General features: G+C 32.5%; 4 protein-coding genes and 2 non-coding genes across 8 annotated transcripts; 3 read left to right on the forward strand and 3 right to left on the reverse strand.

Moving 5' to 3' along the window:
• The first annotated feature begins 24,041 nt into the window (after positions 1 to 24,041).
• On the forward strand, positions 24,042 to 27,876 carry LOC131622486 (BTB/POZ domain and ankyrin repeat-containing protein NPR1-like). Its single transcript, XM_058893523.1, has 4 exons — positions 24,042 to 25,344; positions 25,883 to 26,636; positions 26,725 to 26,922; positions 27,106 to 27,876. Exons 1-4 carry the CDS (start codon positions 24,799 to 24,801, stop codon positions 27,366 to 27,368), a joined length of 1,761 nt encoding a protein of 586 aa, XP_058749506.1. The 5' UTR covers positions 24,042 to 24,798; the 3' UTR covers positions 27,369 to 27,876.
• Positions 27,877 to 38,010: 10,134 nt separating this feature from the next.
• Positions 38,011 to 41,824, forward strand: LOC131622487 (putative E3 ubiquitin-protein ligase LIN). The gene is made up of 7 exons (XM_058893524.1): positions 38,011 to 39,047; positions 39,191 to 39,332; positions 39,435 to 40,375; positions 40,568 to 40,715; positions 40,789 to 41,019; positions 41,104 to 41,407; positions 41,494 to 41,824. The coding sequence occupies exons 1-7, from the start codon at positions 38,116 to 38,118 to the stop codon at positions 41,604 to 41,606; spliced, it is 2,811 nt and encodes a 936-aa protein (XP_058749507.1). The 5' UTR covers positions 38,011 to 38,115; the 3' UTR covers positions 41,607 to 41,824.
• Positions 41,825 to 49,468: 7,644 nt separating this feature from the next.
• Positions 49,469 to 49,543, reverse strand: LOC131622516 (small nucleolar RNA SNORD18). The gene has a single exon (XR_009289912.1). It is a non-coding gene; the product is annotated as a small nucleolar RNA SNORD18 (small nucleolar RNA).
• Positions 49,544 to 49,602: 59 nt separating this feature from the next.
• On the reverse strand, positions 49,603 to 49,678 carry LOC131622518 (small nucleolar RNA Z199). The gene has a single exon (XR_009289914.1). It is a non-coding gene; the product is annotated as a small nucleolar RNA Z199 (small nucleolar RNA).
• Positions 49,679 to 59,161: 9,483 nt separating this feature from the next.
• On the forward strand, positions 59,162 to 64,963 carry LOC131622488 (protein argonaute 2-like). Of its 3 annotated transcripts, XR_009289910.1 has the most exons (4): positions 59,162 to 59,624; positions 59,892 to 61,098; positions 62,408 to 64,152; positions 64,492 to 64,963. XR_009289910.1 is itself a non-coding variant. In XM_058893525.1 (3 exons), exons 1-3 carry the CDS (start codon positions 59,222 to 59,224, stop codon positions 63,840 to 63,842), a joined length of 3,045 nt encoding a protein of 1,014 aa, XP_058749508.1. In that variant the 5' UTR covers positions 59,162 to 59,221; the 3' UTR covers positions 63,843 to 64,963. The 3 variants fall into 3 exon arrangements, 2 of the variants coding, with proteins under 2 accessions (XP_058749508.1, XP_058749509.1); XM_058893525.1 differs by having other exon boundaries at positions 62,408 to 64,963; XM_058893526.1 differs by having other exon boundaries at positions 59,895 to 61,098; positions 62,408 to 64,963.
• A 1,053-nt stretch (positions 64,964 to 66,016) lies between these two features.
• Positions 66,017 to 68,351, reverse strand: LOC131622435 (O-fucosyltransferase 23-like). Its single transcript, XM_058893461.1, has 3 exons — positions 68,166 to 68,351; positions 66,889 to 67,725; positions 66,017 to 66,759 (listed from the first exon to the last, which is right to left on the reverse strand). The coding sequence occupies exons 2-3, from the start codon at positions 67,601 to 67,603 to the stop codon at positions 66,161 to 66,163; spliced, it is 1,314 nt and encodes a 437-aa protein (XP_058749444.1). The 5' UTR covers positions 67,604 to 67,725; positions 68,166 to 68,351; the 3' UTR covers positions 66,017 to 66,160.
• Between the last annotated feature and the right edge of the window lie 3,738 nt (positions 68,352 to 72,089).

Genomic DNA, 72,089 nt, shown 5'->3' on the forward strand with positions numbered 1-72,089 from the left:
CTTGTTATTACCCATTGAACCTATTTCTTGGGATCTCCAGTCATTTAGGTCGGGTTACCATCATGAGCAACTCATTTTTGTATAGGCATTAGTCCCATCTTTTTAGATGTATTATGGACTTTCTCTCTAGCTAATCCTTTCGTCAAAAGATGTGCTAAGTTTTCATCAGTGCGTACATGATCCACTCTTACAGCTCCTTTAGAGATACAATCTCTAAAGGTGTTCTGCTTTCTTCTTATTTGACGTCTTTTACCATTATAATAACGGTTCTCAATTTTTGCAATAGCCGCGGTACAATCGCAGTGGATCAACACAACTGGCATAGGTTTTTCTCATAAGGAAATCTCAACTAGCAAGCATCTTAACCAACTTGCTTCTTCACTAGCATTTTCTAATGTTATCATTTCAGACTCCATCATGGACTGAGCCAGGATAGTCTGTTTCTTTGATTTCCAAGATACAGCTCCTCCAACTATGTTGAATACATAGCCACCAGTAGCTTTGGAATCACCTAACAAGGTATTCCAATTTGCATCACTGTATCTTTCAAGTACAGCAGGAAATCTTTGATAAAGTAGGATGATATCTATGGTCCTTTTAAGGTACCTCATGACTCGCTCAATAGCTTGACATTGCTCATTACTCGGTCTACTCGTAAATCTGCATATCAATTCTACGACATATGCAATGTCGGGTCTAGTACAGTCAGTGGCATACTTAAGACTGCCAATGATGCTCGTATACTTTGTTTGTCTTACACTTTCACAAGTGTTCTTAAAAAATTTCACACTTGGATCATATGGTGTGCATACAGGTTTACAATCAAAGTATTTATATTTCTTTAAGATCTTTTCCACGTAATATAATTGATCCAAAGAAATTCCTCGTTTGGATTTTGTGATCTTGATGCCAAGAATCACACTCGCTTCTCCGAGGTCTTTCATATCGAAGTTGTTGCACAACAATGATTTCATAGCATTAACAGCGTGAATGTTTGATCCAAATATGAGTAGATCGTCTACATATAGACATATGATAGTGCAAATGCAATTCTCAGATTTGTAATAAAAGCATTTGTCACTTTCATTAACTTTGTACCCATTTGATATTATTAAGTTATCAAACTTTTCATGCTATTGCTTAGGAGCTTGTTTTAATCCATACAATGACTTATCTAACTTACATACCTTGTTTTCTTGTCCATGGATCACAAAACCTTCCAGTTGTTACATACAGATTTCTTCTTCTAAGTCACCGTTTAAAAAAGTTGTTTTTACATCCATTTGGTGTACTATCAAATTATAAATAGAAGCAATTGATATAAGTACCCTAATGGATGTAATTCTAGTGACTAGAGAGTAGGTGTCGAAGAAATCTACATTTTCTCTTTGTCTAAAACCCTTGGCTACAAGACGAGCCTTGTATTTATCAATAGTTACATCAGGTTTTAGTTTCTTTTTCAAAATCCATTTACAACCGATTGGTTTGCATCCAAGAGGCAAGTCTACTAAGTGCCAGGTCTTGTTAGACTCCAGAGAATCTATCTCATCTTTAATAGCTTCTTGCCATAAGTCTGCATCCAGAGATGACAAAGCTTCTTGAAGATTTATTGGATCTTCTTCTACATTATAAGCCGCATAATCAGGCCCATAGTATTTAGAAACTCTTACTCTTTTACTTTGTCGAAGTTTTGTTTCTACATTGTTGTTGCTTCCTGTGCTTCTTATCATAGGAATGTGACTCGATTGAGTGCCCCCACTATTTCTCGATTTGAAGGGAAATTTGTCTTCATAGAAATCAACATCATTTGATTCTATGATCACTCTTGCATTTAGGTCATAAAACCTATATGCCTTACTGTTTGCTGCATACCCGATGAGTACACATTCATATGTTCTACTAGCGAGTTTAACTCGTTTTGGCCAGAATTCTGACATAAGCTAGACATCCCCAAGTTCTCAAATAAGACAAGTTTGGTTGTCTTTTCTTTAATATCTCATAAGGATAGATATTACTTTTTGACTTGGGAACTCTATTCAGGACATAACAAACAGTCAATAAAATTCCCCCCACTAGTGAGGTGCAGCACCAGAATTCATCATAATTGCAACAACAAGTTCAGTAAAAGTTCTATTCTTTCTTTCTGCTTTACCAATTATTTCAGGGGAATATGGAGCAGTCGTTTCATGTACAGTTCCATGTTTATAAAAATTATTAAATAAACTAGAATCATACATATTACCTATCACTACAAATTCTTACTGAATTATTTTCAAATTCTTTACAAATTTTAAAAACTTATCAATTTCATTCACAAAAATATCATTCTTTTTGATGATGGTGTACAAAACTTCCCCAATAAACTGACTAAATCTTGCCTTATTTAGAAGAAGGAAAAAAACATAAACATGATTCTTTTTAATCTCGGGAGCACACATGACATCCTTCAAGATTGAAGTCTTTTCACAGGTGGACCTTGTTCCACTTCTCCAATATCGACAACATTAGTGGTGTGGATATCTCCCAACAACACTTTCTTATCTTTAGTATTCGTGTATGTTTTAAACATAACACGATCATAACAAACACGACGAGAGACGCCTGTGTTTATCCACCAACAATCACATCTATCAACCATGTTGATTTCAATGATCATATGAATAAATTTTTCATTAGCCAGGTTAACCCGTGCATTACGAGCTACACCAAGTTCAAGCATTACAAGATACATTTCTTAGCCATATGACTTAGTTTTCCACAGTTGAAACAAAAGGAAAACAACGTCATTTCTTTGAGGTGGTGGTTGTTGTCTAGTTGGAGCAACTAGGGCCATAGAAGGGTTCCCATTCTTAATTCGGTTCACAATATTGTGGTTCTAATTCTTTAATGATTTGCCATATGGCTTCAGAACCACACCGAATTTCTTTTTGTTGTTTAAAACAACCAAGACTTTTCTATTTAATCATGTCTCTGATATTCTTCTTTAATGAGAATAATCAGTCTCTCAAAAAAAATTATTTTATTTTGTAACAAAACATAATTCTTAAAAACTTTCAAACCAGGGGCAGTTTATCAATAATAAAAGAAATTTGAATTACTTATAAATGCATACCTTCAGTGATGATCTTATGAGTAATCTTTTAAAGTTCGTGACTTTGAGTTTCTACGGACCTTTCAACTACCATCGGATACTTCACGTAGCTGCTAAAATCATTCTTCTGTCACTACAAAAAAATCGCTGGATTGCGGAGGTTTTATTGGGGAGGTTTTAAATAACCCCCTTAGTTTAGCTTAACAAAGGGCTTGAAGCGCAAAATGGAAACAAACATTCTTTTATTTGAGGGAGTTTTAAAAACCCCTGAAATTAGAGTAATTTACCTTTTACTGAAATGCTTTTATTTATTTTTTATTAATTATTAATATTAATTAGAACAATACAACTCTAAGTTTCTTTTTTTCTTCTTGCGAACCCTAATTCCCTTGCTCTCTCGTTTATCTCTTGTGCCGCCACCCATAACTTGCCATCAACCAGCCATATCTCACCGTAAACTTTATCATTTTCTCAATTCATCTTCTCACTCGATCCTTCACCAGGAAGATAAGCCCTTATTTTTATCTCTTTTTTCGTTTCTTTTGTGCCCTCAATAAGAAGGGTTTCTCCATGTATAATTTTCTTCTTCAATTCGATTTCTTTCACTTTTTCAATTTCTATTTTGCTATAGTTTGTTTTCAATTTGATAAGGGTTCCTTTATTTTGTGGTTTTCTCATTCAATTTGAATTCTTCACACACATTTCAGTTATTGATTTTTTAATCTATTGTGCTTTCCCGTTTTTTCTTTATCTAACTTTTTTTTTCTTTTGATTTTAAGCTTTGCAGAAAGCACTAATTCAGATTTTCCTTTTCAAGCTAAAGGATTTGAGGATAATCATGGTAAGTATAATTTTTATTGATTGATTTCTTTGGGTGTTAATGAAATAGACTTAAAAAATGTATTATAAAGAATGAACATAATTTAATTAGGATTTTTATTGATTTATTGACTTCCTTTTCGTTTGTCCTAGCTAATTCATCCATGTAGTACGTGTGAAGATGTGATTCTGTTGCAATTTGCAGCCTTAATAGGTGCTAATTTCAATTGCAATGTACTGCGCCGCTGCTGAGATCAAATTAGTACCGCAAAAGATAGCTGATTATGATTAACGGTTAGTTATTTGGCTTGGTAGTTTTCAACAGGTACACATTAAATCCTCTAACTTCCAATTATAATGCAGAATTTCTTCCAAGCATTATTACTAGGTAATTTCATTTCTTTGCTACTTGAAAATTTTCAAGGTGGAACACTTTTGTGGATTATTTTTCTGTAGAAGCTTTTAATGTCGCAAGTCAGTTAATAGTTTTTCTGTAGAAGTTATTTGTGAGTATTTGAAGCAGGTGAGATGCTTCACTAGTTAGTTGGAAGTAGTTTATTGGTCTATTTATTAGAAAGTACATGTACACTAGTTTATTTAGAAGCTATCTAGTTTTTCTAAATTTTCTAAAATGTCTTGTGTACTTTTTGGGTAAGTTCTACTATACTTCTTTGTTATTGTTTCAAAAAAAACATGGATGTACATTTGTTGCAATAACTTATCCAAACAAATATGATAAGAACTGATATCAGTTAATCCCACTTACTCTGTCAGTTTTCATCTTTATTATGTATTGTTTCCTTATGCTCTCATTTATAATATTTTCAATACACTACGGGCACAACTTATTAGAATGTGTATGAGAAACAATGCTTTGAGTAAGACCCTCTTTTTTTATATCTACCAATGTATCTTCATAAACTACAATTTGTCTTGTTAATATACTATATGTACCATTATTAGTATCTTCTTTTAGTAATTATTTTGGTAGAAAGTTGTATTGACATTGCTGAGATTTAATGAAATTGCTTAGATTTTATCAAACTATTTTTTCTATTATCCTATTATAGGCTTTATGACTTAGTATTTTTTTTCATCAAACAGAGAGTTTCAACATTATATATACAATGTCTAATGTGAGACACAGGCAAGGTTCCCTAAAATCCTTGGGCAATTGCAAATATTGGTTCCGGTGAGTTCACTTCTATATTTATTATAAAATTTATATTAGGCTTTAAGTTTATTTTGTAATGACAAAATAGGCTCTTAAGTGTATAACAATTAGAGCAATTCTAACATCTTTTCTAATCAAGATTCTTTTAATAGGTACATGTGGCAATGTTTGTTTCAATTTTCACTAGTTAAGGTGTTAGCTTATCTGTTTCAAAATTCAAGTGATACCAGACAAACAATTCAGGTGCTACACGACAGACATTGTATACAAATTACAAGTGAAAATTTTTTTATCTATATTGATGGCTAGTTTGATGCAGGAATAAAAATGAAGATTTAGTTTTATTGCTTTTGTGTAGTTGGTTTAGTCAAAATTTAGAGTATTTGTGTAAGAATGTTGGCAATGTTGTAATACTTGCTAACTATTCTAAGATTTTTTTTATATTTGTAAATATTTATCGATATAATTATTTTGTTGAAACTTTACAAATATTTCAATATATTTTTTTTACATATTTATAATACTTTGCGGGGGTTCGAAACCTCCATAAACAAACCGCCGCATTTTATTTAAAGGATACCAGCGGTTCCTCAAAACTCCCGCAGATAAATTATGGCGATCGTATAAACGGGGGTTTATATAACTCCCGCAAAACAATTTGCGGAGGTCAAAACCCCCCGCAGATTTGTTTAAAAACCCCCGCAATCCATGCGCGTTTTTTGTAGTGTGTTCTCCAGCTTATTCAATGTCATACTTGTTTTTCAGAGCCTCTTAAACATATTTTGAAGTATCACAGTTACTGTAATAGTCATACAGATCATTTGTGATTCCATTCAGAATGTTATAATCATTCTTTCTATAAGGTGATTTCTTTCCTAAGCTGTAAATTGTTCGCTTTAATCTGTGCAGCAGATTCAGCTTCAACACTATTACGTGTTCCTTTTGATCCTCAGATTTCTTACCGTTAGTTTGTTCGGTTGATCCAAAAGGAGCAACAAAATATCCCCGGTCAAAATGTTAGCTATCTTTTTCAACATTAAGAAGAAAATCATAATTTCTTGCCAACATTTGAAGTGACATCTCTCAAACATGGACGGTTTTGTCAAAGAAAGTATCTGCATAAATACCAATAAGTTCTTCAGTAGCCATGGAAATTCGAAACGTCTTAAAATTGTTGGATTACGATTTTAACAATTTTGCCACCAAAGAAATTACCGGGTCGAGTCGCCGATCGATACGCTTTCTTTAAGACGTTTCGCGGTACTGCCAAAATTATGCAAAGCAGCTCTTAATAACTACGACGCCTCCAGGATAAAACAACCAAGTTCTATACTATACGATTACTACTTGCACGGTAGATAATCGGTCTAGAAATACACCTTCAGATGGTACTAGGACCATTCAAATATGGTATCAATACCATCTTAGTATCTGGTATAACGACCAGTCGTAGTAATTTCTCAAACCAAGAGAAATTTCAATAATTCTCTAAAGAGAATCCAAGAAAAAATTATACTTATAATTTCTCAACTCAAACGAGGAGAAATTAACATTATTCTCTAAAGAGAATTCAAGAAGGTACTCAGAAAATTCAACGAGTTGAAAGAAAGGGGAAGAAGTTGGTGCTTCGACAATTCGAAAAACGCAGAGTTATGAGAGTGAGGAAGGAAAAACTCAAAATATCAAGATGAACAATTCAATGCATTTCTTAGTATCTTACATCTATAAGGAAGTCAGTGCTTGGGTAGACAAGATGGCTAATCTTAGTTTTACTAATAAGATCTTTACTTGGTTTGATAATGTTCATGATTATATACCGGTAGATTTATTTAGAAACAAGCAAGATTGCCCTTGTTTTAAATATACGTCTTTCTAGGAGTTTTACCTTGACGTACATTCTTAATGAAAGTCCTTGTTATAAAACTGAGAAAATTGACTACATACTTAATGCTAAAAATCTATATATACGTTGCTCCTATTATTTAATTTTGTTGGTCTATCTTTACACATTTAAAAAGTTATTTTCTTTCTTTTTTTTTTTAATAGGATATCGTTTGTTAGATTATGATATTGAAATTTTTTCACAAATATCCAAAGCTCACAATTATTCTCATGATTTTTTTCATTATTAGCCTGCAAAACTTGCTCTTAAATCATAGGAACATTGATCGGTGGACTTGATTAGTTTCACTAAGATTAGATTATTCTTCCTCATAATAAGTGTTACCAAACTTTGTCTAATGAGTGAAATCTCATCTCTTCTCAATCAAATAAAATATCACGGATTCAAACTTGGACTCTTCCATCGAATATCCTTACACAACTATCAATTGAGCTGAATTAAGAATATGAGTATTAGTGAACTTTATTCCTTCGATAATTTGACCACCAAACGTGGAGATAATTTTACTATTTTAATAAGTTGCCCATATTTTAAGAAACAATATATAATAATTTTTGTTGTTGAATAATTATTTACTTAGAGTTAAGTATCTAATGTGTTATCATTATAGTGTTTGAATGCATTGATAGATATTACACTTACTTGTTATACAAGTTTCTTAATTTTCTATGTTTGCATAGCTAGTTAGGTTGTTAGGAAGTTGGTTATTTTTGTTAAGTTTGTTAGTAACCTAACTTTTGTTGGTCTCTCTCTCTATTCCACATTCTTTGTTCTTCTTTTTCTTTTTCTTCTTCTTCTTTCACGCTTCTTCCTCCAATGGTAATTGTCAACCACGAAGATTTCTTCACTAATTCCCCTAATCCATATTACCTTCACCCTAATGAAAGCCCATCTCATTCTTTTCTCTCTGCCATTATATAACAAGAATTATCACTCTTAGGTTATATCAATGCACATTGCATTGATCTTCAAGAATAAGGAAAAGTTCATCGATTAAACTCTCCCTAAACTGGATGTGATTGTACTTTATTTGCACCATGGATACGGTGCAACACCATGGTTCTTGCGTGGCTTCAGCATTCCATTGGTGAATCAATTGCAAGATCAATTCTCTGGATTGAATATGTAGCTAGAGTTTGGTTAAACCTCAAAACTAGGTTCTCTCAAAGCGACATCTTTTGCATTTCAGATATTCAGGAGGAGCTTAGACAAGGTTCTATAGATGTTTCAGATTATTTCACCAAGACGTAATTACTCACATTTCTGGCTCTGTTACCCTTTTTCCAACCCTTACATTGCATTATGTCTTATATATTCATTCCTTTCATGAATCTCATATCAATTTCTAAGCTTGCATTGTCTAACAATTATTTTATGCAATTTACTTATGATTCTTGTCATATCTTGTAGACACTACCAAGGCAATGATTGGTATAGCTAGAATGCGCATGGGATTATATGTGACTGACTCTACAAATGTTAGGTCTGATTCATTCATTTGTAATTTTGTTTCTAATGAAAACTCAACTGTATGGCATTATAGGTTAGGTCACAGCTCTAATACTGGCTTGCATGTCATTTCCAAGTTTTTTTGCCTTTTGTATATACTAAAAATACTCGGTCTCCATGCGACTCTATCTGTTATGCTAAGCAAAAGAAGTTTTCTTTCCTTTAAGCACTTCCATTTCTCATGCTCCTGTTGATTTTTGGCATGGTGATCTTTGAGGTCCCTTCTCCATTGTATCCCTGCTAGGCCACAAATATCTTGTCACTTTGGTAGATGATTTTAGCAAGCTCACCTGGATTATTTTCCTAAAAACCAAAGATGAAACAAGAATCAATCTCATCAACTTTATCTCTTACATAAAAAACCAATTTCACACCTTTTTAAAGTATTTCAAAACTGACAATGGTTATGAATTTTCAATTAATTATTTATTTCAATCAAAATGTATCCTTCACCAAAGGTCTTGTGTTGAAACTCCACAGAAAAATGGCGTGGTAGAGAGAAAACACAAACACATCCTCAACATGGCTAGATCCCCGTCTTTCCATGCTAATATCCCCTTACTAATTGGAATTTTAGCACACAACGTGCCATTCACATCATTAATAGGCTACCTACTCCCCTTCTCAAATAAAAAAATCCATATGAAATTCTTTATCAAGAACCACCTTCTATTATACATCTTAAAGTCTTTGGTTGCCTATGTTATACATCTTCTCTTCAAGCTCATAGAAGCAAATTTGATGCTAGAGATAGAAAGGCTATCTTTCTTGGTTTCAAAGATGGAACCAAAGGTTACATCCTATATGACCTTAACTCTCACACCATATTTGTTTCCAAACATGTCATCTTTTATGTGACATATTTTCCCCTTAAAACACCTACAAATGCCACTTCCTCTCCTACTCCTGACCATAATCTATCTCAATCCTCTCCACCTTTAGACCATAACTATGAACCTTAGGTCACTCAACTTGAAAACACCTAATACTCCTCCATAACCATGCAAGCAAGTTGATCATTCGTTCATCATAATGAGAATGTGTTTCATACTTTGCAAGTTACCCTGTTAACATGTATCCAAATTACAAATACATCCACAAGTGTCTCATTTAATATTAATTTTAGTAATCAAATGTATTTTTTGAAAAACTGATTCTCTTATTTTATTTTCATTTTTTTAAAAATAAATATTATTTTTAGGTTGTTAATTTAGTCCATAAAATTGCTAACAAAAAAACACTTATTTTCAATTTTGATACATTTAAAAATTATGATGATAACCGAACAAGAAAAATTGTTTTCTCCATAAAATATAACATGTGTTACAAATTCTTTCATTCCTAAAATTGTTTTCTAGAACTCACCAAGCAAGAAGATCAATCCTAATGGTTGACATCCGCAGAATTTGAACTTGAGACATAAAAAAAACTCTGGGATCTCAAACTTTCACTTTTAAACTAATTCATATGTCTAAATTACGTATGGAGTAAAAAAAATTAAATGAAAAGCCTAATTTAACTATCTCTCTATATGATTTCTATCAATGCAATTGTTCACTTTGTGACCATACTTTCCACATTGGAAACAAATGGAGTAAAGACCATCATTCTCAAGCAAACATTTATACCATCTAATCATGACGAGAGGAAACTAGAAGTTTGTCCAAATTAATCTATACCCACATCCTAATAAATTTACCTCTAGAATGGATAGAATTCATTATATCAATCTTTAACATAATACCTAACAAAGTATCAATTCTACCGAGAAAGTAAGTATTGTATAACTCCATAGTTAAATTAGGTATGCAAATTCAAACATCCCGTACTAGAACATCTCATCCTTTTGAAGGAACATGGGTGACCATCATTGCACAATAATGTAGTGATCAACCACTTTCGTAAAACCTTTATATAGAGCATGAGTGTAATCCTCTTCATCTTTAATGTGCACGAGAAAAATAATCTTCCATCTTATCCATAATGTGAATAATTCATTTTTTGTCCATTTACACTTCAAATTATTTTCCAATAGCTTCAAGTTAATATTCTTGTCTATTATTTTCTTAGATAATGTCTTTTTCCATATAGTAGCTCATATGTCCCATTCATCTTCAACGTGGAAGATATCACATCTTGCATATACACCATAACACATTGCTTTGGATCTTTTACATCTGTTTTGGAAGATCCCATTATTGCACATTTATTTCAAAAATATCGAGTAGTTTTTCTTTATAGAATTTAGGGCAATTTCTTTTTCCATCTATATAATGTGGGTCACATTTCTAAAAATTTAAAATTGCTCTCAGAAGTATAGAAGTATTTGAAGATGCATATTCGGATGCACCATGAATCATTTTTGTCAAAATTTAATTTGGAGATACATATTTGAATATTTCCGAGGTGAATTCGAAGATGCATATGCAAAAACTCTTATTTCAGACATGCATCTTCGAAAAACTTCTTTACATGCATTGTGGGCAATTGTCTAAGTTTGTATTTTTTTTTTTTTAATTTGAGATCATTTTAATCCGACTAACAATTGTATAATTCATAATTTGATTCAAACATTAACAAATCAAAAGAAGTTAATGCATTAATTAAAAAAACATCTCAAAATATTACAAATATAATTCTCAAGGTATGAAAAATACTATTAAAACATCCGATAATACAAAAAAATAATGAACATCCTACTGTATATGCCTAATCCTAACCCATGACTCATCCTTTGTCACCGGTAACCCAAGGCATTTTGTGTCTTAGTAAAAATAAAATGTGTTAGGCCAACCGCATCATCGTCACCTCTCTCAAACAACCCAGTCTCTAAGCCCTCATATGTAACCACATGATAGTCTGACAGATCAACAACACATCAACGATATTGTCATTCCTGGCAGAAATGATCCAATTCGGAGATGCATCTCCAAAAACACTCGTGTTTTCCTTCAATGACAGAAATAATTTCTACATTTGCCCTAACAACCCAAAATGCAACCAAATCATAGTGCATGTCTGTAACATTACCTATTTCGAATTCTAATACTTCCTAATGCAAAAAAAATAACCTATTTTACCTAATACATCATTCAAAAGTAAAACAAAAATGACAAACTTACTCAAAATAGTGTTAATGAGGATGAACAATGTTGAATGTAGTATGTAGAGAAAGTTGAAATTGGAAAGGTTGAAGTAGAGATACGTTTGTTGCTTGAAAAGTAGACTTGCACAAGGTTGCTCACGAGCTCCAATGGGAGATGAAAAATATTCATAAAATGAAAAAGGAGGAGATGGAGGATCTGACGCGCGTTATATATACATTGAATGCGTTTGGAGATGCCCCTCCGAAAACTTTCCTTAATTTGAAAACAAGGGTTTACTCGGAGATGACTCTGCGAACAAACCCTAAAAGACATTCGGAGATGTATCTCCGAATTAAATTTTGGCATAGTGAGGGGAGCTCAACAATTTGTGCTTATTTTATGTGAAAATGGTGCGTCCGAAGATGCATCTCCGAACTCAGGGAGATATTTTTGACTTTTTACCTGGGGTTTGAGAGAAGATATAAGGGTGGAAAAAGAAATTTTCTAGAAAGTATTGACAATTGTATTTTTGAGTAGTATACGACCCATATGAAAAATATCACTTTCCCCATTCTAAATTACATCTATCACCACCATGTAGTAAACCCTAACAATAAACTCTAAAAACTAACAATTTCACTTCTTTTACTTGACGTCTTATACAACATGAGATTTCAATCAGTTAAAAATAAAAATTATTTCTCTTTTGTTATACAGAAGAAAATAAGAATACGAAAAACATAAAACTAAAGGCAAGGGAGGTTAATTTCCATAGCATTCACTTCACCAAGCTAAGAGTTAGATAAAAGAGATAACACTGAATTTATGAATTCTTGTATAGTTTAAACTCTAGTCAAATTTTGCTAACGAGTTTGTATCCATATTTCCGTCCCTCAAAGAATGATAAAAAGATAAATTTTAAGAATACTCCATGTAACCAATCTATCTTAACAATAGTAAAATCAAGTGGATTGTTTATTGCACTTTTAGTGGTGCCCACACACCCTTGTGAAAAAAAAGTCCTTCAAATACATACATAGATTCATTTCCCGACACTACTATGGTTTATTTCTAAAATTCTTTACTGATGGATTGCAAGTGCTGAAAAAAATATTTTTCGATTTTTGGAACAAACACCTTATTAGAAGTTGGATGCATTCCAGGCATGCAAATTGTATACGCTAGTAAAAGCATTGATAATCATAGCATCAACATTCAATCTTGGGGAAGGCATGTCTGACATTCAAGACGATCTCTACCACCTTGTATGGGACTTGAACATGCTGCATTTTAAATATTTTTGGTAAATAATCTTGATCTTCTGCGAAGATTTGTTGCATACAATGTATTTTTGATATTATGGGTAAACAATGTAATCATTTAAAAAAAATACTCTAACCCCTCGATTTTGTTTTAAAATCGACAGGTTAGAGAAATAATTTTTTCCAAAAATGGTTACATTGTTAACCCAGAATATTAAAAATATATTGTATGCAACAAATATTGTATGCGACCTGCTCATGCTGTAATTTTAATATTCTGGGTAAACAATTTGATATTCTATGAAGATTTGTTTCATATAATGTATTTTTAATATTTTGGGTAAACAATGTAATCATTTTTGAAATTTTTATTTTTATTTTACTCAAATCCCTCAGTTGTTTTAAAAACCGGGATGATAGTTAAGAGTTTCTTTCATTATTTTCATTCAACGGCCTTAAACAAATATTTGTCGTTCATATAAATGTTATCAACGCTCAAGAATCCATCATTAGTAATCCGCGTGAAACCTAAGAGACATCCAATATATAAATGAAATATATGAAGCGCTTGAAACATAAGGAAACTTGGAAAAGTTCTCTTCGAAGGATTGCAAGAGCAGAAAATCAACTGGGTTCAAGGTTTGTTCTATTAAATTTTTATTTATATCGAAAAACATTTTTGATTATTGATATTAATTATTTTACCCTTTTTTTTACCTAATGCACAAAATCCTAATATCTCTCTCACGCCTTATCCCAATCTCCTTTAACATTTGCACATCATTTCTTCATAAAACTCCAACATATCTTCTCCAACTCGTATGGATGGTGGAAAAGTGTCTCGCAACATCCAAGACGGAAACAACAAACTCATTTGTTTGACTTCCTCTTCACATTTCAGGTACATGAGTCATTTCCACATTTCATGTTATGAGTTATGTTGTTGAGATGTTAAACCTTTATATGTTGTATGTTGTTTATTTTTTGTTTAGTTATTTCGTAGTTTTTGTTGAGGTTGTATGTTGGTTTGTGTTATTTTTGATAGTTTTTTGTTTAGTTATTTCGTAGTTTTTGTTGAGGTTGTATGTTGTTTAGTTATTTCGTAGTTTTTGTTGAGGTTGTATGTTAGTTTTTGTTGAGGTTGTATGTTGGTTGTATGTTAATGTTTTTGTTGAGATATGTTGTTGTTTTTGTATAGGTCGTATGTTAATGTTTGTGTTATTGTGGATGCTATTGTTTTGGTGTATTTATGTTTTGGTGTATTGATGTTTTTGTTAAGGTATATATTGTTATTTTGTTAAGACAAGTTTTTGTTTTTGTTGATAAATGTTGTTGTTTATGTTATTGTAGATGTTTTTTATGATGTATGGTGATGCTTTTGTTGAGATGTGTTGTTGTTTTGTTAAGGTAAGTTTTTATTTTTATTGATAAATATTGTTGTTTGTCTTATTATTGATGTACTTGTTTAAGTATGTTAATATTTCTCTTTAGGTATGTTGTAATTTTGTCAAGGTAAGTTGTTGTTTTTTGTTGATAAATATTGTTGTTTGTGTTAATGTAGTTGTTTTTGTTGATAAATATTGTTGTTTGTGTTAATGTAGTTGTTTTGGTTGATACATGTTTGTGTTATTCATGATGCGTTTGTATAGGTATGTTAATTGTTTATGTTATTTTTAATGTTATTCCTTGTACATTGCAACTTTTATTTTGTTTAGCTAACATGTCATAGAATGTGAGTTTATTATATTGTATGTGGTTTGAGTATTTTACCAACCTCTTATAGAAACATAACCTTTCAAATTGAATTAGAAAATAATAACGTGAAAAAATAAATTAGAAATTAACTTACATTGATCAATTTTTTGAGCTTTCTGCATCCCATTATCTGTATGTTGCTCTATGACGGCTAGAATTTGATTCAATACTTCTAGTTCTTAAGCCACCACTTCTTCCTCTACTAGTTTTCTCTACAAATTTATTTTGCAGAATGAACTAGCAGAGAAGGAATTGTTGTTTACAAATAATATATTATAGAAATCTCGACAAACATTGATTAGTGTAATTTGTTCTTCTAATGTAACTTAATTTGTCATATTATTTATTTCTAGATCATATTGAAATGTTATATATTTAGTGAGCAATTGGTAAAATAAGCATTCCACATAAGTTATAATAAAATCAAGTGAACATATCACCACGGTTGGAAGCTATAACAGTGGTGAAATGTTATGCGCTAACTCTTTTCACTATTGTTGGTACATACAACCATGGTGAAATGCTGAGAAATATCCCAAAATGACGGCGTTGGGTATCAAATCCATGACCATTCCACCTTTTACTACAGTTGGATTCTTCAACCGTGGTGATATGTTACACGCTATTATGTTTTTACCGCGGCTACCAGCCTGTGATGATAAAGAGGGCACATACTACCACACTCTTCGTTATCGCGGGCCTTCAACTGTGGAAATACCTTTCTCCCAACTGTGGTAAAATATGCTTTTTGTAGTAGCGAGACACACCAGAATTCCACATCATAATACTTTCTAAGTGAGTCACACCCTCATTTTGTCAAAAAATGATTTCGAAAATGCATCTAAGTAAAAAATTCAGAAATATACCTTTAGACGGGTTTTGAGTTAAATACTTGTCAGACATCCCCCTTCTTCATTTCAAGTAAAGCATCATATAAGCAAAAGTTCCTCATTTCCACATTTATGCGTGAGAACCCAAATCTTGCATTTTTCAACCTTGTCCATTTAAGAGCTTTATCAATCACTTTTTAAGTTCATTCAATTGAAGTTCTCCCACTACTCACATTTTTGGTAAATTTTTACATTTCTTTTATTTATTTATTTATTTAAGATGCATGGATTACTAAATAGGTACACTAGGTTGTTTAACGTACATTACTAAATAGGTAGTTACACTTATAGTTAGGTAGTTTATTGAGGCATGTGTTTTTTGCCATTTTTGTATTTCTTGTGTTTTATGCTATTTTTGTGATTTTGGTGGTTCAGGAAAATACGGAAGTGCACTTCCCTATTTTGTCTGAATTTGATTTTCTAGAAATACGAAAGTGCACTTCCGAATTATATTTGAATTTGATTTTCCAAAAATACAGAAGTGCAATTTTGAAATTTGTCTGTATTGTTTGATTTTAAATGTCTTTCATTTGAGCTTGATTTTTCTGCTTTGTCTGGTTTGATTATAAATAAAATGGTTGACAAACAAGAATGATTGAGGCATAATAAAGTATCTCAGCATACATTTGTTCGCACATAGAGCCTAACCCTTGCGACCATCAGTTGATGTCACTTCATTTGATGCGAAAGCGTCTAATTCTAGAGTTCATGTGTCTCTGACTTCGTCTTCCTGAAGGCAAGTGTCTCTTGCAAATAATCCAAAATGCCCACCAGTCCATGCTGTCGTTGTAACACCCTAAACCCAAACAATTAATTTATTAAATATGCAGAATAATTGACTAAAAATGGTGTCATATATTTTTAGCATAATATCTTTCTCAAATCACATCATTGCAATAGAAATAAAATAAACATTTAACACAACTTCGATTGTCGCGTAAGTATAAATCACTTCATTTAATAATAAAAGGTTCAATTAAACAATTCGTAGAAAACAAAACAGAATACAATTTTTCCATCCCAGTGTTACACTATTAGAGCGACATACGAAAACTAAATAACGCAGAAGATAAACAATGAAAAAAGACCAACTATGTCATCCTCCAACACAAGCAACAACTAAAACTCCTTTACCCGAGTATCTGCACCACATGCGTAAAGACAACATAGAGAACAAATAGGGGGTGAGCAATACATTCACACATGTTAACGGTGTATAAACAATAAGGATGGTACAATTAGCATAATTAATCAATCATACAATCCATCCACAACAATAATCATTCACAAATGCAATAATGTATACAATGCACTCATCTCCTCTACTTAAATGCATATGGTACCAAAGTTTTAGATGTCAGAGATATATTATTAATTAATCCACTCATCATTGGTTCCTCCATGAACCTAAAACTTGTCATTGGTTCCTCTCTGAACTTGAAACTCATCACTGGACCGAAGTCCTACTCGTCATTGGATTGAAATCCTACCTATCTTCGATGTACATGATGCATGAATGCGACAAACAAATGCAATACTCGTCTCATACCTCCAACTCGAATACCCGTTATTGGTTTCTCTCTGAGCCTAAAGATCATCATTAACATCGCCAATACAAGGCCACAATAATGGTTCCTCTCTGAACCAAACATCTCAGCATAACTCAACACTTTTCATCATAACTCAGAATAATAATAAAAATAATTATTTTCTTATCAATACTCATCAACAACATCAAAAAATATCAATCAACCATCCAGTGGCTGAACTAGGGGGTGGCATAGGAAGGCCACGGCCACCCCATTGTTTCTTAAAAAAATAAATTCATATAGTCATACCACTTGATAAATGCTGATGAGAGACAACCTCAATCATATCCAATTGTTGTGGGACAGAATGCTGGTGAGTCAAAAGTTCATCATGAAACAGGTGTATTGCTAGTTTAATGACTTAATTTGTCCTTTGTTTTGTCTCTTTGTTAGCTGTATCTCTTTGAGATAGTGTTGTTCCTCATTGGTTTTTGAATTAATAAATATTCATTTTAATTCAAAAAATATATATTTTGTTCATTTAATTTACATAAGTAGTGATTTAAAAGTATTAGTAAACATTGGAATGTATTATTTTATTGTCCCACACCACTATATACAACTAACTAATTTATCAATAAGAAAAGTCAACCTATATTTTATAGGTTTAATTATAATTTTTAGTTTCTCTTTGTTTTTTATTTTGATCCTTTTATTTTAAATACCACTATTTATCTCTCTTTTTAAGTTTCTGTGTGCAATTTCTGTCTCCTTATTTTTCTTTTTACTGCAAAATTAGTTAATATTTTTGTCCATTTTTCAAAAAAAAAAATTAATAGGAGGACCAAAATCGTAGTTTTAAAAAAGAGGATACTAAAATTGAAAAAAAAAAGACAATAGGAGAACCAAAGCTGCAATTAAGCCTATTTTATATTTATACTTTATTCTATCAACTACAACTCCACATTTCAAAACTAATTATTATTATAATGAAAATTTCTTTACCCACCTCCCTATGGGGGTCACCCCCAGTGAAAAACTCATTTTACCCCGCTTCGGAAATGCATTTTCGAAATATTTTTTTTTCAAAATTTTTCCAGACTTCGGAAGTGCATTTCCGAAAAAATCCCAAAAATTGGGATTTTGACTATTTCGGAGATGCATCTCCGAAACAACAAAAAAAATCTTAAAAAATCCCGAAAATTAATTTTAGGATATTAATTAATTCACATATCATAAATTTGATATAATTTATGAGTAATAAATAATAATAATTATATATTTTGATATAATTTATGAGTTATGAATAATAGTTAATCTATATTTCTATCCTAATTCAAATTTTAAAATTTAAAATAATTTTAATTAAAAAAATAACATATTCTTATTTTAAAACAAAACTCACGTTTTTATTTTCTTTAAAAAAATCATATTCAATTAATTAAAGTAAATAATAAAATTGTTTTAATTTTAAATGGAATAAAAAATAATGCTCAAAATGTGCATAAATAATGAATAATAAAATTTGATTGAAGGTCAGATTTTTTTTTATTTCAATATAACGTTTATTATTTATTAATATTAAAAAATTTATAATTTGAAAATTAAAAATTAAAATAAGTTTGTAGAATATAATTTTTCTTAATTATCAAAATTGTCATTTGTTTAAAATTGAGATAAATCATTATTTAATAAAAAATAACATTTCCTACAAATAAATATTAAAAATCACGTATTTTTAAGAAAAATTAATATAAATTACGTGATTATTATTATTATTAATTATAATACATTATTTTTATTATTTATTAAGAAAAAAATGTGATTTTTTAATTAAAAAAACGTGTATTCATTATTTGAAACAAATTTCACAATTATTTAAAATACAATTATATATTTTTTTTCACAATAAAATTATTATGCTAATTAGTATTTAGTTTTTGTATATTTTTTATAGACACTTTGTGAATTTGTATATATTATATTTAAAAATGAAACAACTTTATTATTTATATTAAGTGAATTCAATATGATTAAATTTAAATAAAATTAAAAAAAAATTCAAAAATATTTAGCATTATGATTTTTTTTACATGAAGTATAATTAGATAGTTATACAAAAATGTGAAAAATCTATTTTATGTATGAGAATAGGGAATTATGATTTATTAGAGAGGAAATTATTTATTACTAAAAATAGGAGAAAATTATTTTAAGTAAGAATCTTGAGAAAATTATTGATTCACTTTCATTTTATACCTATTAATTGTATTGATTCACCTTGATTTTAATTTTTTAATAATTATTGAATTATTTCGGAAGTGTATATCCGAAACATTCCAAGACCAATTTGGTCTTGGAATATTTCGGATATGCATCTCCGAAAACACCTCCCTCTCCCAAAAAGGAGTGTTTTCGGAAATGTATCTCCGAAAATTTAAAAAAGGGGGTGTTTTCGGAAATGCATCTCCGAAAATACCTTTTTTTCGTGTTTTCGGAAGTGCATTTCCGAAAACACCTTTTTTTTTCCAATAAAAGTACGTTTTCGGAAATGTATTTCCGAAATAAGGGATATTTTGGTAATTTCGCCAGAGGTGGGTAAGAAGGTTAGGAGGTGGGTAAAGAAATTTCCTATTATAATTCATAATTACTCGTGGCGGAGCCAGAAATTTTAGGGAGCCTGGGCAAAAAATTTACATCTTATTTTTACTAATTTTACACCATTTTTCTACTAAGTTTGTCCTTGATTTTGTCTAAAAAATTTGCCATTGATTTTGTTCAAAAATTTCACACCCTATTTTTACTAATTTTACCATTAATTTTGTGTTAAAATTACTAACTTTGCCCCTAGTGTTGTCTAAATATCGACTATTAAATGGGGAGTATACAACAAAATGAGGAGTTGAGCCCGGGCGCGTGCCCGGGCTCGCTGGGCTGTAGATCTGCCCCTGTAATTACGGAATTAATTATTTTATTTATTGTTAATATTTACATTATTTTTTATAATATATGTTTGTCAAAGACTTGAGACAATTTTTTTAAAAAATAAATAAGTAAAATAAATAATAGTCCTGTATTTTGTAAATTCTTATCTTAAAAGCTCTTTAAAAAATTTGTCTCAATTTGTCCTTAATATAGTTGTATTTTGTTAATATTTTATTATATTTGATTACTATTTAAATATTTTATCTAATATATTTTTATTTATTTATAACTTTTACTTTATCGCAGCGGCCACCTCAAAATATTTGGCCTGGTTCCGCCACTGCAACCATCAATATTCAACAAGGCATATTCATTAGTCATTTAACAATTAAACAACAACCAAGAAAATCCATACTAACTTCTAACAACTTAACTCACATATGTATTATCAATAATTGGACTTGTGTCCTAAAACATTAACAACTTAATTCACATAGCATCTTGTAAAAACAACCCCAAAATCATGTTTTCTACTAATCTTACCTCAGATTTGAATAATTATTTAAAATATCAAACAAAGTCAGAATCGAGCAAATAAATATTTTTCAGAAAGCTCAGAGATTTTATTTAAAGACTTATTTTTATTTTAGGACTTAATGTCTCAATCTGTAAAGTTTAATCAAACAATAGGAACTAGTACAAGCACCATGCATAATGTTTCGTCAGACTTGTAACTAGTATTTCTACTACTTAACTTAGTGGAGTGAGATGCTTCTAATATGCAGAATATTTTGTTCATTTTCTTATGATATAAGTTTTACTCTTAAAGAACTTGCGAAACTCAAGTTATGCGTGAAACAAGACAACTAATACAAGACTGAAATTTGACGACTTTTGATAAAAAAAAACCAGATAAATGTTAATGTTGTAGAGCTCCTAGACCTAATTTCCCCACTTCAACATAAATTTTTTTTCAATAGCTTCCCAACGTAATTGACTGCACCTCAAATGGACTTACGAAACTCAAGTTATGCATGAAACAAGTTGATCGATACCCTTCAATGTCTATCTGCGATTTTTCTAAGTTTTCCGGCGTTTTGCGATTTTTCTTTCCATTTGAAACAGATCGAAAACTCACTAATTGAGCCCAAACAACCCTAAAACACGCGGAAAATTATAGTACTCAAATCAAAGCCATTTTTCACACTCAACACATAAAGATTGCACATATACAACATCAAATCCATCATCAATCATCATGCTTTCCATCAAATCTTCACATATGCATTTCAATATTCAAAATTTGATTTTAATTGTATAATCACATGTATCAACAATTCAACATTCATATTCAAACAACACAACTGAGAAAGGTTCTGCACAAACCATCTCAAGGTTCACGATATTCATAATGGAGGAAAAAGGAAAAGAAACAAAAAAGAGGATAAAGAATCCTCTATATCCTTCATGCTTAAACACCCATATCATGAACAGTTCTCCCTTCCCTTACCTCGAATTCGCAGTAGGCTTCAAGTTACAACAATGAGATCTCTCTCTTCTCCTACTTCTTGCTCTGTTAGGGTTCTCTCTGACTCTGTTGTCAGCTTTTTCTTCCCAAATAACTCCTAACTCTAATTTCCTTCCCTATTTAAATAAAGTCCTGCAATTTTTATTAATGCACTAACTTCCCTCAATTCTCACTAATTCCACCTCTCAACCTTAATTCTAATTAAAATTTCAATTTCCTCCCCAAAGCTCAATTTCTCTTTATTCTTTATTAATTTCATTATATAAAATCATAAATAATTCTAATAAAACTCAATAATCTCAAAATCTCTAATTAAATTTAATTAATCACTCTAAATTTAATTAATAATATTAAATTAAAAAATCGGGGTGCTACAGTCGTACCTAAGAAATTTGGAGGAGGCCCCTATGTCACTTCACTAATACCTCTATATGAAAACCATGCTAGTAGACACATGTGGGATAGAGAGGTAAAATATATTTGTATTTATTCTTTGAAACACATGTCTATTAATATTTAAACTTTCTGACGATGATGTATTTTTTTTGCAGTGTCGTGATGCTTTAAATTACATCAACCATGGTAGGAAGATTGAGAAACTGCAGTAGCATAAGGAACAATGGTTTCACGAAGTCATGCAGCGATTTGGGCTACAAGATTTATGCATGTATGATTATATTGTTATTAATCATGGTATGGTGTCAGCTTTCATTGAGAGATTATACTCAGAGACATCATCTTTTCATCTTCCACATTGTGAGATGTCCATCACACTAATGAAGTGTCAACATTACTACATCTTCCGATCAGGGTAAGATTATTAGACACTCTGGATGTAGTAGACCCGAGACACTTGAGATGATGGTGACCTATTAAGGAGCTGATCAGGTGATGCGCAAAAGGATATGGATGACTGCTAGCTGGAAGTTTCGACCCCAAGATTAATTTGATATGATGAGTAAAAAAGGAAGTATTTTTGAAGATATTCTGGGATTCGACAGGAAGCTTGTTGGAGATTTTTAGTCGAAATCATCCTTGCTTGAGAGGAAGACATTGGAAATATTTTCTAAGTTTCAGGGTTACAATCTCGAAGAAAGTAATATTGAAGTTGCATTCGACGAGAAGTTTTGAATTTGAATAAGGGATAACTGTATTTTGTCCTTATCTAGTTTCGAAGAAGAGACACGTGTAATCTTAAGATAAATGGAAGACATGCCGAGCGAAACGTGTAATTTTCTGAGAGAAAGACCGTTGATGACAGTTATTTCGAATTAGTATATATAGCGGTCTTAGTGTTAGGATTTCCGTGTGTTCATTTGTTGTACAAATACTCATAAAATACTCAAAGTATCTATTGAATTGAGAAAAGAGTTTGTGAGAATGTATGTGTGAAAACACCATATTTACATTTCCAGAATTTTTCTTTATTGCAATTTCCTTTACATCTTCTGCAAGTTTTACTCTTTAACTTTTTAAAGCAAACATTCTCTAAATCATAAATGTTGTCAAAGCGTTCAACATCCTAGAAAACATAATTTTAACAATAACACATGTCGTAGGATTCACTGGTTGATCCTGTAAAGTTAATCATTTTTTGAGATCAGAGGTTATTTACCAATTTTCATGGTAAACAAATTAGCACACCCAGTAGAACTGTGCTATTGATTAGAATATTTTTCTTGTGAAAATTTTGTATAAAGTTCTTCATTTTATCATTTCTCTGTTAAACTTCGTTGCATGAGATTAAAAAGTGGTAAAATACTCACAAACAACGGAGAAAAATCAAAGAGAGTATCCGCTAGGAAAATGACGAATCAAAATAAGTCAAATAATCAAAACCCACCAAATAGTAATGGAGAACAACCCCCGTTGTGTTGACGGTAATATATATGCACTATTTTTAGACATGAATCTTTCAACACTTTCTATGTATCTTTGGTTGGTCATATATGGATGACTCAACCACATGCTTACGCATTCATCCTCCTCAAAGACAATTAGACGACCGTGTCTTTTCAAATATTTCTTAATCATACTACTGCAAATGATATACGTTACACACCGTGCGAAGATCATTGTTAAACATATTTTTGAATGATATAGCCTTCTATTTTAAATAGTTGGCTTGTGAATCACACCAATACGAAGGAGATACCATCAACTATAAGTCTAAGTTTAAGTGCATCGTTGGTGGAGGAGTCCAAGATACACAAATCAAATTATTATTTTTTGATACAATTTTTGTTAATCTTTAAAGAGAAAAAAGATATGTACTGGCAGTGTAAAATATTTTTATACTGTCAATCCATCACGACCATGTATCTAATTAAAACATAATTTTAATTTAAAAAAACTAATATGACATGACAAGTGTAAGAATTTTGATTCACTGCATATGTAAAGTTGGTTTCCAGTGTGAGTGCCCTACCTTTAAACTCATCTTTAAAATATTAATCATGAAAATTATTTTAGAATATTTGTAACAAAAAGTCTTTAACAGCGTTGGTTGAGTGACGCCATTGTAAACGCAAGCAAACTCCATTTGACAACGCTGACGGCACCTCTTTCGTCATTCAACTCACTTCATCTTCTTATCGGCACCCCCCATCACCATCTACTCTACGCACACACACTTTCTCTCTCATCCTATCGAAAACGATTAACGAAACTTCCACGATGCCATCTCTCACCTCTCTCTCCAACATATGTCATTATTCATGACTTCATTCTTTCTCCTTTCCCCATTTCCGAAACTTCCCCTCTTTTCCATTCTTTGACTTTTCTCTCTTGACCCGTGATTCCCTCTCTCTCTGGGTTCCCGAGATTCTCTCAAAGTTTCAACCTTTTCGTGATTTACATGGATCTGCTTTGGAAAATTCAGACTTTTGTTTAATGGGTCGGTGCTGATAATTGAAATTTCAAAAGTGAGTTTTTTTTCTTCTTTTCATTGTGATTTTGTTTTCTTCAATCTGGGTTTGGTTTGATTATGCTGTTTTGGTGGCTCTGGAAATTCAAACAAAAAACTTCTTCATACATATTTTTTTCTTATAGAATTTGCTGACATACCCAATAATTAAGCTTAGCTTATATAGAGAACAGATTAAGGACTCTTTAAGCTTTGGTTTAGATAGTTGATTATTTTCAACTTTTCTTATAAGCTGTGTACTATTGGAATATTGGAATTTTGTGAGGTGTTGCATATGTCATGTGTTTTGTGACATGAACACTTGTAGAGGATTTTGGGATTCTATATAAGAGGGAAAGTTTGAATTTTGTGATGTATAACAAGATTATGTCATAGGCTTGAATAGATTCTTGGATTGATTAATGGCTAATTCAGCTGAACCCTCATCGTCGTTGAGTTTTACATCATCTTCGCATTTATCGAATGGATCAATTAGTCACAACTCGAATGGGAATGATCACGCTCGGAACCTGGAGGTTATCAGTTTGAGTAAGCTTAGTTCTAATTTGGAACAGCTTTTGATTGATTCTGATTATGATTACGGTGACGCGGATATCGTTGTTGAGGGAGTTTCAGTTAGAGTTCATCGGTGTATTTTAGGTTCTAGGAGTAAGTTTTTTCATGAGCTATTTAAGAGAGGTAAAGAAAAAGGATTGGCAAAGAGTGAAGGGAAGTTGAAGTATTGCTTGAGTGATTTGTTGCCTTATGGTAAAGTGGGGCATGAAGCTTTTCTTATATTGCTTAGCTATGTATATACCGGTAAACTTAAACAGTCTCCAGTGGAGGTTTCTACATGTGTTGATAATGTGTGTGCTCATGATGCGTGTGGACCTGCTATTAACTTTGCTGTGGAGTTGATGTATGCATCTTCCATTTTTCAAATGCCGGAGTTGGTTTCACTTTTCCAGGTACACATTCTACGCTATGATTATAGTTGTTACGAGTCTGTCACAAAAGAAAAACAAGCGATTCAATGTCTTTAGTTAGTAAGACGAATGCAACATGTATCAGATACTCTTCTAATAGTTGAAAAGTATTGGTGAAAATAGATTGGGAAAAACAATTTAAATTATTGTTGTACTTATCGGGAAATATCTAACACGTATCTGTATCTAAATATTTGACATGTATCTATGTCAGATTAGATACTCTTCTAATTTTGTACTTAAATATATGACATGTATCTATATTGGATACGATACTCTTCTATTTTTTTTACTTGGCATCTTTTATTGTGCATGTTTGGGAAATATCAGACACGTATCTATATCTAAATATCTGACATGTATCTATATCGGATATAATGCTCTTCTATTTTTGTATTTAGCATCTTTTACTGTGCATGTTTGGGATATTGAAAATTAGTTTCGCATCTAAATACTAGTTGTATTGTGTCTCGTCATGATTAAAGGATTGAGGAACTGAGTAATACTTGAAATTTTGCAGCGACGTCTTCTTAACTTTGTAGGGAAGGCTCTTGTCGAAGACGTCATTTCCATCCTTATGGTTGCTTTCCATTGTCAATTGAATCAACTCGTCGCTCAATGTGTTGACAGGGTGGCACGATCAGACCTTGACCAAATCTCAATCGATAAAGCACTTCCTCATGAGCTCTCCGAAAAAGTTAAATTGTTCCGCCGTGATCTTCAGAAAGACGGTGAAGAGGATGCTCCCGTAATGGACGCTTTGTCTCTAAAACGAATCACTAGAATACACAAGGCATTGGACTCAGACGACGTCGAGCTTGTTAAACTTCTTTTGAACGAGTCAGACATTTCTTTAGATGAAGCCGGTGCTCTCCATTATGCAGCAGCCTACTGTGACCCTAAGGTTGTCTCTGAAGTACTTGGATTAGGTCTAGCTAATGTCAATCTTCGGAATTCTCGAGGGTACACAGTGCTTCACGTTGCCGCCATGCGTAGGGAACCTTCCATTATAGTATCACTTCTTACTAAAGGGGCTTGTGCATCGGATTTGACTTTCGATGGTCAGAGTGCTGTTAGTATTTGTAGGAGGTTGACGAGACCGAAGGATTATCACACAAAAACAGAACAAGGAAAAGAAACAAACAAAGACCGGATATGCATCGACGTTCTTGAAAGAGAAATGCGAAGGAATCCTTTGGCTGGAGATCCCTCTGTATCATCCCAAACAGTGGCTGATGATCTCCACATGAAGCTTTTGTACCTTGAGAACCGAGGTATGGTGTAATTAATGATTTTCCTTTAACTGCTTGATTTTATTATGCTCGAAAGCCGTCAAATAATAAGTTATGCTTCCTATTGCAGTGGCATTTGCGAGACTGTTGTTCCCTTTGGAAGCCAAACTAGCTATGGACATTGCTCGTGCGGAGACAACATCCGAGTTTGCTGGTCTTTCGGCGGCGAAAGGTTCAAGTGGAAACTTAAGGGAGGTCGACCTCAATGAGACTCCCATAATGCAAAACAAAAGACTTATTTCTAGGATGGAAGCCCTAATGAAAACAGGTAATTGAACTTAAAAAATATTTTTCTTATATAATACTACTATACTATAAGAGAAGATATTATGAAAGATCCCGAGATTAACGATTCGGATAGAAGCATGATCCTGAATAGAACATTATGACGGAAATCGATCCATGTAAGATAATAGTATTTTTACTAAATTATGTTTGTATGTGGTTGCAGTGGAAATGGGGCGGCGTTACTTTCCTCATTGCTCGGAAGTGCTCGATAAATTCATGGAGGATGACCTACCTGACCTGTTTTACCTTGAGAAGGGAACTCAAGAAGAGCAGAGAATCAAGAGGACGCGATTCGTGGAGCTTAAAGACGATGTGAACAATGCTTTTAGCAAGGACAAGGCTGAGTTTAGTCGCTCTGGGATTTCATCTTCATCATCCTCGTCATCTCTTAGAGATTCTGTATATTACAAGGCTAGGAAAATATGAAAAAGAAAACATAGTAAGTTTTTGTTGAAGGAAGTTTTTAAAGGTATACCAACCAACCAACTCATGCAAAATTGTAAAATCTTTTGCTTTCTTTTGTAACAAATATATATGCAAGTATATCTCAAAATTATGTCATGTTCCTTCATTTTGGTTGTCAAATTTATGGTATAAACTTATTAAATTTTCTTTTTGAGAAATATAAAATTATGAAAACTTGAAAACAAATAAGCTACAGATATTAATCATTTCATGGTGTCAGGTAATTTTATTACATTTGTTGTATTATATCACCTCTAAATTAGGGGTGGCAAAACGGGCCGGGGCACGCCGGGCCGCCCGCGCACCCGCCAAAATTTGGCGGGTTGGGTTGAGATTTTAGGCTCGCCGCTCGCCAAAGCCCGCCCCGCCAAAACCCGCCGTCTGCCATACCCGCCCCGCCAAAACCCGCTCCTCCTCCAACCAAAACTCACTCTTTTCTTAGTTAATTCTAGTAATGGCAATTCTTGATGGTTTATTTTGTACATTTATTTATAAATATATGTAATATTTTTTAGAGTAAATTTGTTAAAAAATTACTTTTATAAAAAATTGTTTTAAAAAATAAGTGAAAAGTTTAATTAAAAGGTAAAAAAAGCATATTAATCTATTAAAAAAATATAAATAAAAATAGGCGGGTAAGCCCACCGCCCGCCAACCCGCCATCTTGGCGGGGCGGGCATCATTTTGATGCCCATTTTATTTGGCGGGCATGCCCACCCCGCTCGTTTTTTGGCGGGCATAAAGCGGGGCGGGCGACGGGCGGGGCGGGCGACCCGTTTTGCCACCCCTACTCTAAATGACCATCTTTAGGGATTATTTTGTTCAGTAGAGGGAGGTTAGATTAGAGAAGAAGAGGGGCGGGTCAGGAAACAAATAATTTTTAAGTGGAATTCATTAATTACAATAATATACTTAAATTTAATTATAGAGGGAAGATCTATTTTAGTTCCTCATAAAAATTCAAAAGTTGAACTAAGGACCCATTGGTCAATGAATAATATGCGTTACCACTTTATCAATGTATTTTTCTTCTTATATATCAATGTATTTTCCTTGATCTGATCTTTAACAAAAAAAAAGACCTTTAAGTTAGTCTCATATGGTCAAAATTCAATTGAGCCTAACATTCTGAACTCTTACAAAATTTAATTGGATCATGTTAGTCTCATATGCTCAATCATACATTATAGTACTATCTCATTGAAGATAGGCCACAAAAATTTTACATTACCCTCACATACATATAGATGTACCATCAAATTCAAAATATTATAGTACCATCAAGATTCATGTATACTCCTGAATTTCACAATGACGGTCAACATGACGTTTCCTTCTATTCTTTAATTAGTTTGTCTTTTGGATTTGATGACATCATCATATGTTTTAATTAGTTTGTCTTTTGGATTTGATGACATCATCATCTGTTTTCTTTATAAGTTGTAATTGTTGGTACAAAGTTCTTTGCAATTTTATGGCATTTTGTTTATTTTGTTGGTTTTATTTTGGTGATATTAAATGTTTTAGATTTTGAAGTTCTATTTGGTGGTACAATATTTTTGAATTTGATGGTACTGTAATATTTTTGAATTTGATGATACATTTATAACGTATGAGATGATAATGTAGAATTTTTGCGGCCTAGTTTCAATAGGATAGTATTATCCCAATTAAACTTTGAATATATGAGACTAACTTAAGAATTTTTTTTGTTAGAGATTAAAATGTTTAAATTATTGTTAACAATTAAAAAATAATAGAAAAATGTATTGATATAAATGTGATTTGTAAGATAAATCAAGGAAAATACATTGATATAGTGGTAGAGTAGACATAAAATAAATAAATAAAAGTATTTGGAATTAAAAATAATAAGTCCACGTAAGTAAAAATAATACACATGAGACTAACACGGCTCGGTTAAATTTTACAAAGATTAAATATAAACTCTTTTCTTCTTAAGAATTAATTTAAGCCTCTCAAATTTTTGTGAATACTTTTAATCCAATCAAATGAAAAATATAGTTATAAAACATTACAAACAATCAAACATCAATTATTTCCTAATGTGTAAAAGGATTGTGTAAATACAATTAGAAAGCAACTAATCCTAACTAACTTGATAGCCTTAATGCTTTTAACTGACTTGTGTTGCAAGTAACTAACTACTTGCAACACAAGTAAACTCCACTCAAATATAAATTACTTAACATTTAATTCACCTTTAATGAAAATTAATTTTAAAGAACCCATTCTTTTTTAAATCAATTTGCATTATAGTAGAATCAAACACGTAATCATACTAATTTTAAATTATATTATTTGAATATTAAAATATAGATACAATATTATATACATCAGTGTCCTTCTCTTACTTTTCTTTTATCTTGAACAAGTAACACACATTTCAAAAAATAAACATAAGAAATAAAATGACACAGTATTTTTAAAATCTTAGTGTTTGTTGGTTTATGAAGACGACATGGCAAGAAAAACATTTCACTGGTAGGCGATAAAAGATAGAGTCAACACAGAATCAGAGCAGAGATGTGTGTTTGTTGCAAATTGCAATGCTCTCTGCAATGTTTCAGTGAATTATATTTTTGGCATGTATGTGTTGTGTGTGTGGTTTGTAACCAATAATGGAGTGGTTTCAGTTTGGAGCAGTTTCAAAAACTAAGATTTGATAATGCAATCAACCGTGCGTCAACTCTCTGTACGTCTTTGATAATAGAGAGTCTTATATGTGTTATAGAATAGAGTAATGCTATATAGATACTACATTTGACAAAGTGTAGTATTAAAAACAAAATACACACAAATCTTTTGAAAATATCATTAGTAAAAATTACAAAATATTCAAAATAATGTTTTGATAGAATTAGGGGACATTATACAATATGGATTAGACACGGTGAAGTGGATAAAAACCAAAATGCGACGTCACATAGACATGAAGTTAATGTAGATATGGATGGTCGACTAGAAGATATGATCAGTAATATTAGAGAAGATTCATTTAGAAAAGTTTATGTGTATGATACTTTATGCAGTGACAAGGATGAGTCGTCATATAAGGGGTGAACAAATTTTACATGATTTTTGACGATATTAAAGATGTTAAATTTGAAGGAAAAAAGTAGGTGAACGGATAAAAGTTTCACATGATTGTTTGAATTAGTGAAAGAAATGCTTCTAGAAGATAACATGTTGTCCAACTGTTGTTATGAGGCCAAAAAGATATTGTGTCCAATGGATTATATCAAAATACTTAAATACATGCATGTCGCGATGATTGCATATTATACAGGAAAAAATATGAAGAGTTGAATCAATTCCTGGAGTATGGAGAGTCGTGTTAAAAGGTGACGAACAATAGTTTGATGACGATGGCAAAGTAATATGGTACCTACGAATAATTCAAATGTTTAAGAGACTTTCTTTAATATAAATGATGCAAAGAATATTAGATGTCACAAAGATGAAAGAAAATGTAATGGAAAAATTTGCTACGCAGTTAATTCTTTGCAATGGAAAAAATTGATTTGTTGTATCTGAATTTTGGTCATGAGTCAGGAAACTTTAGGCTTAAACTTGACACTAATGGAATGAACTCCTTTGGTAATCTGAGTATTAACCATACTTTACGACATGTTCTTCTCATGATTTACAATCTATTTTTTTGGTTTTGCTTAAAGCTCAAATCTATGTTGTTATCTATGATGATTTTGGGGGAGAAGACAACCCAAAAACGATATAGATGTTTATCTAATTCCATTAATTTAAGATTTAAGAGTTTTGATGGAGGAAGACATTGATGTTGATGATGTGTATTCGGATAAAAAGTTTAAGATGTATGCCATGTTACTTTTCTTAATCAATGACTTTCTTGCATATGGTAATTTGCTCTTATCCAACATCAAATGACATAAAGTGTGTCATGTATGTGAATCTAATACATGTTCCCTCCAACTTTAGTATGGAAAAAATAGTGACTATCTTGGGCATCATAAATTTTTATAACCCAATCATCCCTATAGTAGATTGCGGAAGACTACTAATGGAGAACATGAGTTTGATATTGCTCCTAAGTCCTTAACTGAGGAGGAAGTTTATAAACGACAACAACACATTAATATTGTCTTTGGAAAGAACCATAACACGACCGTTGAGAAAAATGTATGAAAAAAGAGGTTGGTGTTCTTTAATCTTTCATATTTGTCTAGCTTTGATATAAGACATTGTCTTGATGTGATGCATGTAGAGAAAAATGTGTGTGATAGTTTGATTGGAACACTTCTAAACATTCAAGGCAAGAAAAAATATGGAAATAATTAACGTCTAGATGTAGTGGTGATGAGTATACGACAAGAGTTGACTCCAAAAGAATTAGAAAAAAGAACATCCCTCGACATGTCACACTCTATCTAGAAAAAGAAAAAGAAAGTTTTTGCGAGTGTTTCCATGGTACCAAAGTTTCCCAAGAGTATTAATCTTTTTTTTTATAAACTACTAATATATATGATAAAATAAAAAGAGTACAATAAACTAAGGGGGGCAAACTTGACTCAGTCAAACCATAACAAAAATAATAGATATTCCAAACAGAATACAACTATTACAACAATGGTTTACAAGAGGTTAAAATATTCACAACACAGACACTATCTAGCGAACCTGATTACAAGAACAAAACTAGATAGCAAAAGAAAAAGTGTTGCGTAGATCTTTACAATCTTTAATATGGTGAATGAATTGTCCGCCAGCACGAACCAATTCCCGTACCAACAATTCCTTGTGATAAAACACAACAAACATAAATGCTCTTTCAAGCAAAACAAACCTTTATCACTGAGAACTATAACTAGTCACAGCAAGCCAGCAACAAGGTTGTGAAACATAACAAAATCGTTGTTGTGGTAGCATCAATCCAAACACTTTGATAACTGCAGATTTCAACAAATCTGAGCCAAATCAGAAATCAAAAGTAAGACACACCATCCCCAACAATGATATCAGAATCATAATCGATGAACGATTCAAAACCCAAAAGATAAAACCATAGATCTGAAAAAACAAATTTCAGATCCAGAGATTCCATCTCATGAACAACTAGATCTGCAAGCAAAAGTTCATAAATCTCCAAAAACCAAAACCCAAAATCCAACGAAAATGACAGTGAGCCGGATTGGAGATAGAAACATTGAAGCTCAAGAGACAACCTCAGAAGAGGTTAGGGGTGGAGCGGCCAAAAGGGCATCACAAAATCGGAAACTACATGAGTAGTCGGAAATTTTGGATTTTGGGGGAGAAAGAGGAGTTGTTTTAGAGAGAAGGCAAAGAGATTAGTTTTCCATGATTAAAATCAAATATCAAGAAACTTGTATCTACGAAATATCTCAATTTAATTAGATTAAAATCTCATGATTGTCATTTCTTGATGTAACAGTTTCTACTAATGGTTATCCGTGACATATTATCTAAAAATATAAGGGTAATTATAACTTGATTGTGCATATTCATTAATGCTACATGTAATAAAGTTCTGATCTAAAATAATTAGATGAGTAGAATATGAGATTGCAATAATCTTCTTTCAATTGGAAATGTATTTCCTTCATTATTTTTTGACATTATAGTTCACTTAATTATTCATCTAGTTAGAGAAATAAGTTTTTATGGTCCAATTTATTTGAGGTGGATGTATTAAATAGAGTGATACATGAAGGTATTTAAAAGGGTATTCTAAAAATCAACATCTTCCAAAAGCTTCTATTATTGAAAGTTACATCACAGAAGAAGCTGTTGAGTTCTATTCAAACTTTTTGTCAAAAATAAAATCTATTAATTTCAATTTTCTTAATTGTGACCTTTTTTTGGTTGCAATTCCAATTTCCTACTATAATAGAAAAACCAATTCCAATCACTATATAGTAACTAAATAAATCTTCTACCAACTGCAAATTTGCAATCAGCCTTAAGTCAAAACTTCAATGACAAAACTTTATATACTTCCTCAAAAACAAATAAGTTAAGGCGTTGGTATTTACAGTCATGGAGTGGCATTACAAAGATACTCGGTGTGTTTTTATCATTAACACCATAGATCAAACAAATAAGTTAAGGCATTAAGCATCAATGAATTTGAAAATGTTAATAATCAGTGGCACAAAGTAAATCGAAGAGATAATAGGATGTATAACAATATTATCAAATCACCTGGATTAGAAATGAACAATGAGTCAATGACCAATATAATGATGAATTTGTGTGTTATAATTGCTGTAGCAAAATTTGTTTGTAAGATGTTCGACAAAAGTTCAGAACCAACATCTTTTTTATTTTTTTTTGAGTTTGTTTAGAAGAGGTTTAAAACCCCCGCAATTTAAATCATTTTTAGATTTTTGCTAAAATGTCTTCCATGTGGCGTGCCACGTTAGTTTCCATTAATTAAAATTGACGGTAGAGACTAAAATTGTGGATGGAAAAATTTATGAAGACCATTGTTTGAAGGAAAATTTTAGAGCAACTAAAAGTGAAGTTTGAAATATTTATAAGGATCAAAAATATATTTAACCCTTATTTTTTTTATCTAAGTCTACTTTGAATAGATTTTTGCATGTCTAATTCTAAAAAACTACATCAAGAAAATATACAAAATATTTCAAATTATAACAAGTCCAAACTTAAAATACACTTGGATGAAAAATGTATAGATGAGGATGTAGATATTCTTCAATATCAAAATTAATTGGTCTTTGATTTCCTCATCTTTCTATAATGACTTGTGACATTTTAAGCATTTCAATCACAACAATGACTTTTGAATCTCCATTTAGCGATAGAGGTCGTATTTTAAGCATTTCACTTATCGACTTACCATCTATTATAATATATTAATTCTGCGCCACTAACTAATCTTTTGACAACTCATCATCTTTCAAATCACATCAATTAAAATATCATACTCTTCAAAACTTTTCAATATAAATCTTTGAATATTCATTTTAGCATAATGTATAACGTTTCTTCCATAATTATTTTTTTAAAACACCATTATTTATATTTTACAAATCATTTCTCTATTTTCTTTTTCATATACTAATTATTACTTCTTTTTGTATTTATCCTTTTTTTTAACCTAAAATATATTATACAATTTTCAAACCATAAAAATTACAAATAAAATGTATTTTTATAAAAAAAAAAATTTAACCATTGCAAAAATATAGCATATTACATTACTTAAAATAAAATAGTTAAATAATACGATTAAATTTGACTTATAACTTTCAAATAAACAAAAAAAATGTTTCCTACTTTTTATAAAATATAATTCGATTATGTTTGTAGTTATATATTTAAAAAATTTAACTTCGAGTATAAAATTAAATAATCATTTTCAGCTAATTTACATATAAATTTTCTGCAATATATAAGTAAATTGAAAATAATTAAACAATTTAATTGAATTAAAGCAATCATACAAATTGAATATTAATGGAATAATGAAATACAAACACCAAAAAAAAAAAATTGCATCATCTCACTCATAATAACATATTCAACAATTATGTTTATTTCATTCTCAAACTATCAAGACTTTGTAAAATGGAGAATTTCATCTTAGACCTAATGTCGACTATAATAATTGGTTACATAATATATAAATTGTTCGAATGTAGAATGTATTCAATTTTATAAAATAATGAAAAATTTCTTGGAAATGTTGAATAAGTGAAGAATGAAGCAATAAAAAACTACAAAATTTATACATTTATTTCACATTTTTCATTATAATTTTGATGTTTTATCTTATATTTTCATAATTTAAAGATATTTTTTTCACTTAACTTTTTTTAAATACTCTATTCATCATATTGTCTTAACTAAAAAATTTTATATACTAGACAAAATCAAAAATTGATCTAATCTAATATTATTCGAATAATTCATCTGAAACTCACGGATCTGAATCTAATATATTATGAATTATAAATATAATAGAAATAAAGGAGATATAATTGTTAGACTCACTTAAGTGCTCAAGAAATTTAAACTGAAAAATTGTTTACTTTATAATGTATATTTATTTTGTTATCTATTTTAAATTGTTAGATGAGTAATTATATTATTGTCTCTATATATATTTGGATGCACCCTAGATAAGTAAATCACACAGTTACTTTTATTAAAAAAAATAATTTAGAAATATAACGAACCGATCCAAAAGTATGTCGAAATAATTAAAGTTACACACGTTATTTTATGGAATTTAATGAATGTACTGTGTAAAATAGTTTTACACTGTCAATCAATAAAAAATCAACAGTCATGTCATTAAAATTTTTTAAAAATAAACGTATGATGTAATTGAATATAGTATTTTATGACATGGAAGTAGTATTTAATTATTTTTAAATATCCTTCTTTCCTTTTTTCATTTATTAAATAAATTTGTTAATATAACTAATGTTTATAATTTATATGTGGTTGTTATTAAATTATAATTTAAGTGTCAATGTATTTATTTATAAATTTGTATACTTTAAGTAAGGTATATTAATAATATTAGTAAATCATATATTTAAAAAGTTATTGTTGTAATTAAAAATTTGTAGAATTTACTATATACACAACTTGTTGAATCTACTATAAATATGTGAATTTGAAGAAATTGTTGGCTTGAAGTTGTTAAGATAATAGCTTTAAATATTTTATTTATGTATGAATTTAGTATAAGAGCCCGTTTGGTGCGTAGGATATGATAGAGACATGATAGGATATCAAGCAGGATAAGAATAGGATATGATACAGACAGGATAAGACTTATTCTATCATGTGTTTGGTTCACAAAGGATGCTAAATTATATATATATATATATATATATATATATATATATATATATATATATATATATATATATATATATACCCTTGTAAAACAATTCTATTTTTTTAAAATTATTTTGTAAATATTTTAAAATTTATAAATTGGTAATAAAAATTATAATTTTCTATAATTAAAAAAAACTCATTAACACTATTGAGTAAATAATTTTAATTTTTTTTAAAAAATCATGAATTCTAGTATATATTAGATAAACAAAATAAAAGTATATATATATATATATATATATATATATATATATATTTGATAAAAATAAAAATAGTATTCATTTATTAAAATTTTAATAATTATTTTATTTTTAAAAATTCTATATTTTATTAAGTTAAAAAATCATCCTGATGACATTGATACATATTTTTTTAAAATTATTTATTAATATTTTTAATATAATATCAAATTATTTTTTATTTATATTTTGTCATATTTAATTTTTTATTTTAAATTATATTTTACAGGGGTAAATTAGTAGATCATTTTCTTATCCTATCCTGTCGGATTCTAACCCAGCTCATATTCAGGATAGCAATTTGAACTAGTAAGGCAGGATAGGATAAGTTTCAGGATTAATTTATCCTATCCTGTTGTATCAGCAAACACTGGATTGAGATAGGATATGATACAGTTATCATATTCTGTCTCTTATCCTTCGCACCAAACGGGCCTTAAATAGATATAGTGAGATAAAGAATTCCTTCAACAATTGAGGTAGGACTTATTTTTAATAGCCCATGAAATAATTTGGCCAATAAGTTCGGCTCATTTATACATATTATTCTACACCTTCGAAGTTGTCCATTTGACGAGAATTTAATCTGTCACCTCAAAAATTGAACCTAACACTTCAAATATTTTCATAATGCTAAAAATGTCCATGATAAAAAAAAAAGAATAAAATGATCGAACAAAATTTTTGGTAGGAGTTTAAAAATTTCCGATACGCATGAAATTTCCGATAAAAAATACAAAAGTTTTTATTTGAAATTTAGAAATTTTCGGTAAAAAAACGGTATAGTTTTGAAATTTCCTATTAAAACTCATAAAATTTTTGATTTTTTATTTAAAATTTTTGATATTTTTTTAAAAATTTATATAATTTTGAAATTTTTGATAAAAACTCCTTTTTTAAATTCGGTAACTTTAGATAAAAATATAATAGTAACACTAAAATCATGCAATATTAGAAGTGTCACATATAAATGAGTAGGGGTGACAAGTTAATTCCTCTCATTTGTAAAAAAAAATTATATTATTGAATACAAATTAAATTCATAATTGAAACCCACATTAACTAACCACATAAAGTACACACTAAGAGACATGCCATGCTTATTAAAAAGCTACTAACCAATTAACCTACATCTTTTAACATAAACTAATGCAAATTGAAACATAAAATGAATCCAAACAACAAAACACCAATACCAACAAAATTACAAATATCCATAACAAAATCCACCACAACACAAATCAACTTAATCCAACCATGACAATATAAAATAAACACTGTCATTTAAAAGTACTTTTTTATAAGTAACTGTTTATTAAAATGTGGCGGCAATTTTAACTCACGAGTTAAACAAATTTACACATTCACAATCTTATAACAGTTTAAACTATACTTTAAAAAAGATTCACTCATTCACAAAATCCAACACATTTCTTTGTCTTCATTCTTATGTGTCTATTATACTCACATATAGCTAAGTATAATCTAGCTGTCTATAAACTTTTTCTGAGTTTTTCTATTTCTAACTTCTTCTTCTTCTTGCTTCAAAATCCATTTCATTGAAACTTCTTATGGCTTCAAAAGGGTTGCTTCCACAACCACTTTCTCCATATATATGCCATGATCCAAAAAGTGTTGCTTCTTCAAAAGGCTCTTCTTCTTCATCTCACTTCAAAAGGGTGGTAGGTTCGGTTTCATCTCGTGTTTCGGAAGATTCAACAATGGATGAAGCTTCTATTATTACATCAGTGATTGGTATTCTAAGTGGTTACATAGGAAGATATGTAAAAGATGATGGTTTTAGAAGAATTGTAAGAGAGAAATGTAATTCATTTTTGAATAGAATCAGAACAAGAACGAGAAGACGAGATTCAGATGATAATGATAATGATAATGCTAATGACAATGATGATGAAGTCTTTGTGAAAATGGAATTTTGCATGGAGAAAATTGACAGATTGATAGAAGATCATCAAAGAACAATGACGAAAAGCTTAAGAAACTCCATTGAGGTTTTAACCAAAATAGCTTCTTTGAGTTCTTCATCTAAATCTTATCTTTCATCTTGTGCTGAATTTTACTTAGCAATAGCTTATAAGCTTCTGAAAAATGATAGAGTTTCTTCAAAGCATTTACTTCAAGTGTTTTGTTATTCGCCGAATTTGGCTAGAACTTATCTTCTTTCTGATCTTTGGGACCATTTGTTTCTTCCTCATGTTCTTCATATCAAGATTTGGTATACTGGTGAATTCGAGTTTCTTTCGAATGAAGTTCATGTTGGTGACAAGGAAAAGAAGATGAAGGTTTTGAAGAAAGTTTACAATGAGAAAATGGATAGTGGAACTTATCTTTTTGCTATGTATTATAAGCAATGGCTTAAAGTTAATGGTGCTAGTGTGCCTCCTCTTCCTATTGTTCCTTTGCCATCGAGGCCAAGTTGTAGATCATCGAGAAGAATGTCTTCAGATTCTACCTTATCGAATTCTTCCATTAACCCGAACTTGTAAGTAATATGAACTTTTTTGCTTTCGTTTCGTTATGGAATTAGAAATTTAGACCAGATACATGTATTTTTTGTTTGCTTATATTTCGTTCTTGAGCGAGAAAATTTATATAATGTGTTTTAAAATTTTGGTTTTTCGCCAGATACAAGGCGGTGTTTGGCCTCAAAGAAGAGAAACAAAAACCTATTAGTCTCGGTGAGCAAACCGGAATTTTGACACCAAGCAAAGGATTAGAGATTGATAAAAAACTATATGGAGATGATTACAAATATAGTTCGGTTCAGGTTAGTTCAATTCGTGTATATTTGAAGATGTTAAAAATCTATTTGGATTGACTTATTTAAACTTATCTACGCTTAATGAAATTGTTTATCCAAATGCGACAGAAAGAAGACATGTTATCATTTGGAAGATCATCAAACCATAGTGACAAGAATCAAGCTCAAAGATTGGACTATTTTAAGTGCTTATCTTGCAGGTTCACACCAACAGATAATAGCATGGCAAAAATCAGTTATATCAAATCTAAGAATGCTTCTTCAAGTGTTCTTTCAAATGAGTTAGTTGAAGCTATTACAACTATATGCTCATCCAATATTTTAACCGAATGCGAATTCGCTATTCGTGTGGTTACCAAAGCTTGGTTGAACTCACCTGGTGATCCTCTCATTGAAGAAGCATTGACACAAAATAGTGTAATAGAAGGTATCTTAGAGGTGTTATTTGTTTCGACCGAAGACGAAGTTCTTGAACTGATTATATCGATTTTATCAGAATTGATTACAAGAAACGACGCGATTAGACAAATCATACTGAATTCTGATCCTCAACTTGAAATCTTTGTGAGACTTTTAAAAAGTACTAGTCTTTTTCTTAAGGCTTCGGTGCTTCTTTATCTGTCGAAACCAATGGCGAAGCAAATGATATCATCCGAATGGGTGCCATTGATACTTAGAGTGATGGAATTCGGCGACAAATTGCAGACTCTTTTCACAGTTCAATGTAGTCCTCAAGTTGCTGCATTTTACATTTTGGATCAACTTCTTAACGGTTTCGATGAAGATAAGAACTTAGAGAATGCAAGGCAAGTTCTTTCGCTCGGCGGATTGACACTTTTGATGAAAAGAGTTCAAGAAGGAGAGATTCATGAGAGGGAGAATTCGGTTTCAATGATTTCGTGTTGCCTTCGAGCCGAAGGAAGCTGTAGAGGCTATTTGGCCGAAAATATTAACAAGAGTTCTTTGCTTGAACTCATTGTTCTTGGAAGGAAACAAAATTCAAGCAGTTATGCATTGTCTTTGCTATTCGAATTACTTTACCTCGATAGGTACGAAGTTCTTATTCTTATGTACGATATCCGAGTTGTTTTATTATTTAATTCATAATTTTAATACTGTCAATAAATCATAACTGACTGTTACGCTATGATTTGTTGACAGTATAAAACTTTTTTTTACACTGATAGTGCATGAAAACCGAACATTTTTTAATCTCGATATTATTTTGGAAAACGAAACAGAAGAACCAAGATTACGAAATTCTTGAAAGGACTTAAAGATGGATGGAATGGATTAAACACAATGCACATTTTCTTCATTTACCTTCAAAAGGCTTCACCAGAAGAAAAGCCTTTAGTTGCAACAATACTATTGATGCTTGATCTTATGGTAATTTCACTCAACTTAAGTGATTATTTAATAAGTTCAAGAGTTCACTAATGCAATAGCAGATGTGTTGCAGGAAGATAATCATGTCAAGGGGAGCATATATAGAGAAGAAGCTGTTGAAGCAATTGTAGCTTCTTTAGATTGTCAATTATGTGATGATAGAGTTCAACAACAATCAGCAAAAGCTCTACTTTTATTAGGAAGCCATTTCTCTTATGCAGGAGAATCACTTATGGAAAAACTGCTTTTACAAAAAGCAGGTTTCCATGAATTTTCCTTAGATGATTCATTTCCTATTCACAAGGTAAGCTTTTACATTGCATTCGATTATTATTCGGCTTTTCGCGAAAATATCTGATTAGATTTATGTGTTTGATTATATAATAAGGAGGAAGAAGAAGCTGAAAGCTGGCACAAAAAAGCAGCTTATGTCTTATTCAAAAGTGGAAATAAGAAATTGTTATCTTCACTTGCAAGTTGTGTAACCAATAGTATCCCTTGTTTGGCACGTGCAAGTCTTACAACTATTTCATGGATGTGTAGCCATCTACATTTAGTTGAAGATTCAAAGTTTTCATCAATGGCTTTCTCAATCCTAACACCACATTTGCTACGATCATTGAGTTATGATAATGATGTTGAAGAAAGAGTTCTAGCTTCATATTCATTGTTGCATCTTACAAAAAATTCAGGTAACGAAACTGTCTGATCTATGTATGAAACTGATACATCTGTTATTCAATAAACTTAAAAATATTTTTTTTCTTTCTTATAATAGGACGTGTCCCTACCCTACCGTCATTAAACAAAGATGCAATCACACATCTAAGAAATCTCTCTCTAGTGACATGGACTGCCAACGAGCTTATATCAATATTCACAAGCATCTGATAAGCCAATTCCATATCCCTGTGTGTACGTTTGAATCAATGGTGAATTTATCAAAACATCTGAGATTCAGCGTGATATTGACGATCTCACCGTCAATTCAGATATGTATTAGTAGTTTTCTCTTTCATTTCACATAAGAGTGATTGTAACCATATATCCATGAATTTTGTATAGTTGATGAGCTATTTAATTTAAAGAAACCTAATATTTGTTTTATTCATAGTAGGTTATGATTTCAATATATGAAAACTTGAAAAGTATGTTTAGCCAAAAAAGAAATGATAACAAAAATGGAAGTTTCAAAAGAAGAGATGAGTGCTAGGACATGCCTAACATAGATTCATCTGGACCTCAGTGTCAAATTTGTCCTAGAATACAAAATTTGTACTAATGTTACACCTGTTTCTGTGTTTGCACTCCCTCACATGGGTAACAGAAAATTATTGGACTAAGAGGGAAACTTTTAATTTATATTTTATTTATTTACACATGTATAGCAACCTATCTCTTGTTCATGTGCAAGTGTTTGTTATAGACTGTGACAGTGTGAGCATTCAGAAACAGAATCTCTTGGATAAAAGAATCCTCATTTTTTGTATTAATTTAAAATTAAAGAATAATTATGTGAATATGATGTGGTTTTGTTATTTTGTTTGAGTTGGTAATTTTACATAGAGTGGAAAAGTTTATCTTAAATAACATATAAGTAAGAAGATTTAAATATCTAACCAATACAAATTTAAAGTTTTTCTAACCAATATATTTTATAATAAAGAACTAGAGTTCATTAATATTGGTCTCCTTCTTCCTTTATAAAATAAATAATGTGAGACTTTTTCAACCAACACCAATAGCTATTGAAGTTAACACACCACATAAAGGGACACTATGTGTGACTACCATTGGTTGAAAGACTTTTTAATACAAAAATATGGTTCTTTTATTTATTTTTTATAAATTAGGGTATCTTCTGCGCACAACTGCAGAGACTAATCTTTCGGAGTCGTTTTGGACCATATAGGCAATCAAACTTCTCTCAAAAGATTTAACACTGCTGCATGCATGCACAGAACAGGGATCGAATCCAAAAACTCTATCATGAAAATACAATCCTTTTAGTAACCAACAATTTTGATACCACAGGTTAATCATAAGAGAGGTCCAGATGTACATTGAATTAAAAACAATTACTCAAATGAATTAGATGCAACATTTAATCCCCAAACTTTAAACCAACAAGTCTTTCAATAATCTAAATTGTTCAACATTTTTTCCTTCTATTATAAACCTCTACCTCACACTTGGACACCAACATAATGGTTTACATACATATAACTGACAATTGTACTCCTTATAGTAAATTTCCATCAATCATTCTATAATTATATGCAATGCCCTCATCAAGAGGACAAACAAATATCTCTCAACAACAAGTACTACTCACACTCACACTTTGTTATAAGTGTTTATCCTTGACACATCCTTCTCATGAATGAAACTCTAGCTAACCTTTCATTGTCTAGTACTAGTACCACTCTTTTCTTTCCATGAAAATTCCTCATCTTCACGCCTCCAACTCAACAGGGTCCCAATACCTTTTGGCAACTTACTGTTGCAATTGGACCATAGTATTTTGTATCACAACAATCCAATCTAGTATCATGCAATATGTGACTTGTGTTCATTTTACTATATTATGTATAAGAATATTGGTCACCCTACCAATGTTCTTACATTGTCCTAATAGTGTTGAGATAAGAGAAGATAGTAATCTAATCTGAAAATTTAGATGAAAAATGTGGTTATGGTCCCCTGTTGTCGCTCTTTACAATGTCCATGTCATCACGTGACAGGCTTTATGCAATGGAGGAAAATAATGGAATGTGTTTGAAGGAATTGGCAGCATATGAGGGAAGGAAGGACCACAGAGAACAGAACATTTCCTATATTGTTAAGGCAAATGTCATTGTGAAAACAAGAACATAATTATAGTTTGAACTCTAAGTTAAGGTCCCGTTTGATATCTGGTATTTGTCCAAGGGCTAAAATAAAGTATAAGTGAAAAATATCAAGTTTATTTGTTGAACCAAAATATGCACTTTTCTTTACTTGTATTTTTTAGGTGTCTACATGCATATGATTATGAATACAAATTTGAATTTTGTTCCACCATCAATTTTAAAAATTGTTGGTTTTTATGATTGGTGGATAGAGTTGATAAAGAATTCGTTGAGCTCAAAGGAGTGTTAGTTTGACTTAAGAAAATGTCACGGTGGCACTTGCGAATACCATATTTTTCAAGTTAAGGTCGCTATTGACAATATACGCAAAAACTTAAAGGTAAAGAATTATCTTTTTCAATACATTGATTGTTCTATTCTCGAAACAATCTTAGCACTACAGGAATAAATCAATTTTGTCAGGGGCTAAACCCCTCACTAAAGGCAAAAACCCCTCACAAATACAAAATTTGCGAGGGGATAGCTCCCCTAGCAAAACAGGGGGTCGCAAATTAATTACCGAGGGGCTTTACACTTCGTTAATTACCCACGTGCAAATCCCCTCGCTAAATGCTGAATGAATTTTCTCCTCTGCCACACACAAACGTAGACAACAGCTAGCTGTGAGGAGGCGCGCAGACTGTGTCAGAATATTTCTCAGGGGATAAGCCCCTAGCTAAATCCTATACTTTTTGTTTTGCTTGGGGTTAAGCCCCTGGCAAAATGTCGTCCATTTAAAAAAAATAAAAATTTATCAAATCATAGAAATATATAAATCTATTATTTCTCCAAAAGATCTATACAATTACTCACTGCTATAGTTTACACAAAAGATTTTCTCCAAGGTCCAACAAACTCAAACTGTTGCAGTTCTTCAAGGAGGAAGGAATTTGTCCACTCAATCTATTATTTCTTAAACTTAAAGCCACCACACTAGAAAGGGAACCCATTGAGATTGGAATCTTTCCTGACAACATGTTACTACTCAGATCAACAAACGCTAATGCAGTTAGATTATACCAACAATTTGGCAACTCACCCTTTAATTCATTGTTTGACAAATATAACAGTGTAAAACGACCTTGTTGACTGTTGCTGCATATAAGGGAATCTAAATATGAAAATCTATTATCAAAAAGAAAGAGTGCTCTTGCTTGCAATAAAAAAGGAGGAATGAAACCTTCAAGTTGATTTGAACTTAAATCTATAAAAGAACTGGTGTTAAACTTGAGTTCTAAACAAATTAAACACTTAACAAAACAATTAAATTTATTTACCTGAAAAATTATTGAGATAATATTGTGTGAAATCTGGATATGGTTCTGAAAAAGAAAATGGATTATTTTTGAAGGAGAAGGAATGAAGAAACACTGAAAATGGTTGAGATGAAGCACATAAATGAGAAGAAGAAACACAACAATTAATAAAAGAGGAAGCGGTGGGAGTGGGTGAACGAAGTAAATGTGATTGATTAATTCCGAGGTCAAATGTGGCGTGGGGGACCCCCTCGTTAAATGCAACATTGATAATTGAATCCTGCACGCGAGGTCTGCAAACTGACATGGGGACAGAACCTAGATTAATTCCGAGGGGCAGCCCCTCGCTAATGTCTGAAGGGAATTTTGGGAGGGGTGTCCCCTCGCTAATTTCCATCATAAATCAGCCAGCTTTTTCCAATCTTAGCGCCAATTCAGTTTGCCAGGGGATGCCCCTCGTAAATGGTATTTTCAAAATTTAAATTTTCCCTCTTTTATTTTAGCGAGGGGTTACCCCAAGCAATTTTTTTTTTGTTTTTTCAGATTTGAGTGTTGCGAGGGGCTTTACCCAAACAACTGTATTTTATTTGTTAGGAGGAATGCCCCTGGGAAAATTCCCTAGCAAATTCAAGTTTTTCTTGTAGTGTAGTGCGTGGCAAAACAAAGGACATATGGGACTAAATGCATAAGAAGTATCATAGCACTACAAAGGTGAACACGCTCAATTACAAGTTCTTCGCGGAGAGTTTGAAACTCTTGGCACGATTTAAGGTGAACCTTTCACATATTACTTTGCAAGAATACTTGTAATTATCAACAAGATGGATGTCATGAGAGAAAATGTATAAAATCTTAGTCGTTGAAAAGATTTTGAGGTTTATGACTGTAAGATTTGATTATGTTTTGTGTTCCATAGAATAATCCAATGATGTAATGGTCCTATCTGTCATACCCTAATTTTTATCTCTAAGATTCCACCTCATTTGCATTTTTACTATGTATCAAGATCTCAAACTTGATTGTCTCCTAATCATCTCATCTTTGAGTTTGCCTTTGCATATATCATCAAACGCCACTTAATGTATCTTGTCCATTTTTGTTTATATCCTTTATATTTCACTAACCACTAATCAAAATACTAAAAATATGTCTTGTTTCCTTTAGTTTATTGTGCAAGGTAGATTTTGAATCAAGAGCATCAAGCATGGTTCTCTAATCTAGGGTTTGCTTCCTCAAGGTCAAAGTATTGTCAACCATTGATTCTCAAGAGCTAATCCATCAAGGCATGACTTTTAATATCAAAGTATATGATATTCAAGCATCATTCAACTTTAATGAATCAAATATAACTCAAAGTATGGTAGCTTGTTTCTCAAGAAACCTCAAAGGTATGCGTGTTTATTTTCATGTCTTGTTCAACAAGTTTCCTCAAACCATTGCAAGTTTAATCAAAGGAAATTCAAGATTTTATCATGTTAAGTTCATATGAACATCAATGTACTTTGAATTGCAAGAAAATTCCAAAAATAGCAAGTTTGTTCAAAGTGGTTTAACTTTAAAAAGTCAAATTTTCAAGTCAAGTTCAAAATATCATAACTCATTCATTTTTCAACAATATTGAGTGATTCTTTGGAAAAATGTCTCTTCTTGAAATTCCCTACAACTTCTCTTCATAAGTTAAGAGTCAATTATGCTTGGAAGGTCATGAAAGTGTTGGAGACATTATAGGTCATGGTGCAAACTTTGCAAGGTCATAACTTTTTATTCAAGAGTCCAAATAGAACCTTTCTTTTTGCATTGTAATCTATGTTATGATGTGATCATTTAGCAAAAAGAATGGAAGGTAATGGTGAAATGTGCAAGATTTCATAATGGATTGAACATGGCCATTTGCAATTGAATTTTGCTCAAAATCAGTTTTGTATTTCACTTAAATTCTCCATTTCAAGCCCAAATTTGCACATGTTTGAGGCCTAATGATGTTAAGTGATGAACAAAGATGCAAAACGACCTGAAATCAAGAAGAATGTGTTGCATTTTGGTAACTTTCCATTCAATTTTGGTCACACACTCCATGCTCGTGACTTCACACGAATTCTAACCAATTCTCACACGTATGAGATCACAATACTTCATCTATAAATAGAGGAAGCCTCTACACTCAAAACCAAGCTTTGAAATCCCCTGAAACCTCTGCTCGAGCTCACATTTTTCACTAAACATTTCAGAGATGGTTCTCAAATTCTAAGCAATTCCAGTCTCATTTCTTGATTCTCTTAGCATCTTCAGTGTTCCCTAAAGCTATAGCAACAAGAACCAAGCTCTGAGACCTTCTCAAACGTGCTAACCAAGTTCACTGTTCACCATCTCTGGTCGTCACATTGACAAGGTAGTTGCGAGCATCTTTTGGACTAAAACGAGATACCAAAATGTAGCCTATTGCTTCCTGATGTTTTCCCCTAACTCAGCTTGGTTTGATTGTTGAGTTACATCATTTAATTTTGATTTTTGTTTATTTCACGATTTTCTCTGGAATTCTCTCTGCTCACTTCCAATAAATGGAAGTGAGGCATGTGGTTGGATTTGTGATTACATAGTTGTCACAATGATGGTGGTCTCGTTCTCTAGTGTTACCATTTTCCAAAACTCCGGTGAGACACGCCAGAGAAGGAGACCGAAGATGTAACAGTGGTGGTTGAATCATTTTTTATGCTTGGACCAATCACGTGTTGGCATTTGTTTTAATTTGATTGGTTCATTTAAAGTGGATCTACTGTGCGCTTTTAATTAAGGTTCATCGTGTTCCATCTGCCCAAATCCATCAAATGTGCTTACTTGGCTTAAGGGACTCAGATCCAATGGTTGTGGCATTTTCTGATTTTTATTTTTATTTTCTTTATTTGATTTTTATTTTGTTTTCTTTTATAAAATTAATTTTCAATCAGATTTAATCCAAAAATACTGAAAAATTCATAAAATTATCTTTTATTATTTTACACCTTGTGTTAATTTTCACATTATTTTAGATTTTGCTGTTTTTCACTAGTTTTCTCTTTTGGCATGTATTATAAGTGGTTTAAAAATATTTTCCATGCATTAAAAATTCTCAAAAAATTATCATATGTTATTTAAGTTGTTTCTAATTCTCCATAATTTTCTTGGCCATTTATTTGTTGTTTTGAAACATTTTATGGATTTTCTCTTTTATTTTCTTTTTAAACCATTTTAAAAAACTATTTTATGCATTTTTTTGTCATTTTATATTGTGTTGACTTATGATGTCTTGAAGTATGACTTTTTTTACCATAAATCTCTTCAATATCAATAAACTTTGGGTGTTATTGAGGTTGAAAGAGCTTTCGTCAATTCAAATCTATCATAAAATGATTAATTGAATCATTTTTAGTACTTTGTGTTAGTGATAGATTTATCACCTTAATCCACTAAGAGAGACGATTGATGTTGATGATAACCTAATCAATGTCTTTATTTAATTTGGTTGTTATTTCTCTTCTTTTTCTTTTGATCAATTGAATGATTTGAATGATTAGAAGTCTATCTTGATGATGAAAATGGAATGGTGCTTGATGGATTTTTATCATTTCAAACATTTCATTGCCTTTTGCTTGGGCTACATGGAATTAATCCGTAGTAAACTGACTTAACAACCCCACTAAGTGGAGACTAAGTGGAGGCCTCCTTGAGGGTGAGTGATACACAAATTTCTCTTACAAATATTATTAGTTGACAAGTAACCTTTATCTATAAAAAAAAACGTGACCAAGTATTTATTAACTTTGTTACATAACTTCATGAAAACCAACACCACTAATCCATTTTGACATTTTATAAGTTTAATGAAATTTTACATTCTTCCTAGGAATATTTCATATGAAAGTGTTTGGTCAAAAATTATACTCCCAAGAATCTTGACAAATTTTACTTTATTTAAAAAATACAAAAATAAAAATAAATATGAGTATTAGTGAAAAGTTATGGTTATGAGTATTAGTGAAAAGTTATGGTTAGTTGATCATTATTTCTATGAGAATTTTGGATTCCCACCTTCAAAACTAAACTAGTGAAAATCCATGTGTAACAACATTTCAGAGAATAATGTTTATAAACTTGAAACAAATATGGGATTGTTGACAAAATCCCTTTACACTACAGCAAAATACACATCATGGTTACCATGTGATTTTAAAATATATTTTCAGATGCACAATAGATCCAAAACTGTAACTATCGATCAAATTTAAATCACGAATAACCAACCATTCACAACAGTTAAACAAAATGGTTTTACACAACTATTGCTTAATTATAGTAATACTATAACATAACTGCAAAATAATAAATTGAAAGGCATAACTGATGTTAGAACTAAATAATATCAGTAACAAAACAATTCATAAATAAGCAACTACATTCCTTAGCAATATGTTTGTCTGCTGCAACAATTTAAGTTCTAAAAAATATCGAAAGTCAAAGTATCAACAGCTTAACAGTACTCTTCAAAATATTCAGATTAAAATTTATAACGTAACTGTTTAAAATTGTTTTTAATGAAAATGTTTTGTTTTTAATGAAAATGTTTGAAACAGAGATCAGAAATTGGAAAGGGTTGTCTGTCACGGTGAATCAGAAACACGGACCAATGTAAACATCATCATATCCCTTTGATTTCAGTTCAATACTATTGTTCGAACACAAAAATGAAAAATAAAAAATCAGGTGAATCATCAGACTTAAATACTATGAATCATGGAACGAATCCATCATATTGTTGCAGTTTTTTCTCATCACATGATTCATTCAACAATACAAATATGGAAAACCAAAGATGAAAAAGAAAAACAATTCATACATATGAAACAGAAGTCGTTTGTTGTGTCGATTTATAGACATGGTGTTTGTTTCTAGAAAACGGAAACCCTAATATAGATAGATGAATGGTGCTGATGGACCGGGTTATCATAAATTGGGCCTTTGAATCTTTCATACCTCGTGCAAAATTGCTATTAAAACCACCGTCTACTAATACAACCTATAAAGTTAGTTTTACTTTTTCAAAATTATACTTTAAATATTGGGTTAAATATGTTTAAGGTCTCTCTAAAATTATGATTTTACTTTTTTTTTCTCTAAAATATTTCGTTAAAAATCGTCCCTCTAAAATTAGGAATTATAACTTTTTGTCTCTCCGGCTAAAACCGTTGTTAATTTAGTTGCTAAGTAGTAAATTGTCACTAAAAACTGTTGTTAATTCAGTCGCTAAGTAGTAAAAATCATCGTTAAGTTGTCGGAGGGACCAAAAGTTAAAATTTTTAATTTTAGAGGAACGTTTCCTTAATGAAATTTTTTAGATAAACGAAAAGTGAATATGTATAACTTTAGAGGGACTTTAAACATATTTAACTCATTATTTGAATGAAAAAAGTTACAAGATCATAACATCTCATTATTAATTTGTTACAATTGATATATACTAAACATATATGATTATTATAATTTACAAAAGTGATATTTTTATACGTAGTTAGTATATGAAATATTGTGTTCCAGGTTCACATAAGGTCAACAAGTTCGACTCACTCCCCTTCAACCATGTGAGATATATAAAGAGGACATAAGTGAGATTAGGTGAGCTATAAGATGTGTATCAAGCATTAAGGTCAACTCGACATGTTCTGATATATTTTCAATATTGAATCAACCACCATGTTATTTAGTATTGTGGTGTCGTGTGAATCGTTGTTAGGATCATGAGAGCCATGCTTGCGATCATAAATTAGGTCTTTGAATCTTTCGTACCTCGTGCAAAATTGCTATTAAAACCATCATCTACTAATCAAGCTTATAAATATAGTTTTAGTTTTTCAAAATTACTATTGTCACCCTCATTTTCTAATCACCCTAATATTGCTTTCACGAGTCAACCTCCTATACTAAAATCTAAGGGTCCGTTTGGTTCAATCGAGGGGAGGGGAGGGGAGGAATTTTTATTAAGGGAAGGGGAGGTGAGGGGAACGGAGTGGAGGGGTTTTAATTACATATATGTTTGGTTCAAAATATGAAGGGGAGGGGGAGAATTTTATTTACAAATATGTTTGGTTCACAAGGGAATGGGGGATATTTTAAAACTAATTTACATTTTTAACCTTGTAATTTTACTATACGATTCACGATATTTACTATTTATAAGTATTCAATTCGATAACATAAAAAAAATTATAAAAACGTAAAAAAAATTATCTAATATAATAAAATCTAAAAAAAATATTTGAAACAAAAACATTGCAATAGTTAAAAAGTAACATAAAAATATAAATAAATAAAATAAAAAAACTTAATTATAATTATAACAAGGGTAAATATAAATATAATTAATATGAATTACCTCCCCTCCCCTCCAAATCCCTCCAAATCGGGGGGAAGCAAAAAGTGGCTCAGGAGGGAATTTGGTCCCCTCCATCTACCTCCTCTCCCCCTCTTAAAATTTGAACCAAACACATAAACTATTAAAAATACCCTCCCCTCCCCTCCCCTCCATTTACCTCTAACCAAACAGACGCTAAATCTGTTTACCACTCATACTTTAAATAAATGAGAAGAACTACAAGATTATAACATCTCATTATTAATTCATAACTATATATGTTTAGAATTGTGAATATATATATATATATATATATATATATATATATATATATATATATATATATATATATATATATATATATGTATATATATTTACAATTCTAAACATATATAGATAAATATAATCTATAAAAGTTGTATTTTAATATGTAGTTTTATGAAAATATTATGATTTAGATTCACATAATGTCAATAAGTTCAGTTCACTCGCCTTCGACCATATGGGATATATAGAGAGGGAGTAAATGAGATTGGGTGAGCTAAGATGTGTGTCAAGCATTAAGGTCAACTCGGCATGTTCAACTATATTTTAAGTATTGAGTCACCCACCATGTTATCTAATAGAGTGGCATCGTGTGAATTATAGTTAGGATTATATCTTCGGTGATGAATCATCCACCACGCTCTCTAATAGTGCAAGGCCATGTCATGTGAGTCATGCTTGCGATTATAGCCTTGAGATTCTACATATTTATCTAAGTAAAAAGGGTCATGTGAGTCATGCTTGCGATTATAGCCTTGAGATTATACACATTCGGGAACTATAAATGAATGCTCTAGCTTGACTTAGGAAGCAGAAAAGAAGATAGTTAGATAACTGGTGATCTTGAACGGTGGCTCTGATATCCTTTATAGTGGCGCAGGTTGGACTTGTATGGTTAGCACTTTAACACCTAAGTATATTTAAGATTCAAGATGAGTGTAGTGAAAGTGGATATCGGAGATTGAACATTACTCTTAGCACATTAACTTGTTTTATACTTTAGGTTGAGTATAATGAATTTGAGATGGATTGGGCCTTGGTCAATTGGGCCTTTGACCTATCTAGAACATTTTCCTCCGAGGCTTTGTCACGTACTGAATGAGTCGAGGAAGCCTTAAGTAATTTTTACTAGTCTCCATATCGTGATCCAATGTGAAATAAAACTGAAATGCTTGGGATCAGTTTTAAAAAGTAGTAGAGAACAGACACATTTAATGTGGTTCCATCATTGAAACACTTCCTCACCCTTTTCTGACACGTGCAGTGACTTGACGAGGTAGGATATGGTGCAATTTAAAGAGTACTCTAGTGCACTTGTGTTGGCTTTATCCATGAGTGGAAATCTAGTCATTCATCTTGTGATTTTTTCCATAGTCGGTATTGATCTTTTAGTTGTCATTGATGTTAAAGCGGTAAACAACAAAAGTTTTGGAAGTATTTATCCGGGAATTTATCGTGTCCACAGATATTAGTGCTGCTGAATTGTTGTCGAAGGATTCTTAGTTCTTGAGTTCGGGTTAAATGGATTTTTTATAAAAACGGAAAAGTAAACATATGAACATAAAATAAATACATTATTGATAGAGAATAATTATCTGATTTGAATCTAAAATACTCCTCACAAACTTAGATTTATCACTCTGTTGCACTAAAGTCACAATACTCGTCAGAATTACCTCATATCCCTCACATCAATGTCCATTTATGCAACACCGACGAGAGTTCAACTATATTGCTCTTTCGACGATGTCTCAACTGATCAAACAACACAGAGGCATTAAACTCCGATATTATGTGGATGTTAACCCCAATCCTATCTCTAGAATCGAAATCTAACAAATATCCCCCTAATCAAGACTTGTGATGTCTATTTCTACAACAACACAAATCCAAAGCATTTAAGCAAAAAGATCAAGGAAACACCGACAAAGATTTGTAAAGCAAACTTTATACAATAATAGAGTAACAAATATACATAGGTTTAGAGTAAACTTACTTACAAACCCAACACAAAGGAAACACACGAAGAAGAGAAAAGATAAACGAAACATCTCACAGGTTGTCAACTTCGATTGATGAGCAATCCACCTCCGATCATCCAAATGCCCAACCGTATGTTGTTTTCAAGCTCTCTCTACCAAAAAAATGGAGGTTTGATTGATTGGGATCAAAAATACCCAAAACATAACCTAAAAATTTTGTTTTCCCCTATTTATACACTTTGAAACCCGCATAGCGCGCATTGCACACTGGGATGGCGCATCGCACGGCCTGGGTTGTTTACAAAAATTCAGCTTTAGTAAAATTGCCATAACTTGAGAACCGTAACTTCGATTTGTGTCTGGTTCGAAGCGTTTGAAAGCATATTCAATTTCCTAGTTAGCTAAAGGGGGTTTGTAACCCCCCGCAATTTGTCTCAATTAGTGTAGAATTTATATGATGTGACATGCCACCTCAATTTTCGTTAGACCAAATAGACGGTAGGGATCAAAAGTGTGGACGGAAAATTTTAGGAGGACCATTCTTTGAAGGAACTTTTTAGAGGGAATAAAATCAGATTTTGGATTATTTATAGGGACCACAAACATATTTAACCTTATATAAATATAAAAAATTTAAAAAAAAATTGGTGCGGCTATAGCCAAACCCAGCCTCAACCTAGATCCGCCTCTGAACCCCATCCATTTCCAAGACAGTAAAATAATGGAAGAGAAACACTCATCATACTTAAAGATACTCTCTTTAAATAATATAGCATTTAAAATTAACCAAATATTCCAAATAGTGTCTAGCCATATAATCCCAATGGAATTTATAACAAAAATATTCTTCACCTGTTGGATTGCTAACAAAACAGAAAGAGACCCATGAATATTATGGATAAGCTCCCATCCACTTCTTCACCGTCCCCTAAATTCTAATTGAATAAGCACAATACTAAAAAAGATGAGCACTATCTTTTTCCTCCCAAAAGCAAAACATACAACAATAATCAATGGTACCGTTAAGAATTCCTCGCTTGATAAGTTGTTGTCTAGTCGGTAACCTATCGAGAGTCATCCTCCATCCAAAAACATGGAATTTATACGAAACATTCATCTTCCACAAAATAGACAGCAAGCATTTTACCTCTACCGACACTCCTGATCTAATGCAATCCATAATTCTCGTAACAAGATTTAACCGTAAATACTTCACTGCCATTATCCTACCAATCGAACTCGTCATCACCAAAATGCTTAGGCTCAACTTCATTCAACAAAATAAGGATTTCGTCCTCTTGTTGGGCTGCTGTAGAATGAGTGGAAGAAACATAACAGAGACGTTTCCAATACCACAAACCATCATCCCACCATCCCGCATTTTCTACGCTCCCAAACTTATCAATGGCCTCCTTAAAAGCTTATGGAAAAGCCTCTTCTAGAGATTGATTGCCAAGCCAAAGGTTGTGCCAAAAAGAGATTCCCGGTCCATTCTTCAACCTGCATAAAATATTATTAGTAAAAGCATTCGAATCAAATATGTTCTTAACCTCCACTTTCATCAAGTCCCTCCACCATATTGAATCATTTTTTCGAACATCACTACCTCCTTCACACATCAACTTCAAGGTCGGATATTGGTATCTATGGCGCAGAATGCCACTCCAAATCGCATCATTTTCATTCAAAATCTGCCACTTCCATATGCTTAACAAAGTCACATTGAAAAGTTCCGGGTTCTTAATACTGAGACCTCCCTTCTCCTTGAGTTTTCAAACATTTTCCCAACTCACCCAATGAACTATCCTCTTCGAATTTGAACCTCCCCGCAAGAAATGAGCCTGAATCCTTCTGATTTCTTTCAGAATTTAATTGGGGCTTTATAAAAGGATAAAGGCTATATAGGAATTGAATTCAACACAGAGTTGATCAAAACTACCTTGCCACCCATGGACAAAAATTTGTTGTTCCAAGCAGCCAGTCTATTTGCAACATTATTGACCACATCCTTTCATATATGAGATTTCCTCGGGCTGCCACCAATTTTCACACCTAGAAATTTGAACAGAATAGTGTCAATACAACAAGATAGAAAGGAGGCAGCCGTGGACAAAATCCTCACTCAGATTAATACAGAAAATCTCACTCTTAAAGAAATTAACTTTTAGCCCCGAAACCATTTTGAAACCTCTCAAAACAACTTTCAAACCCCATAAGTTCTCCATCCTTCCATCTCCTAAAATGACAGTGTCGTTGACAAACTGTAGAATATCAAACAATATATATGTCTGATAACTTTCAAAAGATAATAATTTTTTTTTTTTACAATCTTAATCCAAATTTAAATTAAAATATCATCGCAAAAAACAAAAATACCATGTGCTAAAAAATACAGTGAGGGTAGCTCTGTAATTGTAGAGTTGTTTGTGGTGTTTATGATATTTTGAAAACACATAGGACTTGCTCATATAGAGTGATGAGAAGCTTTGTATGTGTTTTTGTGAGAAATTTGAGATCTTCCCTCAGTCTTAGGATTTAGGTATTTACAGTGGTATTTATAGACCTAAATATTTTGGACATGTGACTTCACACACAAGATGAGATCGATTGTGTGTTTTAGAAAAATTATAGTTTGAAAAAAATGTATGATCATTTTTAGAGTTTAAAACCTTTTTAAAAATATTTTCGAAATTTGCAGCGGGAAATAAGCATTACTCAAGTGAGACACACTTACTTCTATTCAACGTTGCTCAAAGAGAACTCTGCTTCGAGTTACCCTAAGAACACCACCCTAATCGTTTTCATGCAACCTAGGAGTGCCAACCACCGACAATGCTTCTCGCCTCACGTGAGTTGGTCCCTTAAACAACCTTAAAATCACCTTACAGGGCTACTCGCCGTCGTGAGCTAGCCCCCACCCTCAAATGTGTAATATACCTACTTGGGCCTCTGAGTCTCCCTGTCTTTGCAAGGGGAATACGCGCACACCTACACTTTTATGGACAATACAATTTTGCTCATTAGTTGACCATAAGGAAGTCAAACTGCTTGGATCTATCTACATTAAATTATACGGTTGAACATTCCTTCAAACCAATATGTTGGAATTTATTGGGTTAACAATAATAGGGGTACAACATCTTCCCTAATAACATAGGTGTGATTTATGCTCCTTGTAAAAAGAATTATGATTATAAGGTAATGAAGGATCTGAACCTTTGGTTTAAGGTGGGTTGGTTTGAATGGATCTCTATTTTTTTCTCCATGTGATTTATGACGAGCTTGTTTAGGAGTATTGAATGTTTGAAGTTCCTAAGTCCTAAGGGTTTGTCATGGATGTAGGAAATTCCTACATAGGGTAGCTCTAAGATTCTTCCAAAGTTGTCTTTCTGAATGTCTTTTTTTATTCATCTCACAGAGGTTCTTAGTGAGATTCCCACAAGTCTCAGGTTTAAATAGAATTCTAACACAAGATTGGGAAAAGATCTATCTGGTACTTAGGGGAAGAAATATTTAAAGGAAGCTTGACAGAATTGATGATATGGTTTGTGACTCTTCAGATGGCTTGACTCCATGTACCAGAGTTAAATTATCTTCTTCCCTAGAATTATCATCCTTTATTATTGTTTTATATTTATCAATTCAACAGTGAACACATCCCTTATTGGTGTTTCTCTATGTTTTTGGCTTGAGGAGGTCATAAAAATTCTTATAGCAATATAATGCTCGAAAAGAATGCTAGAAGAGATGAATTTTGAGATGCAAGAAGTAATGAGAGAGCATACCTATTTATAATTTGTCATATGATGATTTGATTGTATATTTCTAGCAAGCAATTAGTGGAGATTATGATGATTGAAAATCAAATCAGAATTTTTCCAGATTGAGTATGCCAATCAATTGGATAATGGCTCAAATCGATTAATTAATCAAATCTCTCAGGATTTTGTACGTTCATCATCAATGCTGAGATTTTATTTGGTTGGAAGGAAAGTTTGGGTTCAATTTTATCTTAAAATGGGCACGCCAAGATTCTCCAATCAATTGCCATAGCTTGCCAATTGATTGGACTTTTGTTGTTCAGCCTTCTTGGTGCATTTTGAGTATTGTGCTAGATTTCATTGCTTTTCTACACCCCCTATTCAGTCTTATTTGCACCCCTTTCTATAAAACACTTGGAAACTCATCTTTTTTATTAGTGATAACAATTTTTTGAGACGAGCAAAACTAAAAGCTTTATTTTAAAGGATTAATCAAAGTTTTCAAATCATTTCAAACTTAAAATAGTGTACTCTCTTTTATATTAAAAGGCTTTTATAAAAACTTCCCTTAAATAGGAAACACCAAACTTATTATGGTGTGTCACTCTATAGAACATCTAAGGTTTTTATCTTTAAATCTTTTTAATGTATTAAAACAAAAAGGCTATAAGTGGCCAACTCATTTGCAGTGTATGCATTTGTAAACTAAACGATTATTTTTTTTGTGATCTATACTTTTATTAGGTTTTCTATCTTTCTTAAATCCTAGTCCATTATTGTTTGAGGAAGATCTCTGACTCTGTAGGATCAAGTCAAGCTTCTCTTTCCCTTGGTTAAATTTCCAATTCTTAATTCTTAGATATTTGTTAGTGACAAAATTTCCAACATAATGTCCAATATTTCTAAATTTTGAAAAACATTTAAGAGTAACATGTTTATCTCCTCATGTGTTCATCTCCTCTTGCTCATTACTTGGAGAAACTCCATATATCATTTCAAAAATATCTCACATTTCCTTTGCAGTTTTACAATGGTGCACATAAAAGAATTTGGTGTCATCTAAAGACATTATTATAAAACTTTTAGTTTTGAAATTTATTTCAAATTCTCTCTTTTCTTCTTTGGTCCAAAAGGATTCATGTTCGTCTATTACTTCATCATTTACTTGATGAGTAGGGATAATCAGACCATTGATTAATGTTTCACACAATTCATGACTAATACTTTGAATAAAGATTCTAAACCTAGGTTTCCACAATTTAAACTTCATTAATTTCAAAGGTTCTTATCCATTCAATAACCAAACATTACATGGACAACATTCCACAATTATCCTTCTTCTAGGGACTAAAAAAATACAGATTCCATGATCATCAATCTCACTACCATTTCTAGTAAGCAAAGAACAGACACCATGATACAATCAACAAAAGCTTAAACAAATTGGCTTTCTTCCTTTCGTTTTCCAACTTTAATTTCTTATTCTTTTTATCTTTGCTTCAAGCTCTTTAATGATGCAACCTACTTCCCGCACTACTTCTGTGCAATTGCAACCAATTGAATTGTGGAATTCATTTGACGTGTTGCGTTCTAGTTCATCATCCCAAGTAAATAGCTTGCAACTTGACATTATACTCGAATTTGAACATTTCCAAAATCGTTGTTTAGGGTTTTCAATTGAATTTGAGATGAACATCATCATAGCTTGCAACCAAAAACTAGAATTTGAGACCGAGAGAAATTACCTAATGATGATGTTGCCATTGATGAATGTGCAATGACCTTAACACTAATGTGTCTGGAGGGAAGAATTTGCAAAAGATGATTTGAAGAGAGAAACAAGATGATGCAAATAGTATATTTTTTTGGATTTAGTCCTCTTTTTAACCTCCTTCCGCTATGTATTCATGTGTGTAATTTATTATACAAAATAACATATAAATTCATTTCCACTTAGATATCTCAACATTTTTTTAGGAGACTTGGATGACTAACACAATAAAAAAAAAAGAAATATAAAAACACTAACTTAGAAAAAAAAATACAAAAACACACTAATTTACGTGGAGAAACGAATGATTTAGGGGCTTTTAAATTTGTAAATTTGTCAAACATAAGTAAATTATTACAGTTTTTTTATTTGATCACTCACTTCAGTGACTAACCCTGATCATAACTTGATTACCCCAATGGAAGCCGGTGACGGTTACAGTGGACGAGGAACTCAGCAACCGTCCGACGAGGTGAGTCTACAACCAGAATGGAGACGCCGAACTGCCTCAACCGGAAGAGAACAACAAAACCTTACTCTCCAACCAGAATGGAGGCGAGGTAGGTCAACAGCAACAGCTCTTCCTTCTTCCTCCCGTGCCGGCGATGAAGCTCAGAAGAAGGACGAGGAGCAGAAAAAGGAGGCTATACATCAACCAGAATGGAGACGATCAAGGTCCACTACTACTACTGCCACTGCATATCCATGGAATCAAAACCAACATTATGGTGTGAGAAAACCATTAGGACTAGGATCAAGTTCTAGTGGTGTTCAAAGAAGTAGAAACATTGATGAATCTTGGCGAAATGCTCCACCGTCAGGTATATTCAGCATTCCGATCAAGAATCATGTGATACCTCTGTAGCACCGACACCTCTGAAGAAAAACATGTATATGTCTGCGTCGGACACTCACACTGACACTTGTGATTACATTTAATTTATGAATTTTTTCAAATTATTACCATTCTTGACATTGTTAGTGTCAGGATCATGTCCGATGTGTCAGTTTCATAGTGTCATAGTTTAAAAGACTTGTTTAATTATTATGCTAATTTTCTGTTGCTGATGATTTTCCAATTTGTTTAGAAGATTATGTTGTTCCTAAACTGGAAAGTCTACGAATATCGAAAGATTTAGCTGCATCATCTTTTTCGCTTAAGGATAAAGCTTTACCTATTCGGAGACCTGACGGTGGTGGCACGTTAGCGGTTCTTACGAGCAGACTTTGTGTTAATCATTTCCTTTTTAAGTTCAATCCGGAGAGTATAATATTTCATTACAATGTTAATGTGAAACCTAATTTTTCGTCAAAAGTTGGCCAGCCTCGGAAGTTGTCTAATAATGATCTGTCCATGATTAGAGAGAAATTGTTTTCTGATGATCCCGAGAGGTTTCCGTTGGACATGACTGCGCATGACGGTGCCAAGAATATCTTTAGTGCGGTGGAGTTACCGGAAGAGACTGTTAATGTGGTGATCTTTGATGGTGAGGATGAAAAGATCACTTCATATAGTGTTACCTTAACACTTCTTAATAAACTCAGACTTCGCAAGTTAATGGACTATCTTTGTGGGCATTCAGTCTCTCTTCCTAGGGATATTTTACAAGGGATGGATGTGGTGGTGAAAGAGAATCCTGCTAGGCGTACAATTTCTGTGGGACGCCACTTCTATCCCACGAATCCTCCTTTAGTAATGAAGGAACTTCGCCCTGGAATAATTGCAGTTGGGGGGTTTCAGCATAGTTTAAAACCTACTTCTCAGGGTTTGTCCTTGTGTGTAGACTACTCGGTGGTGCCTTTCCGAAAACAAATGTCAGTCTTGGATTTCTTGCACGAGCGTATCAATGACTTTAACTTGGGTGAATTTGAAAATTTCAGGAAATATGTTGAGGAGGTGCTTATTGGATTGAAAGTTAGTGTGACTCACCGGAAATCCAAACAGAAATATATTATTGCCGGATTAACACCTACAGTTACAAGGCATGTCACTTTCCCCATTGACTATACTAAGGGCTGGAAAATTGAAAAGGATGTTAATCTTCTTAGCTTTTTTAATGAGAAATATGACAAGGATATTGTATACAAAGATATTCCTTGTTTAGATTTAGGGAAAGGAAACAGGAAGAACTATGTACCCATGGAATTTTGTGTTTTAGCTGAGGGCCAAAGATATCCCAAAGAGCGTCTGGATGGTGCTTCAGCAAAGACATTGGAAGCAATGGCACTAGCTCACCCGAGCGAAAGGCAAAGTGCTATACAGAAGATGGTGCAATCGAGTGATGGACCTTGCGGGTAAGAGGAGTTTTGATTCGATTGTATTATTTCCAAATGCTAATACTTTTGGTACTTTTATTGTTTTCTTGATTGTTGGTTACAAATGCATGAAATGACAATGATTGATTTATATCATTAGGCACTTATTTTAAGGAAGAATTGCATGCTATATACACCCTTCAATTTGGCCTCATGTGTGAAGAAGGTTGCAAATGACCCCACAAACTTCATACTAGGTGTCCTATGAACAACTTCAGTTCATGACCATGTGCTCTAGTATCAACAGCAAAGAAGTTAGTAGATTCTTTGGATAATCTAAACAAGAGATCAATCAGAAGAAATCCAATGATAGGATGAGAGGAAAACCCCACTAATTGGTAGTAGAAAAGAACTAGACACCTGAACCTGTTAAGTCTTGGAAAACCAGGGGAGTCTAGGAAAACCTTAATTGCTAGCAAAAAAGAACTACGATTTACTTACCCTAAGCAACCCCTGAACGGATGAACCTATTAAGTCTAGGAAAACCAAAAGAGTCTACTTTATTTGGAAGAGGAGAAGAGAATTTTTTTACTTGATGGTGTTCTTAGGACCTGTGTTGGATTGACTTATTTGAGCTTATCGAATGACATAAGTTTTGCAAGGCTGTTCGAGAGATCTTATAAAAACAACTTATCACAGTTTTCATAAATTTTTTTGAACTTGTTTTTACAAGTTCTCCAAGATAACTTATTAAAACAACTTATAGCATATATATGAAAAAAATTATTTTACCTTTGGTTATAAAAATAGCTTGTACAAACTTATTCATAAGCGCTTATTTTGATAAGTGTTTGCTGTGCTATAAGCTACAAATTAGCTGCTTATCCAAAAAGACCCTTAGCATAATTGCAAAATTGACAACTAGACACCTACTAAATAATACGAATCACACTGCAAGATTTCTAATTAAATTATGAAAATTTTTTGGACTCCGTAATAAGATATGATATGACCTATGCATTGGAATATGATTTGTAGTGATGACAGTTAATTTTAAGTATGAATGATTAAACAAGATGACTCCTCCTGGTAGCAATTGATATAGCTTAGTATATAAGTGCAGACCTGTACATGTTACTTTGAAAACGGGTGGATATTCCGCTTAACAACTCTCCAGCTTTCTTACATGAATGCTGGAAGTGATTAGTTTGAATATTTGGATAGATATAGGCATAAGAATTGGTTTCTTATTTAATGTCTGAATATGTTTAAGGTTATTTATTTGTCCCTTATCCTGTTTTTTGTATTTGTTGGAGCATGTCTCCCTTACAATTTTCTTCATTGGCAGTGGTGATATTATTCGGAACTTTGGAATGTCAGTCAATACAACCATGACAACCATTCTAGGACGTGTAATTGGACCCCCGGAATTGAAGTTGGGCGATCCAAATGGCAAGACTGTCAAGATTACAGTCGATCTAGATAAATGTCATTGGAACCTTACAGGAAGATCAATGGTGGAAGGTAAACCAGTTGAGCGTTGGGCCATTCTTGATTTCACCAGTATCGGGCCGTATAATAAGAAATTAAGAAGAAAGGAATTTGTCGAAAAACTTATTGGTAAATACAAGAAGTTGGGTATCTATATGCAGGATCCCATTTGGTACGAAGAATCTTCAATGAAGATACTTGCGAGTCATGAATTGCTATCTGAATTACTTGAAAAAATCAAAAACATTTGTGAATATAACCAAGGTCGACTACAATTTCTTCTGTGTGTGATGGCTAATAAAAGTCCAGGTTACAAATACCTCAAGTGGATTTCTGAGACCAAAGTTGGTATAATCACACAATGTTGTTTGTCTTATAGTGCTAATCAAGGGGATGATAAATTCTATTCTTATCTGGCTCTCAAGATCAATGCCAAGCTTGGAGGCAGCAATGTAGAGCTCAATAATAGGCTCCCTTACTTTGACGGGGACGAACATGTTATGTTTATAGGCGCTGATGTCAATCACCCTGGTTTACGGGACAACAGGAGTCCGTCAATTGTTGCTGTGGTTGCAACCATTAATTGGCCAGCCGCTAATCGCTATGCAGCACGTGTTTGCCCGCAATTCAATCGAAGTGAGAAAATATTAAACTTTGGGGAGGTTTGTGTTGAGCTTGTCAGTTGTTATTGGAGGATGAACGGAGTCAGGCCAGAAAAAATTGTTGTTTTTCGTGATGGGGTGAGCGAGTACCAGTTTGACATGGTTCTTAATGAAGAACTACTAGATTTGAAGAGTGCATTCCGAAGATTAAATTATCTCCCTACAATCACTCTTATTGTAGCACAAAAACGACATCAAACTCGATTCTTTCCAGATGGTTGGAGGGATGGGTCTTCCGGTGGCAATATTTTACCGGGAACAGTTATTGACACAAAAGTTACACACCCTTTTGAGTTTGATTTTTACCTCTGTAGTTACTATGGAAGCCTAGGTTCAAGCAAGCCCACTCACTACCATGTTTTATGGGATGAACACAAGTTTACATCTGATGAATTGCAAAAACTTATATATGAGATGTGCTTTACCTTTGCAAGGTGCACAAAACCCGTGTCTTTAGTCCCACCTGTGTATTATGCCGACCTTGCTGCTTATAGAGGACGATTGTACCACGAAGCAAGGATTGGGATGCAATCTAAGAAGTCAAGAGGATCTTTATCTTCTAAAGATGCATTTGAACAGGGATTTTACAGGTTGCACGCTGACCTGGAAAACATAATGTTCTTCATCTGACGGGCCTATTATTCATTCTTACAGAAGCCGGGGAAAATCTCATGACTTACTCCTGCCTGCACATATATTATGTCCTATGCTTTTTTCTACTCAAAACAGCGAAGTAGTCTGTGAAAATCTAATGGCTTATGAGTTTGTTTACTAGTATACCTTCCATTTTAGAGGAATTTTGTGCCCCGGGAAATTGACGGGCTCTAATCAATTAGCCACTTAAAGCTCAAAGCCTAGATCTTCAAGTAATATTTTGATCTTCAAATGAGCTTGTATTTTAGGCGCCCTATTTCTCTTCCCACGCCTCCTGCACCCTGTGGTATGTCGTATTTGCATCATGTTTCATTGTTAACATGTGTGAACTAACACTACTTCCTAGCATGAATCTTTAACTTCTAGCTTGCTACTGAAAATTGGCAATTTGTTTTTTCGGTCTTGATATTAAACTACTAACTATACTTGGAGGAACTAAATATTAAGTTGTTTGTGCAGTTTATAATTTCTGTTGTTGTCTTATGGATTCTGATTTGACAATCATGCTATTATTTTAGATTTATTATTTTTTTCATGTGAAGACTTGGCTTGTATGCAACAATTAGAGTTTGGATTTCATTCCTTAGAATGATTTGTTCGATTCTTCAACATCGGCATTTTTCAGGTTATCTAGAATCTCAAAAATCGGTAACAGGTGCTTTAGTCTTCTAACGCCATGGTTGAGTTGAGAATTGGGAGTGATGTATAATTTGTTGTCTAGGAAATCTCGATCAACCATCTCAGTTTTTCTAATTCTATTAATACATTACCTGTCAGTACTGGTATCATAGTTTATGACATCTACATGTTAATCTTCAAACTTACATAGAAGCTTTTTAGAGACTTGATTCATACTCAACTGATCATGATTACAAATATTGTCAACTCAAAGGAGGAAGATAAAGAACTGGACAAAAGTTATACTCATCACATCAGACATGCTGCTCTTAAGATTGTAGTGGATGATATGTAAGCTATGTATTGTGTAAATTGGTTAAGGAAATGATTATTACTTCATGTATTGTAACTTCAAATACTTAAAATCTGATCAGGAGAGCCCGCACATATACTAATCCTTATTTCCGCTTTTATGTTTATGTTCGGTTTCATGTTTGGAGCCATCAAAATTGATTCTGAAAGTGCAAAATTGATATAGACATGTTCGTTTGCTCTAGAATATAATTGTTTTTGTTTTTAAAATTTATCCTGAATTCAAACTAAGATTTATAATTTTTTAGTTTTAACTTCATATTTATCCCAAAGTAAAGTTTATTGTTGAAGCCACTTTTATGCTAGTGTATCTAAATCCAACCACGTTATTTTACATTCAATTTTCATTTTATGTGAAATCAATTTATTTAACAAGTAGTTTTTTCACCATAAAACAACCAAACATTCACCAAAAGTCATGACACTTTTTTGTCACTTTTGGTTTAATGCCTCTGGGGGACATTCTTGAATTTGATTCCTTTAATTTTTCCAATACTGTGAATGCCTATACCTGTCTTTATTTTCTACTTTTAGGAACTTCTTTGGGAGGATAAAGTTCCCTCTAAGGCTTTTACTATGTACACCTAATGGGTTAACCCTAATATAGGTTGCTTTAGAAGTTACATATATTGTTATGGGTGTTCATTGCCCCCTTAGTATTTACTCTCAAAGTTTTAAATATCCGAAATGACCCTCTCGTACCGTTCGGATTTCCAATGCACAAATAGGGTGTAAGGTTTTGGATTTTGAGTGGTGCGAGAGGGGCATTTTTGAAAATTCCATAGAATTTGAGAATAATACTAAGGGTGCCCTGAGCCACCCTATCCTAGAAGCACATTTGCAACCACCCTATCCTATAACCATATTTTGATTCATATGAAAAATAAGAAAATATAGTGGGCTGTTTACCATATAAAAGTTATTTTGAATAAAGGGATTGCTTAATTTGTCATTAGAGAAGACATGTTGCACCGAAAAGTTAGACATTGTCTCAAGCAACTTTAGGTGGTGTCTAAGTCTCCTCTTAGACCTAGAGTTCAACATAATTTTCCTACCCTCTACTTTAACACTATTTTGATTTCCCACCATGACCATAGGCTCACATGCCCCCCTCCCCAATCTACGTTGGGGCTACAACTCAATGCAGTTCAATTTCCATTAATAAGATTAAATATTTCAGTGATTGGAATTATGTTACACTCTTTGTGCTAATCAAACACCAGATCAGAAGTGAAAAATGTATGGATAAGAGAACAAGACTGTTAAACTAAACTACTCAAAATTCTATATTACATGCACAAGATTTAAATATGACCCTTGCAATCATAAACACGATTGGTTCCATAGCTTATTGTTTGAAGACTTGATTCAGACATATTTGTAATCCATCTCATTGCACCATTTGATTCTCCTCCTTGTATATTATATGCATAAGAAGGCCATCTTACATCGGTTCCGCACACGCTTTCGACACTCGTTTTGATCATTTTATGTGTTCTTTCAAGAACTATAAGACTCGAAAATGTAGAGAAACTGTTTCCAACAAAGATATCAGCCTGTAAACAAACTTCATAGTCGATAGCAGATTGAATCAGATATGGATACTTGTTATACATTCCCTCAACGCCGAGTTTCTTCTTTTCGTAAGGAAGAATGCGTTCTCCCCAATCTTCCATTATGGAAGAATCGTTGAGGAGTTTATCGGCTACCGCGAGATAAACAACAATCGGAGTTTTTTTCAAACTGATTACAATGTTTCTAACTGTTTCCACTATCTCTTTCTTGCTACTGCATATTTGATTTGTGTTCAATCTCTGCTCTAACTTTTTGCAATGAATCATCCAATCGATTTCTATCCTCATGTGAACCGCAACATACGGAAGAGGCTGAAATGAAGACCTATCTGTTGAGAAAAAACAACCGAGAAAAATAAAGAACACAATCAAACACAAGAATATATCGTTGAGAACTGCAAAACCAGAGAAAAAATCACGACTGTTGTTTAATGACAACCAGAGTTCATACTTCATACCTTGTTGTGGTTCCATTGATGCATTGTTTCCGATTTCCCTAATCCTAGAAACAACCCTTTCTGCTTCGTTACGAAACTCATCGATCAAAACCAAGCACTCGAAAACCTTAGCATAGTCATTCAAAGGCCAATGATCATGCCATAAGAAAGGGTTTTTCCCTAAAATTTCAATCACCTCATAGTCATCATAAGAGCCTTTACTATACTCTTTCAATTGTGATAAATCTCTCTCCAATGTCCACTTCCTCCCACTCCCTTTCGTCATTTCAAGCACTCGGGTTCTATTCAAGACACCCGAATACCGACCTAACCGAACAAAACCACTGCAAACCGCATTAAACTTTTCGAATTGGAATAATTTATCGAAAGACATCGGCTGCAATAGATCGATTTCTTTGTAAAATAGGGATGCACTAAAGCTAGGCATCAAAAGGGTTCTATTCAATATTCTAGCAGTAAGACAAGCCCTGGCGAACGCGATTTTCTGGTTGTTTAATCCCCAAACAAGCTGAGGAACTACCAAAAACCTAAACTCCCGAATTCCAAATTCGGAAGAACTCATCGACGGAGAGCGGTATACAAGATTGCTCCATTCAATTCCATCAAAACCAGGGAAAAGAAACACTCTAAGAATCAAAACAGTAACAAGCAAAACCATGCATTTACTAGTTATTGAATTCAGAGTTCCACCAAATAGCTTCAACAATGCCTCCATGCAAGATTCACTTCACCATGCATAGGATCAAGTTATAATTTAAGAACTCACAAACAGAAAAAATCATCAATTATAATGGATCAACAACAGTGCCAAGATCCAATTTTGAAGCCTCACACAATCTGAAAAATCAGCAACAAAAAAAGTCAGAATCAGCATGACCCAGAATAGTATATGGAATTGAAAAGTGAAAAAGATTGAATTTTTATTCTAATATATGGCGATACATTCAATGTTTTTGACTTTATATCATTGCAAATGCATCAAAAGAAGATAAACAAAAATGAAGAAAAAATGTTGCATGCAGCAATGTTTTTGAAACCAAAACAATGACACACGTGTGAATTAATCTCGGTAACAAACATCATCGATGAGAACATAGTATATATATCCTTATAAGAAACAAGAATTGTGAAAAAGTAAAAAAGAATGAAAAAGTAATGCATCTTATATGAGAATAAACAATAACGAAAGAAAAAGAAATAAAAAAGAAAGAAAGAAGATTGAAAAGAGAATTGTTAAGAGACAAAAAGAGAGTCTGCATGCATGTTGATGATTTTACCTGTGGAGAATTTTGAATGAGTGATTGAAATTGAATATGACAGCGGTTTGGAATGGCGCAAGAGGAAGAACAGAGTGGTGGTGGTGATGAGTGTGGAAAGAACCCGATGGAATGGAACCCAGAAATAATTTTATTTTTTATTTTTTGAGGGAGTGTGAAAAGTAAGTAATATTATTAAATGAGAGAGATGTGTTGAAAGGAGAAAAGGTGGGATGTGTTTGGAATGGAAACATAAGATGGAGCCAAAAAGGGTGCATGCAAAGTAGGAAAAACATTTTATTATTTTTATTTTATTTTATAAATCTAGAAATCTCGAGGCCTAATTTGGTTGTTCTGGTTGCAGCCGTTTGTTTTACTATGACGTTCATGGGGATGGTGTAGGTTTTCCTTTTCTTCTAAAAAGTCTGCCTCTTTCTTGATATTCTGCGAATTATCTTTTTCTGGTAAGGGGTGGGTCGTCCTCCAACTAAATTTTTCATATCTCAATAGAAATGATAGCTTATGTCCTATAAATAAGTCGGAAAGGGTTTTTTTTATAGTTGAATGGAGTGTGATCATGTATGTTTAAAGAACATGTGGTAGTTCATCGACTCAGTTTCCTTTAGCTGCTTTAAGCCTTCTCTTTAGCCTCTTTAACAAAACTCATTAAGTTGTCGTTGCTTGACTGTTTGTTTGAGGACGCTCTATTGACGTGAAATATTGCTTGATCTTCAAATCCTCCATTTTTTCAAATGCTTATCTGTAAATTGAATTTCGTTGTCCGTCACGACATATTGTGGAATTCCATATCTTACTAAAATATTTTTTTTAAAGAATTTTAGTATGTTGGCTACAATTATTTGTGTTAAAGATTCGACTTCCACGAACTTTGTAAAGTAGTTAACTACAACAATCAAGAATTTTAATTATCATAGGGCCAAAGGAAAGGGGCCTATAATATCTATGTCCCACAGTGAGAAGGACCATGGTGACATTAATACACATAACTCAGACATGGGAACATTGTGGGCATCTTCGTGTTTTTGACACTGTTTACATTTCTTCACAAAATTTTGGGCATCATGATCCATGGACGACCAATAATACCTGACCCTAAGATTTTTCTTAGCCAGACCCTTGCGCCAAGGTGTTGTTCGACAATCCCTTCGTGTACTTTGACAAGGGTGTATGCAACTTCTTCCCACTTAAGGCACTCTGCAGAGTACAAAACTCCTCTTATCATAGAGTATGAACTTGCCAGTATTTTCACAATGTTGGCTTCAACTTAGTTGGCAAGTAGCGTACCGTACTAATATACTTCATGATGGGCGAGATCTAGGAGTACCGCAAGGTGTCTTTCGTAATTGTCATTGCCACTTTGGGCATTCAAATTCTTGGATTTCTTAGAGTTTCCTAGATGAATAAGAGGTTGACACTAGAGTTTATAATATTAGTGTGTTTAGACATGACACCCACTCTAGTGTTCTGCTCTTTAGGGACATGCAATTTCTCATGATAATTGAACTTCTCTAATCTGTCTCTAGTCAGGTTGACATATCACTACAATAACGAATTTTTAGTTTGAGCATCTCTTTTGACTTGTGATACAACCATTTGTGAATATGTTCTTAACTGAATGTCTTTCTCCCCCATCTCGGCAGATAACATGAGACCTACAGTGAAAGCTTCATACTTAGTCTCGTTATTGGTAGCGGGAAACTTAAAACGTAGGGATATTTCAATCACCAAACCTACTTCATTTTAGAATACGATACCGACCCCACTCTCTTTGCTATTTGATTATTAGTATATGGATACGATCCATGTACGAGCCAATTCAAATGCATTTGAAGTCATTTATGCTATGAAGTCTGTGAATAAATGAGCCATTAACGCTTTCCTAGGCTCTAAGTAGATGTCAAACTCAAACATTTCGACGAACCATTTAGTCATACGCCTGACTAGAATTGGCCTATGGAGAACCTATTTCAGAGGTAGATCAGTGCAGACAATAATATCATGTGCCAGGAAATAACATCGCAACTTTTTGGACCCAATCACCAATGCTAACATAACTTTCTCTATATTTTGATAATGGGGTTCAGGTCCAGCTAATGCCTTAAATACGAAAAACACCAGGTGTTGACCAAAATTTGGTTCCCAAATGAAGATGAAACTGACGGCTTTTCTAGAGACGACATAGTAAAGGAATGAAATCTCCCCAAACAAAGGCCGAGATAACACTAATGGGGTTGATATCGTCATTTTAAGGGACATGAACGCCTAATCGCATTTTGGAGTCCATTCAAAGCGTGCTTATTTCTTCAGCAACTTGGAAGATGGTAGTGTGTGTTAAGCAAAACTCAAAATGATTCTATTTAAGGTTGCGAGCATCCCATTTAATATTAGTACCTCTTTATTTGTTGTCGGTATTCCGAATTTTTCCGAGTTAAGTCTCTAATGTTGTATTGTCGAAATTGTCGGAGCATGCTCGCTATGTGTTCATTTGTGTAGTTACTCTTTGTTGGACTTGAAAATCATATCATCCATATATACTTTCCGCTTTTCACTGATCTCTTCTTTAAAGATTTTGTTCACCATCCTCTAGTATGTCTCCCATTGCATTCTTCATACCAAAGGACATGGCGTTGTAACAATATTTAGCTCGCTCGGTCATGATGGTCATCTCTTTCCTGATTCCCTCGAATATGGGTATCTTATTATAGCTAGAATACACATCCATGAATGATAAGAGTTTGTATATGGATGAGTTATCAACTAGCTTGTCGAAGTTTGAGAGTGAAAATGAATCTTTTGAGCTGGCTCAGTTAAATTCAGTGTAGTCCGCATCTATTCTCCATTTCCCGAATGATTTCTTGACCAATACAACATTGGATAGTCATTCAATGTATCTTTAAAAATAAGGTTGGTGTCGAGTAGACCGCAAACCCTACTCATGGTCGGTTCAACTTTCTTAAGGGATTGTCGTCTTCTTTGTTGGACTACATAAGGGGTAGAAGGGTCAATATTCAATTGGTGAGAAGTCACGCTAGAGTCTATGTTGGGCATCACATGGGGGAAATTGCGAAGAGGTCGTCATTAGCTTTAAGGCATTAAATGAACCATTCCTTCGACATGGATGGGAAGTCAGCTCATGTACAAATCAACCTTATCAGATTATCATTGAGATGTACAATTTCAAAATTATCATCTAGAGACGATCTCAAGGCTTTCGCTTTGGCCCACAGGTGATATTCGAGCTCATGATTCTATGGTACTTATTGTTCTCGCAAGTCGAGGTCAACTGTATTGACAGTAGTCCCCACGAGTCTTATTCTTTTTCTTCTCGGGGCGATAACAGACACTAAGGGGTTCTTTAGTATGGTTTCATGTATCAGACGAGCTCAACCAAGACGACAACTAGTTCACCAAGACTATTGTGGTATTTCATCTCTAGATGGATTTTGGATGCCAATGCATAAAGCATTTCAAGGAGTGGGCTCCATAAGAAACATGTTTTCAATGTTGTCTTACCTTTTCCTTCTTTGGAATAAATTAGTAATTCCATGGCCCTGCATAGATGAGTAAACGAGTCAGTGAATGTTAAGAGATCTCTGCCTTCATACGTCTTGAGATCCCGCTCATGTAACCATAGCCTTATGAAGATACTGATGTACACAACATTGCAATAATGATCCCTAACACTGAGTGATTTGCTACAATAATAATTATGATCAGTCGAAGCATTGCATTTGGAGCTCTATCTGCTTTCTTGAATTCTCGAAATCGCATAATAAGTTTATCTCCTTCTTTCCTCCCGTTTATCATCGCCGACCTTGGAGATTTTTCGTGTTAGACAACAATCAATAAGTTTGTCTTTTTCATTCACACCTCTCTTGCCAAGCAATCCACCATCAAGTAGAGAGACATTAAGGTAGAGGAACG

This window comes from Vicia villosa, unplaced genomic scaffold, assembly GCF_029867415.1.
Source record: "Vicia villosa cultivar HV-30 ecotype Madison, WI unplaced genomic scaffold, Vvil1.0 ctg.000030F_1_1, whole genome shotgun sequence".
NCBI lineage: Eukaryota > Viridiplantae > Streptophyta > Magnoliopsida > Fabales > Fabaceae > Vicia > Vicia villosa.

Coding starts and splice junctions, on each gene's coding strand:
- LOC131622486 (XM_058893523.1), top strand. CDS start 24,799: ATGGCTAATTCAGCTGAACCCTCATCGTCGTTGAGTTTTACATCATCT. Junction 25,345..25,882: donor AGTTGGTTTCACTTTTCCAG/GTACACATTCTA, acceptor GAAATTTTGCAG/CGACGTCTTCTTAACTTTGT. Junction 26,637..26,724: donor TTTGTACCTTGAGAACCGAG/GTATGGTGTAAT, acceptor TTCCTATTGCAG/TGGCATTTGCGAGACTGTTG.
- LOC131622487 (XM_058893524.1), top strand. CDS start 38,116: ATGGCTTCAAAAGGGTTGCTTCCACAACCACTTTCTCCATATATATGC. Junction 41,020..41,103: donor ATTCATTTCCTATTCACAAG/GTAAGCTTTTAC, acceptor TTATATAATAAG/GAGGAAGAAGAAGCTGAAAG. Junction 41,408..41,493: donor GCATCTTACAAAAAATTCAG/GTAACGAAACTG, acceptor TTCTTATAATAG/GACGTGTCCCTACCCTACCG.
- LOC131622488 (XM_058893525.1), top strand. CDS start 59,222: ATGGAAGCCGGTGACGGTTACAGTGGACGAGGAACTCAGCAACCGTCC. Junction 59,625..59,891: donor GCGAAATGCTCCACCGTCAG/GTATATTCAGCA, acceptor CAATTTGTTTAG/AAGATTATGTTGTTCCTAAA. Junction 61,099..62,407: donor TCGAGTGATGGACCTTGCGG/GTAAGAGGAGTT, acceptor CTTCATTGGCAG/TGGTGATATTATTCGGAACT.
- LOC131622435 (XM_058893461.1), bottom strand. CDS start 67,603: ATGGAGGCATTGTTGAAGCTATTTGGTGGAACTCTGAATTCAATAACT. Junction 66,760..66,888: donor ATCAATGGAACCACAACAAG/GTATGAAGTATG, acceptor TTTTCTCAACAG/ATAGGTCTTCATTTCAGCCT.